The sequence below is a fragment of the Stomoxys calcitrans genome, chromosome 1 (assembly GCF_963082655.1).
Source record: "Stomoxys calcitrans chromosome 1, idStoCalc2.1, whole genome shotgun sequence".
Lineage (NCBI taxonomy): Eukaryota > Metazoa > Arthropoda > Insecta > Diptera > Muscidae > Stomoxys > Stomoxys calcitrans.
The window spans coordinates 79,282,055-79,354,143 of NC_081552.1; the positions used below are offsets into that span (position 1 = coordinate 79,282,055).

Sequence of the window (72,089 nt, forward strand, 5' to 3'; positions counted from 1 at the left end):
GTATTTATTCACTTTGGGTTGACTTATCTCCATAATTCCAAAATTTAGAAAATTAAAACAAGTAAAAGCGTGATAAGTTCGGCCGGGCCGAATCTTATATACCCTCCACCATGGATCGCATTTGTCGAGTTCTTTTCCCGGAATCTCTTCTTAGGCAAAAAAAGATATAAGAAAAGAGTTGCTCTGCTATTAAAACGATATCAAAATATGGTCCGGTTCGGACCACAATTAAATTATATGTTGGAGACCTGTGTAAAATTTCAGCCAATTCGTATAAGAATTGCGCCCATTGAGGCTCACGAAGTAAAATAGGGAGAACGATTTATATGGGATCTGTATCGGGCTATAGACCGATTCAGACCATAATAAACACGTTTGTTGATGGTCATGAGAGGATCCGTCGTACAAAATTTCAGGCATATCGTATAATAATTGCGACCTCTAGGGGTCAAGAAGTCAAGATCCCAGATCGGTTTATATGGCAGCTATATCAGGTTATGAACCGATTTGAACCTTATTTGACACAGTTATTGAAAGTAAAAATAAAATACGTCATGCAAAATTTCAGCCAAATCGGATAGGAACTGCGCCCTCTAGAAGCTCAAGAAGTCAAATCCCAAGATCTGTTTATATGACAGCTATATCAGGCTATAGACCGATTTAAACCATACTTGGCACAGTTATTGGATATCATAACGAAATATTTCGTGCAAAATTTCATTTCAATCGGATAAGAATTGCGCACTCTAGAGGCTCAAGAAGTCAAGACCCAAGATCGGTTTATATGGCAGCTATATCAGGTTATGAACCGATTTGAACCATACTTGGCACAGTTGTTGGATATAATAACAAAACACGTCGTGCAAAATTTCATTTCAATCGGATAAGAATTGCGCACTCTAGAGGCTCAAGAAGTCAAGACCCAAGATCGGTTTATATGGCAGCTATATCAGGTTATGGACCGATTTAAACTATACTTGGCACAGTTGTTGGATATCATAACAAAACACGTCGTGCAAAATTTCATTCCAATCGGATAAGAATTGTGCACTCTAGAGACTCAAGAAGTCAAGACCCAAGATCGGTTTATATGGCAGCTATATCAGGTTATGGACCGATTTAAACCATACTTGGCACAGTTGTTGGATATCATAACAAAACACGTCGTGCAAAATTTCATTTCAATCGGATAAAAATTGCGCACTCTAGAGGCTCAAGAAGTCAAGACCCAAGATCGGTTTATATGGCAGCTATATCAAAACATGGACCGATATGGCCCATTTACAATACCAACCGACCTACACTAATAAGAAGTATTTGTGCAAAATTTCAAGCGGCTAGCTTTACTCCTTCGGAAGTTAGCGTGCTTTCGACAGACAGACGGACGGACGGACGGACGGACGGACGGACAGACGGACGGACATGGCTAGATCGACATAAAATTTCACGACGATCAAGAATATATATACTTTATGGGGTCTCAGACGAATATTTCGAGTAGTTACAAACAGAATGACGAAATTAGTATACCCCCCATCTTATGGTGGAGGGTATAAAAAAGAACTGTGGAATTTTGCAGCATGCTTTATTCGTTGAAATACTTTATTGATATCATAAATGGGCTAAAGGGTGGTCGGATAACGACGTTTAAGATATTAAAAGGAGACTTTCAGGACTCATAGGACATTTTATAACTTTTTCTTTAAGTCGCTGTCATGTGCACATGAATTTTTTTGCTTTTTGAAACTCAAAAAAATTTAGCATTGTTGGTAGGGGCTTTGCACATAATTTCCCCAATATTATTTTATGTTTTACGTTATTTTCCCAAAGAGAAAATGAACATCACAAGAAATGAAGGACTTTTATTGATTACTGAAAAGAAATTGCCAAACATTAGATTGGATTTGATCAAATGCACGCTAATTGTAAACGTTTCTTAGGTGGCTAGCTTATCGTATTTGTATTTTATTGTATTATATTGTATTTTACCTAACCTTTTGCAAAATAATAATACATTTATGGCATTATTGTTTTGTTTAGACTATAACACAGCCCAACTTATTTTCTTGAAATCGTCATAGTTTGTGTAGGATGGTCTGGAGAAAAGAATAGGCATAACAATTTTTTTGATATCAGAATCACATTGCCCCAGAAACACCAACTAAACTGAAGAGTGGACCGTTCGAGACAATGTTGGTTTTAAATGTAGTTTGGGAGAAATGAAAGCTCTTTGCAATTAGAATACGAATCTGATACAAAATTGTTCAAGTCCAAACGGAAAAGAAATTCGGGCATAGAGCAAAAATTTGGCTTCAAATTCGAATGAGGAGAAACACTCCACCTAGCATAATATAAGAGAACATGAAAGTTGGTCCAAACTTAGTATATATATTAGTATCCAGGGAGCCGTCCATTTTTACACCCTCCACCATAGGATGGGGGGTATACTAATTTCGTCATTCTGATTGTAACTACTCGAAATATTCGTCTGAGACTCCATAAAGTATATATATTCTTGATTCTCGTCGTGAAATTTTATGTCGATCTAGCCATGTCCGTCCGTCTGTCTGTCGAAAGCACGCTAACTTCCGAAGGAGTAAAGCTAGCCGCTTGAAATTTTGCACAAATACTTCTTATTAGTGTAGGTCGGTTGGTATTGTAAATGGGCCATATCGGTCCATGTTTTGATATAGCTGCCATATAAACCGATTTTGGGTCTTGACTTCTTGAGCCTATAGAGTGCGCAATTCTTATCCGATTTGAATGAAGTTTTGCACGACGTGTTTTGTTACAATATCCAACAACTGTGCTAAGTATGGTTCAAATCGGTTTATAACCTGATATAGCTGCCATATAAATCGATCTTGGGTCTTGACTTCTTGAGCCTCTAGAGTGCGTAATTCCTATCCGATTGGAATGAAATTTTGCACGACGTGTTTTGTTATGATATCCAACAACTGCGACAAGTATGGTTCAAATCGGTCCATAACCTGAAATAGCTGCCATATAAACCGATCTGGGGTCTTGACTTCTTAAGCCTCTAGAGTGCGCAATTCTTATCCGATTGGAATGAAATTTTGCACGACGTGTTTTGTTACAATATCCAACAACTGTGCTAAGTATGGTTGAAATCGGTTTATAACCTGATATAGCTTCCATATAAATCGATCGTGGGTCTTGACTTCTTGACCCTCACGAGTGCGTAATTCTTATCCGATTAGAATGAAATTTTGCACGACCTGTTTTGTTACAATATCCAACAAGTGTGCTAAATATGGTTCAAATCGGTTTATAACCTGATATAGCTTCCATATAAATCGATCTTGGGTCTTGACTTCTTGAGCCTCTGGAGTGCGCAATTCTTATCTTGTTATGATATCCAACAACTGTGCCAAGTATGGTTCGAATCGGTCCATAACCGGATATAGCTGCCATATAAACCGATCTTGGGTCTTGACTTCTTGAGCCTCTGGAGTGCGCAATTCTTATCCGATTTGAATGAATTTTTGCACGAAGTATTTTATTATGATATCCAACAACTGTGCCATGTATGGTTAAAATCGGTCCATAACCTGATATAGCTGACATACAAACCGATCTTGGGTCTTGGCTTCTTGAGCCTCTAGAGTGCGCAATTCTTATCCGATTTGGCTGAAATTTTGTGCGACGGATCCTCTTATGACCATCAACATACGTATTTATTATGGTCTGAATCGGTCTATAACCCGATACAGCTCCCATATAAATCGATCTCTCTACTTTTCTTCTTAAGCCCCCAAAGCCCAAAGGGCGCAATTCTTATTCGAATTGACTGACATTTTACACAGGTCTCCAACATATAATTTAATTGTGTTCCAAGCCAGACCATATCTTGATATCGCTCAAATAGCAGAGGAAATCTTTTTTTATATCCTTTTTTTGCCTTAGAAGAGATGCCGGGGAAAGAACTCGACAAATGCGATCCATGGTGGAGGGTATATAAGATTCGGCCCGGCCGAACTTTGCATGTTTTTACTTGTATATTAGTATCCAGAAGCCAGTCAGGCATCTATGATCATATCATAACTAAAGAAGTAAGCGCGTGATAAGTTCGGCCGGGCTGAATCGTATATACCCTCCACTATTGATCGCATTTGTCGAGTTCTATGTATCTCTTTTTAGGCAAACAAAGAATATTGAATAAGAACTGCTATGCTATTGGAGCTATATCAAGTTATAGTCCGATTCGGACCATAAATGAATGCAGAACATTGTAGAAGTCATTGTGTTATATTTCAGTTCATTCGAATTAGAATTGCTTCTTGAGGGGCTCAAGAAGCAAAATCGGGAGATAAGTTTCTATGGGAGCTGTATCAAGCTATTGATCGATTCAGACCATATGAGACACGTATGATGAAGGTCAGGAGAAAAGCCTTTGTACAAAATTTCTGCCAAATCGGATGAGAATTGCGCCCTCTAGAGGCTCAATAAGTCAAGATCCCATATCGGTTTATATGGCAGCTATACTAGGTAATGTACAGATTTGCCCCATACTTAGCACAGTTATTGAAAGTCAAAACACCTCATGCAAAATTTCAGCTAAATCAGATGAGGAATGCCCCCTCCAGCGGCTCAAGAAGTCAAGACCCAAGATCGGTTTATATGGCAGCTATATCAAAACATAGGCAATTTGGCCCATGTACAATCACAACCGACCTACACTATTAAAAAGTTGGACAAATTTGAATTTGTCCTTTAATTTAAGTATTTTAGTAGTTAAGTACTTATCGTAAAACAAATTGAATTATATTGGGAATTATGTTGAATTGTATAAGTATAAGAAATCATATGAAATCCCTTAGTACTAAGATGTAATAGAATAAGACGATTGTGAATTAATAGCTGTCAAATTTAGTACTTAAAGCCACTCTCCTTGTCTTAGAATTACATTACTTCACTTCTTCAACAACCGCAGACAAGGTGAGCACGCACACTACCCATCTCCTCTCTTTCCTTAATAAACCCTTAACATTGTTCTTTTATATAAAACGAACACTTACCGCCTTTTTATTTCCCCCTTTCTCTTTGGGCTACCTCTACTCCTATTGAACTTATTATTCCTCTTGGTATGAGGAATAATAAGCAGCAAACCCCGCTTATACAGTCCACTAACTCCACAGGGAATTCCGCCAGTGACGTCACAGCGCAAAAGTCCACATACATCAGTCATTACATCACTCACCTCCGCTCCGTCTACTCTAGGATTCCCCCCATTTTTGTGCATGGTCCATCGTTAGCCGTTCACTGAGACGACCATCAGCTGAGATAAAACCCATCTACGCACATTGCCCAACATAATTGTCGGTAAGTGAGACGGTTTGTGTTTAAAAATATAAAAGACAAAGCTACGTACTACATACATACATACAAAAGTGACAAAATTTGAGGATGTTTAATTGCTGAAAAATTCATGTTGGAATATTGCGTGAAACATCTTAAAACTAAAATTTTTGTTAAACGCAGCTTAAATAAAATATTGTTAAAATTTGAAAAATTGCATAAATTCATCTCTTAAAGCCTGCAAGAAAGTGTGTATGAATGTATGTTAAAGCCTTTCTTTGTTAATGTCTATATGAAATTGTGCGAAACGAAAAGAAACAAGTAAAAGCGTGCTAAGTTCGGCCGGGCCGAATCTTATATACCCTCCACCATGGATCGCATTTGTCGAGTTCTTTTCCCGGCATCTCTTCTAAGGCAATTAAATTATATGTTGGAGACCTGTGTAAAATCTCAGGCAATTCGAATAAGGATTGCAACCTTTGGGGGCTCAAAAAATAAAATAGAGATATCGATTTATATGGGAGCTGTATCGGGCTATAGACCGATTCAGACCATAATAAATACGTATGTTGATGGTCGTGGGAGGATCCGTCGCACAAAATTTCAGGCAAATTGGATAATAATTGCGACCTCTAGAGGCTAAGGAAATCAAGATCCCAGATCGGTATATATATGGCAGCTATAGCAGGTTATGAACCCATTTGAACCATACTTGGCACAGTTGTTGTTTATCATAATAAAATACTTCGTGAAGAAATTCATTCAATTATCCTTCGAATAATTATTTTTGATAACTAAAGAGCTTTTAGTGAAATGCCATGCTTCGAAAATGTTATATCGCCTGACTTACAGTACGAAAGTTGCCTTTTATATTTCGGGATTGGACAACCCTTGTGTTGCAATCTGCCAACTGACGGCTCTATCGTAAAGCCTGACATTTTTGAGGTTATACGTACCCAGAACGTTTTACCATACGAACGCTATTTGTGGTGTTTACAGTAACTTAAAAGGTTCATCTCGCCCAACAAATGGAATTAAATCGTGAACATCTTCTTGCGATTATTTTTTACAACTTTCGACGTGGATTAACTCAACAACAGTGCATCGATGAAATTATTTAAATTTTTGGCGATGAAGCTCCATTATGGACCAGTGTTTATCGTTGGTATGGTGAATTCAATCAAGGTCGTAGTTCACTCCAAGACGAATTTCGTGAAGGTCGTCGAAAATCAGTTGTTGTTCTAAAAACCATTGATGCTGTGCGCCATCTGATATTGCAAGATCGTCACGTGACCTATCGTGAAAATGGGACAACCTTAGGCATTAGTGGGACCAGCATACCAGAGCAGAGTCTATAAATTTCCTTTGTTATATCGCTACTCGCTATGAGTGACTTAGCGCCTACAACATTGATCATCATGTGGTGGTGGTCTATAACTGACTATTTGACTACCTATTAAAAAGTCATCATTTAGTCTTCTTTAAATCAAATCAACTTGCACTTATAACCAATTCTCTGTGGTAAAGAAATAGTTTGCCGGTCTCCACACAGAAAACAGATTCGTTGTCTCAACCAATTTGTTTGCCAACCGAATGCTGATGGTTCCACATACTATGACGGTTCATAAACAGTTCGGTAGCTACAACCAATGTTGAAATTGAAGTTATTGCCCTATATTTGTAATTGGTACCGAAAGTAGTACTGTATGGAAAAATAAAGAAAAATTTAGAATTTGAAGAATCCCAACATGTAAATATACAAGAAGATAATAGTTTTTCTACAATAAACAGATAAATATTCAGCTAGGAACTGCAAATTGCTTTGACGTGTCTTAGAACTTTTATAATAAAATGGACTACGCCAACGTGATGAAATAGCTGCATCACGGTTGAGCTATGCAGACTTATCCAATAAACTCAGTGAGCTTCTCGTAAATAAGATGTGCGCGAATTGAAATACAGACTTCAAAAACTTTAACGTTGTGTAATTAAAAGTCCATACGAAACATTTACTTTTGCACTAATAAATACTACCACACTTAACACAGAGAAAAAACAAGATCCCAGATCGGTTTATATGGCAGCTATATCAGGTTATGAACCGATTTGAACCTTATTTGACACAGTTGTTGAAAGTAAAAATAAAATACGTCATGCAAAATTTCAGCCAAATCGGATAGGAATTGCGCCATCTAAAAGCTCAAGAAGTCAAATCCCCAGATCAGTTTATATGACAGCTATATCAGGACCGATGTAAACCATACTTAGCACAGTTGTTGGGTATCATAACAAAACACGTCGTGCAAAATTCCATTACATTCGGATAAGAATTGGGCCCTCTAGAGGCTCAAGAAGTCAAGACCCAAGATCGGTTTATATGGCAGCTATATCAGGTTATGGGCCGATTTGAATCATACTTGGCACAGTTGTTGGATATCATAACAAAACACGTCGTGCGAAATTCCATTCCTATCGGATAAGAATTGCGCACTCTAGAGGCTCAAGAAGTCAAGACCCAAGATCGGTTTATATGGCAGCTATATCAGGTTATGGACCGATTTGAACCATACTTGGCACAGTTGTTGGATATAATAACAAAACACGACGTGCAAAATTTCATTCTGATCGGGTAAGAATTGCGCACGCTAGAGGCTCAAGAAGTCAAGACCCAAGATCGGTTTATATGGCAGCTATATCAGGTTATGGACCGATTTGAACTATACTTGGCGCAGTTGTTGGATATCATAACAAAACACGTCGTGCAAAAATTCATTCCAATCGGATAAGAATTGCGCACTCTAGAGGCTCAAGAAGTCAAGACCCAAGATCGGTTTATATGGCAGCTATATCAAAACATGGACCGATATGGCCCATTTACAATACCAACCGACCTACACTGATAAGAAGTATTTGTGCAAAATTTCAAGCGGCTAGCTTTACTCCTTCGGAAGTTAGCGTGCTTTCGACAGACAGACGGACGGACGGACGGACGGACGGACGGACGGACGGACGGACGGACGGACGGACGGACAGACGGACGGACATGGCTAGATCGACATAAAATTTCACGACGATCAAGAATATATATACTTTATGGGGTCTCAGACGAATATTTCGAGTAGTTACAAACAGAATGACGAAATTAGTATACCCCCCATCTTATGGTGGAGGGTATAAAAAGAGTGCAAGTACAAGAAGTGTCTAGTTGTCTGTCCGAGTGTGCTAGACATTGAGAAAAGTTTCTATGCTGGAAAAATCGTGTTGAGATGCAATAAAAACCCTATAGGCGAAAAGAAGAATTTTTTTTCCGAGAGGTGCTTGATAACGGTCAAATCCCGTAATTTACATTTATATATTGCCATCGAAGGTAAAAGGAAAGAGCAACTTGCGATATATGGATCAGTCGTCATATACATAAGTTCAACAACCTTTTCTCGCGGTGTAAGAAAGAGAGAAATAGGATTTACTCATCTCACTCATTTACTAATCTCATTTCGAGAGACAGAAAAAGGAAGAAGAAAGACTTGCGGAATATCGTGAGCAAGTGTCATAACGAAATCGAGCACAGAAGAATAGGAAGAGCTTAGTTTGAATTTGAATTCGTGGGGAACAGAACTTGAAGAGTGCAATTGAAAAGTGAGCAGAAATCTTGAAAACTCAAAAAAAAGGAAACGAAGTATTTAAAGAAAACGAATAGAAATCAAAAAAGAATTAATTTTGAATAATAAATGTGCCATAGAAGAAATAAGAAAATTAAAACTTGAAGTAAGAAGAATTGTCACGAAATACTTTGAAAGTTATAAAAAAGGCAAACGAAGAAAAGGGCTGTGTATCAAGAAAAGCAAAGCAAATACGAAAACAACACAAAACCAACTCAAAGAAATTTAAAAAAAAAAAAAGCATAAAACCAAGTCAAAGAAAAGTATTTCAAAAAAGGGTTTTAAAATTGCCGCACTACAAGGTATTTTCCGATTTTAATATTTTCAAAATAAAACTAAACTAACTAAATACTAAGGACAGAATAAAACAAACAAGAAATTAAAATTATTGCACTTTCCCCATATCACAGCGATAATTTGTCATAATTGCACAGTTCCCGACTGATTCTCACACAGATAGTGGAATATTGAGTTGTTTTGGGTGAAGCTTTTAAATTTTGCATTTTGCGACTTTAATTGAGAAATTATTGCGCTAAAACTAAACCTATTAAAGAAGATAGCACTGTTACTGACTAACCAGTTATTATTGCACTACATTCCCTTATATCCACTTTTCGTTATTGTTGCTCCCGCTCATTACCTTTATGCATTCAATGTTATAATCTCCCATCCGCATAGCAGATGTTAACAAAGATAAAGGAAGACCTAGGTATACACACAAACCACGGTATTACTTAAAGTCATCAGAGGAAAGATCAAAACAAAAGCAGATACGAATGGAAAAACTATAAGAAAGGAAGAAACTCAAGAAGAAGACATTAAGATATTGCTCTATTCCCTTTTTTTATTGCGGCGTTTAAAATATGCTTATTTTAATAAAGGCTTTCATGTTTTATTAAAGGAGGGATGATATTGTACAAAGTTTGTATTCGCTATAGAATTACAAATTGAGTTATTGCATCGGCGTCCAATACATTGCACAATTCCCTAAATTTATTGCTCGTTCGATACTGGAATGCAAATTTTTTTGTACAGGTTATCGAAAATAGTACACTGGGCCAAACTCATTAGAGAAATATAAAGTATGTTCATGGCAAAGATATACGGTTTGTTCAGTGCACACATTTTGACAACATACATAGGGTTCATTAGACTTGAAAATTATTGCACATAGTTTTATTCAATATTAATATATTATTTATGGACCCGGCCTTCAAAACATTGCGCAACCCACGAGATAAATTGCACCAACTAGAAATTATCGTCCGATATTGAAACTTTTAATTTACTGCACTTAATGGTTAAACATTGCACTGCAGCCATATATTCTACACGAACATACCTATTATTCCTTTGGTTGGTAGAAAATTTCACTTTTCCCAACAACATTAGTTGAAAATTATTGCCCCATTGGGTGTTTTGTATGCAGAATTCGATAACTAATCTCGTGTTATAATCTTTTACCACAAAGTCAGTAAATTTCCGACAGAAGACTTAATATTTACCATCACTGATTTTGCGTTAATGAGTCGATTTATGATTGGCGGCCAAGGGAATTTTCCATAAGCCTAAATTGCACAATTGGTAAATAAAGGCACTGTGGCTTTGTATTGCACTGCTCCCGCTTTGTTTTAGAATAAATCTATTATTGCACATCTCCCAATCTGTAGTTTATCCATGCTGTAACGGCTCTCAGGTTTTAATCATTTTCACAATTCCAGTGAATTTTGTATTGGTTTTATTTACAATCTCACCACTGTGCTTATATTATCATCTCGTATCACTTGTATAAAAACGAATATTTAATTTCGTTTCCAATCATATTGCACTTATTGTAGATGAAGATATTGGTATTGCACTTCTCCCGCTTTTAAAAATATATACTCCGTATTGCACAATTTATATTTACATTATTACTATTTGCCAATCTAAAAAGCAAGGGCAAAAGAAGAAGAAAAAAACAAGTAAAAGCGTGCTAAGTTCGGCCGGGCCGAATCTTATATACCCTCCACCATGGAGCGCAGTTGTCGAGTTCTTTTCCCGACATCTCTTCTTAGGCAAAAAGTGATATAAGAAAAGATTTGCTCTGCTATTAGAGCGATATCAAGATATGGTCCGGTTTGGACCACAATTAAATTATATGTTGGAGGCCTGTGTAAAATGTCAGCCAATTCGAGTAAGAATTGCGCCCTTTGGGGGCTCAAGAAGTAAAATAGAGAGATCGATTTATATGGGAGCTGTATGGGGCTATAAACAGATTTAGACCATAATCAACACGTATGTTGATGGTCAAGAGAGGATCCATCGTACAAAATTTCAGGCAAATCGGATAATAATTGCGACTTCAAGAGGCTCAAGAAGTCAAGATCCCAGATCGGTTTACATGGCAGCTATATCAGGTTATGAACCGATTTAAACCTTATTTGACACAGTGGTTGAAAGAAAAAATAAAAAATAAAAAACGTCATGCAAAATTTCAGCCAAATCAGATAGGAATTGCGTCCTCTAGAAGCTCAAGAAGTCAAGTCCCCAAATCTGTTTATATGACAGCTATATCAGTTTATGAGCCGATTTGAACCATTTTTGGCACACTTGTTGGATATCATAAAAAAACATGTCGTGCAAAATTTCATTCCAATCTGATAAGAATTGCGCACTTTAGAGGCTTAAGAAGTCAAGACCCAAGATCGGTTTATATGGCAGCTATATCAGGTTATGAACCGATTAGGACCATACTTGGCACAGTTGTTGAATATCATAACAAAACACGTCGTGCAAAATTTCATTGTAATCGGATAAGAATTGCGCACTCTAGAGGCTTCAGAAGTCAAGACCCAAGATCGGTTTATATGGCAGCTATATCAGGTTATAAACCGATTAGGACCATACTTGGCACAGTTGTTGAATATCATAACAAAACACGTCGTGCCAAAATTCATTCAAATCGGATAAGAATTGGGCACTCTAGAGGCTCAAGAAGTCAAGACCCAAGATCGGTTTATATGGCAGCTATATCAGATTATGAACCGATTTGAACCATACTCGGCACAGTTGTTGGACATCATAACAAAACACGTCGTGCCAAAATTCATTCAAATCGGATAAGAATTGCGCACTCTAGAGGCTCAAGAAGTCAAGACCCAAGATCGGTTTATATGGCAGCTATATCAGATTATGAACCGATTTCAACCATACTTGGCACAGTTGTTGGATGTCATAACAAAACACGTCGTGCTAAATTTCGTGCCAATCGGATAAGAATTGCGCACTCTAGAGGTTCAAGAATTCAAGACCCAAGATCGGTTTATATGGCAGCTATATCAAAACATGGACCGATATGGCCCATTTACAATACCAACCGACCTACACTAATAAGAAGTATTTGTGCTAAATTTCAAGCGGCTAGCTTTACTCCTTCGGAAGTTAGCGTGCTTTCGACAGACAGACGGACGGACGGACGGACGGACGGACGGACGGACGGACGGACGGACGGACGGACGGACGGACGGACGGACGGACGGACGGACGGACGGACGGACGGACGGACAGACGGACGGACATGGCTAGATCGACATAAAATTTCACGACGATCAAGAATATATATACTTTATGGGGTCTCAGACGAATATTTCGAGTAGTTACAAACAGAATGACGAAATTAGTATACCCCCCATCTTATGGTGGAGGGTATAAAAATAGACCAAGGCATAATCAAAGCTGCTGTTATTGAGAGAAAGAATAACGAAAACAAAAACGTACATACCTACAAACGAATTGAACCACAGAACGAAAGCGAGATCAATCCGTCTATGTGGTCATTGAACTCGTGACGTATACCAAAAGGCAAAGTACCCTAATATAGGGTAGAAGGAAGAAATATTACAATAATTATTAAATTGGATGTATGCACTTGAGGAAATACTGGGTGTTGTATATTTCACTTGTTATTTATATCGCCAATTAGAATCGTTGAAATTTTTGCACACTTCTCGGTCTATCTCATTGTTGTGTTAGGACGGTAAGACATTACATTAAACAATATTTTCAAGCCATTTGCTCTTGTCAAATATCTTACACTTGGGGTTTCATTTAAAACTCTACCATTGAAACTAAACCTAATATCACAGTTACGTTCCCGTGTTAGTGCAGAGTTATTTCCATATTAAATTTATTTGTATGTAAACATTCCCATTTTCTGTTTTGCTTACTTCTTTTGGGTCATTGACCAAGTAGAAGACATACACCACGGGTACGGTGTTGCCAGATTAGTTGATTTGTGCCTATTTGTGGGATTGTGTTTCCTTGCATAGATTCCTCTGTGTGTATTCCTAACTGAAGCTGACAATGAATCAAAGTTCACGGTAACTTTTACTTGTATAGAACATCTGATTTGCGTACTGGTTTATGATATGGTAATAACGTATCAGCCAAACCGTACACAGGAAGGAATATCCCCGTTTTTTATGGCGAAAAATGCACTCATGCAGATTTTACTCTTCAATTCATTTGAAGGAATTGGAAGTCAATGTATAATAGATATTTGTATACATATTAACAAAAGCCCAATTGCACCCAGATACTAACCCCTATTGCACAGGATAAGCATTTTAGATTCTTATAACATTCCAGCCTTCAGTGAACTTGCTTTACAAGTTAAATATTTTGTTTAACACGATTTGTTTTTTGACGCCGATTTAATGGAATTCGGCTTGCTTTTCAAATGTCTTTCATCGGTATATCGCTTATCACTGTTATGATTATGTTCATCCCGTACATTTGAAACTCCCGCTTACATTGCAAAGAATTATTTGGGGTTTCCATGAAATCTTGAGTTTAGAATACTCACACTTGAAGTCTAAGCTCATCTATGTTTAGACAACCGCATAATTCTGAATTATAAGGTTATATTTCGGCATTTATTGCATATCCCGCTACCGTTCTAATTCAGAAGTCTTTTGAACGCTGAAGTAACGATTTGGTGATTTATTGGAGCTTACCCTTGCACCTACTCACACCGCAAATCCAAATTATTTCTCACTCCCTCTCTCTCTCTCTCTACAAAGAGATTTCGACCGGAACACTACCAAATAATTCTTGAACTACACTGAAAATATAGCCAACCCCGCGCTGTTCTCCTCAATCCCTTTTTTCTCTCGCGCTATTGTACGAAACCGATTTAAGATGAGCTTGGAAAACGCGGCCTCAGATTTGGCATCCCTACCTTCGGGATCTGATAATCTTACAAGCTCCGCTTCCTCAGTGAAAACGTCTCCAAGTCAGGGCAAATTTCTCTTTGATTGCGACCATTTGATCAACTTTTGCACTCAGTTTGAGCAAAGTGACATTCAGGATCAAACGGATTCGCTATTGGAGGTGAAGTTGGAAGATTTGGAGAATAGGTGGCAACAACTTCAGGCTACCTATGAAGGTCTCATGCTAGCTCCAAGTAACACCAATACCAAGGACTTTAGGGCGAACGCAAGGATAAATTTCAACGCCAGTTCTGAGGCATATTACACGGCAAGATCCCAGATTCTCGACATTCTGAGAATCTCGGGTGGAAATGCTCGCCAGAACGCGAGGCACAGCCTTATTCCGGCTTATATTCCCCAATCTACGGCTAACCATCCTTCTCAAGAGATTGGTACTAGCTATATCAAGGTCCCTCCCTGTGATACTGAGGTATTTAAAGGAGGTTACGAAGAATGGCCGTCATTCCGTGACATGTTCACGGCGGTTTACGCAAACCATCCGAAATTGACCCGAGCTCAAAAGTTATATCATCTGCGAAACAAGACTAGGGGTGCGGCCGGTGCCATAGTCAAAAGGTACACTCTCTGTGATGAGAATTTTGAGCTCGCTTGGAGTGCCCTCAAAGCTCGCTATGAGAATAAGCGAGTCTTAGTAGATAATCAGTTGAAAATCCTCTTCAACATCCCAACGGCCTCTGTGGAGAATAGTGAAGCAATTCACAGGATTCAATCCACAGTTAATGATTGTCTCTGCACTCTAAGAACTCTTGACGTCGATGTGGAAAGCTGGGATCCAATCTTGTTATACTTGGTATCGACCAAGTTGCCAGATGAGACACTGGCTCTCTGGGAACAATCACTCACATCTCACCGTGAACTTCCCACTTGGAACCAGCTAGACGGGTTTCTCATTAGTCGATACGAGATCGTAGAACGTCTTTCAAGCATGAAGGCCACAAAAACTAGAAGTTCGCTCCCATCTCAAAACAGTGGTAAGATCCAAACTTATCACTCGCAAGAAAAGCTCAGTTCTTCTTGCCCCCTATGCAGTTCCGATCACTCAATAAGAAGCTGTGGCCAGTTTCGGAAATATACTGCACAGCAACGCATAGATTTTGCGTTTAAGCACAAATTATGCATTAATTGCTTATCCTCGTCTCATCTCAAGACAAATTGCAAAAGTACAAACACTTGCATCGTTTGTCACAAGCCACATCATACCCTTCTTCACCTTAAGGGCAAACCTGAGGGAAAATCTGAGGATCAAGTACCTCATACCAGTCATAACGACAACAAAGTTCCGATCCAATCATCTGATCCAAGCCCAAAGGCTTCATCTCATATTGAAGCGCCCTCAACTTCAGGGGCAAGACGACTCTCTCATGTTCAGGCCAATTTCTCGGCCAACAATGAAATGATTTTGCTACGAACAGCTCTGGTTCGCATTGAACATCAGGGGGAGCTGTTTACTCTAAGAGCCCTTATTGATCCTGGTTCTCAACGAACATTCATTACTCAAAGAACGCAGAAGCGCTTGCAACTTCCCACTACTAAAGCGCACTTTGAGATTTTTGGAATTGGCGAACAAACTCAGACGTCGGAAAAGGAATGCCAACTCGTCATTGTTGCGGAGAAGTACGACGTCCGCTTTACTGTCTCGGCTATAGTTTTGCCTAAAGTGACAAAATGGCTTCCTTCCGTCTCATTCGAGATATCAAATCCCTCAGAGTTGGAGGAGCTTGACTTAGCCGATCCAAGCTTTAATAAATCAGCTCAAATCGACCTGATATTGGGCAATGATTCTGAACGATTCATAAATGTTGAAGGAATCAGGAAGAATATATGTGGTGATACCTCAGCATACAATACGGTTTTTGGCTGGGTGTTGAGCGGTCCAATGCAAACTGAAAGAATTTTCTCATTTTCCACGAACGTGGTTGAATCCGAGGATGTAAAAATAAGCGAACTTCTGAGAAAATTCTGGGAGCAAGAAGAGGTACCCATGGCTCCCCCTCTGTGTGAGGAAGATCAGTTTTGCGAGGAGTTCTACTCGAAAACTACCTCCAGATCCTCGGATGGTAGATACGTCGTGAGACTGCCTTTCAAAGCTGAATTCTCCGACTCCCTATCTCTTGGCTCATCTCGTTTTCTCGCTCTGGCTCAATATAATCGAATGGAGTCAAAGCTCTCTGATGATCCCGAGCTAAATACCGAATATAATTCAGTTTTGAACGAGTACATCTCTCTCGGTCATGCTGAAGAGACCTCATCCCAAGAAATAAACTCCGGTGGAAAATACAATTCGTTCTATCTTCCCCACCATGCAGTCGTCCGTCCAGAGCATAAGTCCACTAAAGTCAGAATCGTCTTTAACGCGTCTCGTAAGAGCAAATCTAGACAGTCTTTAAATGATGTGCTCCATACTGGACCTACGCTCCAGACTGACTTGACATCAGTACTTCTCAATTGGCGAAAGTATAGATATGTTTTCTGCGGGGACATTCAAAAGATGTATAGGCAGATATGGCTACACCCTATCGACAGAGCTTATCAGCGTATACTTTTCCGGCCAGATCCCAAGGGACCGGTAAAAGATTTTGAGTTAAAAACGGTTACCTTTGGCGTGAACTGTGCGCCGTTCTTAGCAATTCGCACGCTCCTACAACTCGCCTCTGATTCTGAAAGGGAGTTTCCCGATGTCGCGGAAACATTGAGAAAAGAGACATATGTCGACGACATTTTGTCCGGAGGCTTCTCTATAGAGGACACTATTCGAGCACAAGAGAACTTAAGCTCAGTCCTTAAGCAGGCAGGGTTTCCTCTTGTTAAAATGACTGCAAATGACCCCAAATTGCTTGCTCATCTCCCACAAGAGAGTCTATATGACTCCGAGTTCTTGCGCTTTGACGAGTCGAGCACTACCAAGACACTTGGCATCAAATGGAATGCGCTAACTGATTCCTTCAGTTACACTCTCGGCGCCATTCCGACGGACCAACCCATTAGTAAACGCAAGGTTCTTTCAGCCGTGGCTCAATTATTTGATCCTGCAGGTTGGGTTGCTCCTGTAGTAATTAGATCGAAGATATTGATGCAACAACTTTGGCTCGAAGGTCTTGATTGGGATGATGAACTCAGCCCAGAGACTTTGCTGAAGTGGAACGCTCTGGTATCCGATTTGAAGCACATCGGGTCGATTTCTATTCCCAGATGGCTGCAGTACCATCCCTCCGATATAGTTGAAATACATGGATTCTCTGACGCGTCTCAAGCGGCAATGTGTGCATGCGTTTATATCCGGTGCCAGACTCTTAAATATGTTGTCTTCTCTAACTTGCTCGTTGCGAAAAGCAAGGTAGCACCACTAAAACCCGTCTGCCTGCCTCGATTGGAACTCAATGGTGCATTTCTGCTCGCTAAGCTCGTCAACTTCGTACTATGTACTTTTGATTTGAATATCAGTGGCATAACTCTTTGGACGGACTCTTCAATAGTACTTGGTTGGTTGTCAAAGCCACCATGGACCTGGGAGACATACGTGGCAAATCGAACGTCGAAGATACACGATCTCTTACCCGGGGGGACATGGCGACATGTCCCTACTCACGACAATCCAGCTGACCTCGGAACGAGGGGCTGCCGGCCACAGGATCTCATCGGCAATTCGTTGTGGTTTAATGGCCCGACTTGGCTAACGAACCCACCATCAGAATGGCCCAACCGAAATCCGTTGGTCTCTCCGGAAATAGGGAGGCGGCAGAATATTCAGGTCATGCATGAAACTATCGAGGACTCTGACATCTTGATAAGGTTTTCCTCCTATACCCGTGCCTTGAGAGTGATCTCTTTTGTATTTCGTTTCTACCATAACTGCCTGAGTAGATATAGGGGTACCGCGAGGAATTCCTCCCCCATCCTCACCCAAGCTGAAGTAACTTTCACGAAAAATCGTCTCATAATGCTGGCTCAAATTAGATGGTACCCAGAGGAGTACAAGACCGTTGGTAGATCCGAGGAATTGTCTTGCAAAAGTTCACTGCAATGCTTGAACCCATTTCTGGACCGTAACAAAGTCCTACGGGTGAACGGTCGGCTGGCCGCCTCTTCCCTACCGTATAACGAGAAATTCCCAGTTATACTTCCTGGTAACTCTCGTCTCTGTCAGTTGTATTTGCTCCACTTGCACACGTTCCTGGCCCATGGAGAATGTATTTTAATGTGTCGTATGGTCCAGACAGAATTTTACATTTCTCGTCTAAGACCAAGAGTGAAAGGTATCATCCATAAATGCAAGACATGCATAATTTTCAAGAAAAGATCTTGCGCCCAGATAATGGCACCGCTCCCTCAAGATAGATGTACGATAACTCCGGCATTTCACGTCACTGGCATAGACTTTGCAGGACCTTTTGATATTAAAAGTTCTCCACTACGCCGTTCCCCTCTCTTAAAGGGCTATGTCAGCATCTTTGTATGCTTCGCCACGAAAGCCGTACATCTGGAACCATGCTCGGAACTTTCCACGGCGGCATTTGAGGCCGCTTTTGCTCGTTTTCTTGGGAGACGAGGCCTACCTCGGAAGGTAGTTTTGGATAATGGTAGGAATTTCGTTGGTGCCAGTCGCAAGCTGCTACGGGAATTTAGAAGCTTCATCCAAACATCAGCAAGCGACATATCGGAAAGATATTCGACACAGGGCTTTGAATGGCAGTTTATACCACCCCACGCCCCTCATATGGGAGGACTCTGGGAGTCGGCTGTCAAGAGTTTCAAACACCACTTTAGAAGAGTAGCTGGGGCTCATTTGTTCACCTTCGAACAGTTTGCCACCGTGCTTGCCCGGATCGAGGGTGTCTTGAACTCACGTCCAATTTCCGCTGTCTCTGAGGATCCGAACGACCTCACAGCGTTGACTCCCGGACATTTCTTGAAGGGCTCGCCGATCATGGCATTTCCCGAGCCTACTCCTCAGGACGTCTCCCTACTAAATAGATGGTTGAAACTCAAGGCTATCCATCACCAATTTGCCATACGATGGAAGGAGGATTACCTCAAAGCTCTTCAAAAACGCTATAAATGGAGAACCACATCACCAAATATGAAAATCGGCGATCTGGTGGTCGTCATAGACGATTTGTTGCCGCCTAGTGACTGGCGCTTGGGGAGAGTAGTTAAGACGCATGCGGGGTCCGACAAAAACACACGAATTGCAGATGTGAAGATTGCATAAGGGTCATTACTCGACCGATAGTAAAATTGTGTCTCCTTCCCTTATTGGACCAACCCCAATAGTGTGTGGGTGAAATGTTTTGGTATCTCTCTAATATTAACACAAAAACTCATCTCATTTTTATTTGCCATTTCACCCCTGTATCTGCATTTAACTAATATCTCTTCACTTTTAGATTAAACATGCCTGCTCATGAGCTTTATAAATGCCTGCTGTGTCAGAAAAGGCACGCTTTGAAGCACTGCCCCAGATTTATTTTGATGACAGTGGAGGATAGACGGGTGGCTGTACGACGTCACGAGTATTGCCGTAATTGCCTTGCGAGAAGCCACACGGTGGAGGAGTGCATATCATCAGGCACTTGCAGAAAGTGTGGGTTTCAACACCACACCATGCTGCACCTGCACAACTTCACTGTGCAGCAAAAGAAGTCCCACACTCCCACCAAGCCTGCCCGCTCCCTACAGCAACAAGCAAAATCTGCTGCTTCCTCCAAATATAAGCCTAAACCAGCTACAACACCATCACGAAAATCAGCAAGGCCTAACAATACCGCTCGCCAGAAATCAGCTCGACCCCATCCACACCAACGCAACAATCAACAACGCAACAACAAACAAAAGCAGCGCAAAACCAAGCCAAAGGTCACCAAAAAACAACAGCACACCTCTGCAAAAAAGCACCAAGCAGCCCCTCAACCAAACTACTTGGTTTTGTCAGAGGCCATCAAGTCCTTGGCGACCGTACTGTGCGCATCTTCAACACATTTTGCGTAACCGCAAGGCCGGCGCCATGGACAAATTTGAATTTGTCCTTTAATTTAAGTATTTTAGTAGTTAAGTACTTATCGTAAAACAAATTGAATTATATTGGGAATTATGTTGAATTGTATAAGTATAAGAAATCATATGAAATCCCTTAGTACTAAGATGTAATAGAATAAGACGATTGTGAATTAATAGCTGTCAAATTTAGTACTTAAAGCCACTCTCCTTGTCTTAGAATTACATTACTTCACTTCTTCAACAACCGCAGACAAGGTGAGCACGCACACTACCCATCTCCTCTCTTTCCTTAATAAACCCTTAACATTGTTCTTTTATATAAAACGAACACTTACCGCCTTTTTATTTCCCCCTTTCTCTTTGGGCTACCTCTACTCCTATTGAACTTATTATTCCTCTTGGTATGAGGAATAATAAGCAGCAAACCCCGCTTATACAGTCCACTAACTCCACAGGGAATTCCGCCAGTGACGTCACAGCGCAAAAGTCCACATACATCACTCACCTCCGCTCCGTCTACTCTAGGAATCCCCCCATTTTTGTGCAAAGGTAATTGTGGAAAATTTTAAGCGGCTAGCTTTACTCCTTCAAAAGTTAGCGTGCTTTCGACAGAAAGATGGACATGGCTACATCGACTTTAAATGACATGGCGATCAAGAATATATTGGGTTGGCCAAAAAGTAATTGCGGATTTTTCATATAGTCGGCGTTGACAAATTTTTTCACAGCTTGTGACTCTTTAATTGCATTCTTTCTTATGTCAGTTATCAGCTGTTACTTTAAGCTTGCTTTAGAAAAAAAGTGTAAAAACAGTATATTTGATTAAAGTTCTTCTAAGTTTTATTAAAAATGCATTTACTTTCTTTTTAAAAATTCGCAATTACTTTTTGGGCAACCCAATATATATTCTATGGGGTCTCAGACACATGTTTCGAGGTGTTACAAACAGAATGACGAAATTACTATACCCCTATCCTATGGTGGAGGGTTTAACAAGTAAATAGGCGTTAAGTTCGGCCGGGCCGAACTTGGGATACACAGCACCTCGGGTATATATGTAAAAGTGGTTACATTGCGTCATGAACCGGTGAAAATTGGATAATTTATGCTGTCGTAGCAGCTTTATCTAAATATGGTCCGATTTGGACCAAATTCTGTCCATATGACAGTTATACCCAAATCTGGATCAACCTGGACCAAATTGAAAAAGGATGTTGAGCAGCCTAACACAACTTACAGTCCAAAATTTCGGCGACTTCGGACAATAAATACGCATTTTAGAAAGCAAGACCTTAAATCGAGAGATTGGAATATTGGAGCTATATTCAAATCTGAACCGATCTGGGCCAAATTAAAAAAAAATATGTTGAGGAGCCTAATGCAACTCAATGTCCCAATTTTCGGCGACATCGGACAATAAATGCGTCCAAAACCTTAAATCGAGAGATCCGTCTATATGACAGCTACATTCAAATCTGGACCGATCTAGGCCAAATTGCAGAAAGGCCTCGATTGGCCTAACACAATTCACCGTCCCAAATTTTGGCAAAATGGGACAATAAATGAGCTTTTAATAGGCTCAAGACCTTAATTGAGAGATCTGGCAGCTATATCCAAATTTGGACCGGTCAGGGACAAATTGAAGAAAGGTGTCGAGTGGCTTAACACAACACACTGTTCCAAATTTCAGCAAAATCTGATAATAATTATGGCTTTTAAGGGTCTTAGACGTTAAACCGGCGGATCGGTCTATATGGGTTCTATATCGAGATATAGTCCGAAATAGCCCATTTTCGAACTTAATCTTCCTATGGACAAAAAAAGAGTTTGTGCAAAGTTTCTGCTCAATATCTCGGTTTTTTTGAGACTGTAGCGTGATTTTAACAGACAGACGTATGGTCATGGTTAAATCGTCTTAGATTTTTACGACGATCAAGAATATATGTACTTTATAGGGTCGGAAATGGATATTTTTGGATGTGTTGCAAACGGATTGACAAAGTGAATATACACCAATCTTTCGGTGGTGGGTATAAAAACCGCAAAACGGGCGTGTATGTCAACCGGGACAATAGGGGCTCAAGTGACTGATCTTTGAAAGTAGAGTATGAATCTAACAATAATATCAGAGGCCACATGTCTACGGCCGCCGAAAGTAACACAAATGAACATGCAAACCGACCAGAACTCTATTAGAATTAAATGAAAGAACGTTGAGAGGAAAGTTCGAATCTGATATATGATTTTGGGGACTGGCCAACAAAATACCCAAGCGGACATGTTGGCCGATCAGGACAATATTGGACTCAAATGAAGGAATTTAAAATTAAAGTACGAAGTCAACATTTGGTGTTTGGGGTATTTTTCAGGAAGGTACGTATAATGAAAACAAATAAAATAATGTTAATTCGAGAAGGATTAATGGCTCTGGACACCGGTTTCAAAATATTTAAACAACCCATTGTTAAAGCAATTTTATGGTATAGCGAAGCCTACCGGGTCAGCTAGCAGTTTAATAAATAAAATTTGATTTCTTTTTATACCCTCCACCATAGGATAGGGGTATACTAATTTCGTCCATTCGCAATTCTTATTCCAATTGGCTGACATTTTACACAGATCTCCAACATATAATTTAATTGTGGTCCGAACCGGACCATATCTTGAGATCGCTCTAATAGCAGAGCAAATCTTTTCTTTTATAATTTTTTTTGCCTAAGAAGAGATGCCGGGAAAAGAACTCGACAAATGCGATCCATGGGGGTGGGTATATAAGATTCAAAATAGAACTAAGATCATAAAAGTTGTTCGATTTGCTACCACTTCTGTGATACAGGGTATCATTACAGCGCATTTATATGTAACGCTAAAAATTGGGACATCCTGATTCGAAATAAAGATGTGCGACTGTCTCTCTCTTCATCTGTCCATGTATTTTATTATTAGGTACAGGTCGTAATTGTCGTATAATTTTGCGTAAGTAAGTTCCTTTGGCCCAAGAACGAGCCCTTTTGAATTTGGAAGACATCGGTTCATATTCAGCTATGGCTCTCATAAGTATCTTTCATCCCGTGTGTCTTATTATGGTTTTAGTTGCCGAATATTTATGCTATTCTTACAATCATATGGAAGAAGGCGTTCTATTTGATGTTCCAAATTGTGTATAAGATTTCAACCAAATTGGTTCAGATCTATGTATATATAGCTCCCATTTTTATACCCACCACCATAGGATGGGTGGTGGGTTTGAAAGAATCAAAAGAAAATCAGTGAAAATGGAACTGGCAGTAAATGGAGATTAAACGAAAGGGATGGTATTAATTCCCAAAACGTTCAACCGATCAGATAAAGAAAACGTATAAAGTTTGGAACCACAACTTTGCGATAGTCAGCAACTTTATCTATCTCGGCACCGCCGAAACCGAAACGAATAACACCACCTTTGAAATAAATCGAAAAAAATACTGGCAAACAGATGGTACTTTGAAACAAGGCCACCTCTCGAAAGACGAGGATTACACTATGCAAGACACTGATACTACCCATGATGTAATATGGTTCTGAGGCATGGGTACTTGTGAATGAAGATGAGGCAGTGCTTGGAGTGTTTGAGAGAAAGATTCATCGTAAGATATATGGACCCGTGTGCGTTAATGGAGAATAAAGGCGTCGTATGAACCACGAGCAATATGAGCTGTATGATGACCATAACATAGTAACACGTACAAAATACAACGGCAGCGTTTGCTAGGTCATGTTGTCAGAATGGATGAATAGGCTCCATCAAAGAAGTATTTTGAAGGCAAACACACGCAAACCGGGACGATCAAAATCACCAAAAAGTCCAACTCGTTCTACTCTCACATAAAGCTCTCATATTCTCAGAATCCATGGTGGTGGGTTCCCAAGATTCGGCTCTGCCGAATTTTGCAAGATTTTATTTTTTAATTTTCAATTCTATGTTTAAATACAATAAGTGACACCCACCCACCCACTGCACTTTGCATACGACCTCTACTGGAATTATAAGATTTGTTGTCTTGTTGTATAGCAGGAGTGCGCAACAGTAAAATTTTTTACCCTCCACTATAGGATGGGGGAATACTAATTTCGTCATTCCGTTAGTAACACCTTGAAATATTCGTCTAAGGCCCCATAAAGTATATATATTCTTGATCGTCAAGACATTTTAAGTCTATCCATCCGTCCGTTAGTCCGTCTGTCGAAAGGACGCTAATTTTCGAAGGAGTAAAGCTTGCTGTTTCAAATTTGGCACAAATCATTAGTGTAGGTCGGTTGACATGGTAAATGAGCTATAATAGCCCTGGTTTTGATATAGCTGCCATATAAACCGATCTTTGGTCTTGATTCTTGAGTCACTACAGGGCGCAATTCTCATCCGATTTAACTGAAACTTTGCATGGAGTGTTTTGTTTTGACTTCCAACAACTGTGCTAAGTATGCTTCAAATCGGTATATCACCTGATATAGGTGCCATCTAAACTGATCTGGGATCTTGACTTCTTGAGCCTCTAGAGGGCGCTATTCTTATCCGATTTGGCTTAAATGTTGCATGAGGTGTTTTGGTATGACTTCTAATAACAGTGCTAAGTATTTCAAATCGGTACATAACCTGATATAGCTGCCCTATAAACTGATCTGGGATCTTGACTTCTTAGGCCTCTAGAAGGCGCTATTCTTATCCGAGTTGGCTTAAATTTTGCATGAAGTATTTCGTTACGATTTCCAACAACTGTGCTAGGTATCGGTACGTAACTTCTTTATAAACCTATCTTTGACCTTGGCTTCTTGAGCCACTAGAGAGCATAATTCTCATACGATTTGACTGAAATTTTCCATGAAGTGTTTCGTTATGACTTCCAACAACTGTACTAGAAGGCGCAATTCTCATCCGATTTGGCTGAAATTTTGCATGAGGTGTTCAGATAACTGTGCTAAGTATGGTTCAAATCGGTTCATAACCTGATATAGCTGCCATATAAACTGATCTGGGAACGTGATTTCTTAAGCCTCTAAAGGGCACAATTCTTATCTGATTCAGATCCGATTTTTTTATGAAATTTTGTACGCGTATTGGGAGAACAAATAAAACATCTCATGCTAAATTTTGTAATGTAAAAGACTGTTCACGCGGGGGTGTCAATGTCGCTGCATGTTGCTGTTTCCCTTCTATTCTGCCTCGGACACCACCAAACTGCCCAGTGGCAAAACTGAGGACACATAGACTCCAAGTGTGCTTCCAGAAACATAGGTAAGGCCGGAGAGTTGGACACTCCAACAAAGGCCATTGCGGATGACAGGTATGTATGGAAGTATGGAAGCTTATGTAAATCTGATCCGACTTTAATGAAATTTTGCAAACGTATTGAGACGTCAACTAAAACATATACTAAATTTTGTAAAGATTGGACCAAGACTACTCTGGCTTGTTGCTGAAGGTTAACTTTTTCATATGCTATAGAAGGCCGATGGTCCAATAACGTCATTTAATTGATACCTGTTTACGCAACTAGCCAATTCTCTTATTTGTAGTCAACAGAATTTTCTAAACCACACCGTAAGTGCTGCCGGCACTTGAGAACCTACTTTTAACGTTGTCACAAAGTTCAGTTCCATGCGCAATAGACAGATCGTCGTAACAGCTGGCATATTTTCGCCGTCCACGTAATGGATAATGTAGCTGAAGAAGGAGATGGTCCATCACCAGCCAATTGTCTTATTTGTAGTCAACAAAATTTTGTTAACTACACCGTAAGTGCTGCCGTCACGTGAGAACCTACTTCTAACGTTGTCACAATGTTCAGTTCCATGCGCAATAGACAGATAGTCGTTACTCCTGGCATACTTCCGCCGTCCACGTAATGGATAATGTGGTTGAAGATGAGGATATCCTCACATTGCTAGCACCGAAATATCTGTCGCGATCACAATCATAGACATTTAACATAGCACAGATGTAATCATCGCGAGAAAACCTAAAACCTTGACCGTTCAATCATCCCCATATCTTACAATTTCGATGTCAGCTGGGGCGGATGGAAAGGAGCACAGCCAAAGATTTCACCTTACCTTGAAAAACTTCCCATTGCACTGTACGGTGCTTGTTATCCCTAAATTTCAAACGCGAGAAATATGAACTGTGCTTCGAATCGAAAAATTCTCAAAATCCTTCTGTAACCGTGAAATGGATATTGTACATTTATTACCGACAATTTAACTCACTAATAGGTTTAGGAAGAGACTCATCGGCGTTGACATTTGGTCATAAAATAAGTACTAAAGGTATAAAGGCGCAGTGGCAAACCATTGCCCACTCCATGGAAAATTCCGCGAAATCCGTACTTGGGTACCGGAAGCCTCCCGCAAGAAACCCATGGTGAGACTTAGAGTGTCGAGATGCTACTGAAGACAAGAATGCGGTGTACAGAGCCACCCTGCAATCAGTAGCACCGCGTCAGATGAAAGAGAGGTATCGGGAGAAAAGGAGAGAGGAGAAACGTTTATTCCGCACAAAAAAAAAGAAATGGAAAGACGTGAGTGTCAGCGAATTGAGATGTACAGGAATCAGAATGAGGTCCGGAAATTCTACCAAAGAATTAAACATCAAACCGATGGCTTTGGTGCAGGCACATCCTCCAGCAGAGACAAAGAAGGAAATCAGGTAACTGACACAGATAACATGCTGAGGATATGGAAACAACATTTTACCCAACTGCTAGTGTCCGACGTTGGCGGCGAAGAGGATACCGCAGAACCGACGGGTTGTAGGAATCAGCTTATCTGCGCAATCTGGCTAAAACAGCGCATACCCCATGATTGGAACCTCAGCATACTATGTCCCGTACACAAGAAAGGAGACAAGACGGAATGTGCCAACTACAGAGGAATAAGTATCCTCCCCATCGCATACAAGATACTCTCGAGCGTACTGTGTAAAAGATTAAAACCTAAAGTAAGTGCGATAATTGGGCCCTATCAATGCGGCTTTAGACCTGGTAAATCCACCCTAGACCAGATATTCACACTGCGCCAAATCCTGGAAAAGACCTGAGAAGGACAAATCAACACCTACCATCTCTTTGTGATTATAAAGCCGCTTTCGATGCCCCTATACGTTAAAAGCATTTCAAGCCATGTCTGCGTTTGGTATTTCTGCAAAATTAATAAGGCTCTGCATTATGACACTAGCTGATACACGTTCCTCAGTAAGAAAAGGAAAAAATCTCTCCGAACCATTTACTCGTGTGATATCTTTAGTATGCTACTGGAGAAGGTTATACGAGATGCAGATTTGAATTGATATGGCACTTTACTCGCAAGAGAACACATGCTACTCGCCTATGCCGACGACATCGATGGTCGGTCACCGGAAGTAGTAACTGCAGCCTTTGAGTCGAAAGAGAGTGAATGAAAATGGGTCTGGTAGTAAATAGAGATAAGACGAAATGGATGGTTTCAACTCCCAAAACGCCCTGTACAACCGGACAGATAAAGAAAATGTCGAAAGTTGGGAACCACAACTTTGAGATAGTCAGCAACTTTATCTACTTCGGCACAGTCGTAACCGAAACGAATGACACCAGTTTTGAAATAAAGTGAAGAATAATGCTGGCAAACATATGCTACTTTGGATTAAATAAGCAACAAGACCACCTCTCGACATAGGAAGATTACACTATAAAAGACACTAATACTATGAGTGTTTTAATATAGTTCTGAGGCATGGGTATTTGTGAACGCAGAAGAGGCGGCGCTTGGAGTGTTTGAGAGAGGCATTCTTCGTAAAATATATAGATCAGTTTGCGTTAATGGAGAATATGGCGTTGCATGAACCACGAGCTGTATGACGACAATAGCATATTTACACGTATCAAAATACAATGGCTGTGTTGGCTAGGTCGTGTTGTCAGAATGGATGAAGAAGCTCCAGCATAGGAGGCTTTTGAAGGCAAACAAGGTCGTACACACAAAACGGGACAACCCAAAGCCCAATGGAAAGATCATATGGTGGGAGACACCTGCAAACTTGGTGTCAGAGATTATTAAGTGAGCGTAGTATCGAGGCGCTTGGAACGCTAATCTACGTTCGGCTAGTGGAACACTTGTTCTGCCATACCCAATTAAAGTTAAAGTAAACCATAGGATCATTAGTCATTAGGGTTGTAGCAGCGTGAAATATTGATCTAAGACTCCATAAAGTATATATATTCTGGATCGTTTCGACATTCTGAATTGATCTACCACCGTCCGTCTGTCGAAATCACGATAGCTTTCAATTGGGTAAAGCTAGCCGCTTGAAATTTTGCACAGATACATATTATTGATGTATCTTGTTGGGGATGGCAAACAGGCGATATCGGTTCAGATTTGGAAATAGCTCCCGAATAATCCGATCTTCGATTGACTTGCTAAGCCTCAGGATGTCGCAAATACGAATCAAATCGGTCTATAATCTGATATAGCGCCCATATAAACCGTTCTCTCAATTTTACGGGCCCGCCCCACCCCAAACTGATGTTGTGTAAAAAAACATGTAAGTTCGGCCGGGCCGAATCTTATATACCCTCCACCATGGATCGCATTTTTCGAGTTCTTTCCCGGCATCTCTTCTTAGGCAAAACAAGGATAAAACAATATTAAATATTGGAGACCATAGTAGAAGTCATTTTGTTAAATTTCAGCCAAATCTAGTAAGAATTGTGCACTTAAGAGGCTGAAGAAGTAAATAGGGAGATCGGTTCATAGGGGGCCTGTATTAGGCCATAAACCGATTCACGTCATATTCGACACGTATGTTAAAGGTCATGAGAGAAGCCGTTGTACAAAAGTTCAGCCAAATCAGATAATACTTGAGACCTCTTGAGGCTCAAGAAGTCAAGATCCCAGATCGGTTGATAGGACAGCTACAATATATGCAAAATTTCAGCCAAATCGGATAGGAATTACTCCCGTTAGAGGCTCAAGAAGTCAAGACCCCAGATCGGTTTATATGGCAGCTATATCAGGTTATGGACCAATTTAAACCATGCTTTATACAGTTGTAGGATGTCGTAACAAAACAAGTCGTACAAAATTTCAGTCAAATCGGTTAGAAATAACTCCCTGTAGAGGGTCAAGAAGTCAAGACCCCAGATCGGTTTATATGGCAGCTATATCAGGTTATGGACCGATTTGAACCATACTTGGCACAGTTGTTGGATATCAAAACAAACCACGTCGAGCAAGATTTTATTCCAATCGGATAGGAATTGCGTACTCTAGACGCTCAAGAAGTCAAGACCCCAAATAAGTTTATATGACAGCTATATCAGGTAAAATACCGATTTAAACCATACTCAGCACAGTTGTGGGAAGTCATAATAAAACACCTCGTGCAAAATTTCAGCCAAATTGGATAAGAATTGTGCCCTCTAGCGGCTCAAGAAGTCAATATCCAAGAACGGTTTATATGGCAGCTATATCAAAACGTGGACTGATATAGCCCATTTACAATCCCAACCGACCTACACAAATAAGAAGTATTTGTGCAAAATTTCAAGCGGCTAGCTTTACTCCTTCGGAAGTTAGCGTGCTTTCGACAGACAGACAGACGGACGGACGTACAGACGGACGGACATGGCTAGATCGACATAAAACGTCGCGACGATCAAGAATATATATACTTTATGGGGTCTGAGACGAATATTTCGAGTAGTTACAAACAGAATGACGAAACTAGTATACCCCCATCCTATGGTGGAGGGTATAAAAAGGATAAAAGAAAAGATTTGCTCTGCTATTAGAGCGATATCATGATATGGTCCGGTTCGGACCACAATTAAATTATATGTTGGAGACCTGTGTAAAATGTCAGCCAATTCGAATAAGAATTGCGCCCTTTGGGGGCTCAAGAAGTAAAATAGAGAGATCGACTTATATGGGAGCTGTATCGGGCTATAAACCGATTCAGACAATAATAAACACGTATGTTGATGGTCATGAGAGGATCCGTCGTACAAAATTTCAGGCAAATGGGATAATAATTGCTACATCTAGAGGCTCAAGAAGTCAAGATCCCAGATCGGTTTATTGGCAGCTATATCAGGTTATGAACCGATTTGAACCTTATTTGGCAAAGTTATTGAAAGTCATAATCAAAAACGTCATGCAAAATTTCAGGCCAAATCGGATAAGAATTGCGCCCTCTAGAAGCTCAAGAAGTGAAGTCCCCAGATCGGTTTATATGACAGCTATATCAGGTTATGGACCGATTTGATTTGGCGCACTTGTTGGATATTATAGCGAAACAAGTCGTTCAAAATTTCATTTCAATCGGATAAGAATTGCGCCCTCCAGAGGCTTAAGAAGTCAAGACCCAAGATCGGTTTATATGGCAGCTATAGCAGGTTATGGACCGATTTAAACCATACTTGGCACAGTTGTTGGATATTGTAACAAAACACGTCGTGCAAAACTTCATTCAGATCGGATAAGAATTGCGCCCTGTAGAGGCTCAAGAATTCAAGACCCAAGATCGGTTTATATGGCAGCTATATCAAAACATGGACCGATTTGGCCCATTTACAATACCAACCGACCTACACAAATAAGAAGTATTTTTTGCAAATTTCAAGCGGATAGCTTTACTCCTTCGGAAGTTAGCGTGCTTTCGACAGACAGACGGACGGACGGACGGATGGACAGAAAACAAAAATTCGGCAGAGCCCATCGGGGATTCGAACCTGGCCGCACGGAGCAGCAGCGAGAGCCGTTGCCGTTGTCTAGAGTTAGAAGCCATTAATACTACTTCGAAAATATGCACACAAATAACATGTGTATGCCATGAAAGCTAAGTAGTCGTAAGGCAAAATAGTCTATCACTACAAAGATAATACATGCGGTGGAAAAGAACAGCTAGTATGAAAGGTGTCGGACTTGTTTTAGTGTCGTGCTTACATCGTAGACACGTTTTCGCTGTATATTCGGTATAAGTACGGCCCGTGAAGTCTGCAAACCTAATATGAACGATGAGCTATTGTAACCAAATGGCGAAACGCGGGCCATGGTTGTTTGTGTGTGTTGTGATATCTGGCTTTCCTTTCCAATTGCAAAAATCTTCGATCATTGAGCTCGTCACGAAAGTGAAACGAAACGAAAAATTATTAATTATTCTATGAAAAAGTTTTTCAGACTAACAAGCAAATAATTCATTTAAGGATATTTTTAAATAATATTTTTTCTATAGATACAATTTCAATTAAAATAATAAAACGAGGAGTAAGGGAAAATTCAAATAGAATTATGTATTGGAAAATATTTTGTTAAATGTTTGTCTTTCGGAACAATTTTTATAAAAAAACTTCGATGAAGATTTTGCCTTAAAGAAACTTTTAATAACATTTCGTGTGACATTGGGTGTGTTCGGGATAGAGGACCCCTGGCTACGTCCCTGGCTCCCATATATATGTTCATCCGATTTGGACTAAAATGGCAATTATATCGTCGTTTGTACACCAATCTTCACGTTCCTCACCAGTGACTCTTATAACCCTCGACATTACTGGTGAATTTCATAGAAATTGATTCAGATTTAGATATAACTCCCATATATATGTACACCCGCTTTGGACTAAAACTGCAATTATATGGTCATTTGTAAACCGATTCACACAAAAATTGGCACAAAGGATTTTCTTATTACCCCCGGTATTGCTATTGGATTTCATAGAAATCGATTCCGATTTAGATAAAGATTTCAAATATATTTTCGTTCGATTTTTAATAGAAATCAATAATTTAGTAACCTAACCTATCCTAACCAATCTTCACAAAATTTGGCACGAAGGTATCTCATATAACTCTTCTGATGACTGATTAATTTCATAGAAATTTGTTCAGTTTATGATATGCCTCCCACATATTCGCATCTCCCGATTTTCACTTCAAGGCTTTTGCTAACCCATTTATCAATCGATCTTCTCGAAAATTTGCACAATGATTTACGATATGGTTCCTACAATATATACGAACTTTTATCGTAATTCTACATATCAAATTTCTACAAAATTTATATTTGACACACAATGTGGTGTAGGGTACCAAAAGGTCGGCTTCGCCAGATTTTAGCCCGTCGTTATTTGTTATGTTTGATTTGTGATACAAAAAATTTCCGACTTTTGACAAGCCAATTTTCCGCCGAAACATGACGTGAAAAATTGTTGTATCTGGTTTCAGTCGTCCACTTTACGCCAATTCAAATTTATTTACATTTAAAACTGGCTGAACCCGGCCCGCTCCGCTGCGCCTTCTTTTACTTTATATGGAACAAAATTATCCTATGAATATTTATTTTCGACAATTAAAGCGCTTTTAGTGAAATACCATGCTACGAAAATAATATATGTATATCGCAAAAGCATAACAATATAAATGCCTTTATCTGAAACCTATATGATCTTTACTGGTCTATAAAATCGCTCGCAGGGTTTAGGGTCATTAACGTTTGGGTGTAAGATATATTCCTTTATTAAAAGTCTTTATTTCAGCTCGATATTGTCATGATGTCCGGGGGTGGGGTGGTGCCTTAGACTCTTGGACCAGAAAAAAATATCACCATCGTGCTCTTCTCTCAAATACCATTTATTTCAACCCCACATTACCATTGCTTTAACGGGAGTTTATGGCAGGAGGCGTTCTCAAACATTTGGCCTCAAAGTTTCTACTCTTTGGGGGGTGTTTCGGGAAAGGAGCGGTGCCCCATATACATGGTCCCAGATTTGGATATCAGATTCGTAATCTACTCCCAAATACCTTTATTTGAACCCCAAATTAAGATGGTCAGTTAAAAATTGTTGTTTGTGGAGTGTTTTAGGGAAGGGGTAGACCCCCAATACCTTTTATTTGAGCTCCACTTTGACGTGGTTGATAAAAATGCCCGAATTCGTGGTGTTTTGGGGAGAGGCGTGGTCCCCCAAACTCTTGGCCCTGAAAATATATCAGCATCGTGTTCTACGCAACTCACTGTCCTTGCACAATGATTACCATATCATAAATCGTTGTGGAAGTTTCAGCGCAATCGGATAATAAATGTGGCTTTTATGAGCCTAAGACCCCAAATCGGAGAATCGGTCTATATGGCAGCTATATCCAAATCTGAACCGATCTGGGTCAAATTGACGAATGATGTAAGGGCCTAACAAAACTCACTGTCCCAAATTTCAGCAAAATCGGATAATAAATGTGGCTTTTATAGGCCTAAGACCCTAAATCGGCGGATCGGTCTATATGGGGGCTATATCAAGATATAGTCCGATATAGCCCATCTTCGAACTTAACCTGCTTATGGACAAAAAAAGAATCTGTGCAAAGTTTCAGCTCAATATCTCTATTATCTTCTAGTAACCTAAAAATAAGTTTGTTGAAACATATAAATATCTAGGTGTACATTAAGATCAATATTTTAAATGGAAAGCTCATATCGAACAGCTAACAAAAAAACTCAGAAAATGTATGTTTGCTCTGTATCACCTTAGTAATTGCTCGCCGCACTTTGTTCTACGGCAGGCATAATTCTCTTTGGCGGAGTCTCAACTGAGACATGGCGTTATTGCCTGGGGGAAAGTCTAAACATTATAGAATATTGCAAATGTCCCAAACCGACTGGTAAAACTTCTAAATAAAAATAAGTAAAAGCGTGTTAAGTTCGGACGGGCCGAATCTTATATACCCTCCACCATGGATCGCATTTATCGATCTCTTGCCACGGTATCTCTTTTTAGGCAAACAAAGGATAAAAGAAAAGAATTGCTATGTTATTGGAACATTGTCAAGTTATGGTTCACTTCGGACCATATTTGAACTAAATATTGGACACTATAGTAGAAATCATTGTGTAAAATTTCAGCCAAATCTAGTAAGAATTGCGCACTTTAGGGGCTGAAGAAGTAAAATAGGGAGATCAATTTATAGGGGAGCTGCATTAGGCTATAAGCCGATTCATGCCATTCTCGACACGTATGTTTAAGGTCATGAGAGAAGCCGTTGTACAAAATTCCCGCTAAATCGGATAATAATTGCGCCCTCTAGTGGCTCAAGAAGTCAAGAACCCAGATCGTTTTATATGGCAGCTATATCAGGTTATGAACCGATTTGAACTATTCTTAGCACAGTTATTGAAAGTCATAACAAAACACCTCATGCAAAATTTCAGCCAAATCGGATAATAACTGCGTCCTGTAGAGGCTCAAGAAGTCAAGACTCCAGATTGGTTTATATGCCAAACGGAATGACAAAATGAATATATATGGGAGCTATATCCAAATCTGAACTGATCTTGATGAAATCTCGCACATATGTTAAGATCAGTAACAAAACATTCCGTGCAGATCGGTTACAAATTCTGTTTATTATAGCCTTATAAGTGTAAATCGGGCAATCCATATATATTGAGCTAAATCCAAATGTTAAGATCCGTAGCAAAACAATCCGTGCCAAGTTTTGTGCAGATCGGTTGAAAATTGTAACTACTAATCGATAGTGCAAATCGAGATCGGTAACAAAACAATCCGTGCCAAATTTCAGATCGGTTGAAAATTGTCCTTTCTACGGTTATTTAAGTGCAAATCGGGCGATACATATATATGGGAGCTATATCTAAATCTGAACCGATTTTTATCAAAATCAATTGCGTTCGTCCTTGGGCCAAAAAAGTGAGATGTGCAAAATTTCGTGATGATTGGACAACAAATACAAACTGCACTTTGATTACAAGAGTACATGGACTCGCAGATGGACATGTCTATATCGAATTCGAAAGTGATTCTGAGTCGATCGGTATATTTATCAATGGGGTAGCTCTTCTACTTCTTAGCGTTGCAAACAAATGCACAAGTCTATAATACCCTGTACCTCAGTGGTGGGGTAGCGTATAATTAATCTAGGTGATAATTTCAAATAATTTATTATTAAATATTACTAATTATTCTTTGGGAAGGGTTTTCAGACTATCAAGCAAAATATTTCATTTAAATATATTATACCCTCCACCATAGGATGGAGGCATACTAATTTCGTCATTCCGTTTGTAACACGAAGTATGCGCTCAGGACCCCATAAAGTATATATTTTCCTGATCGTCATGACATTTTAAGCTGAAATAGCCATGTGCAACCGTCTGTCCGTCCATTCGTCTGTCCGTCCGTCTGTAGAAAGCACGCTAACATTCGAAGGAGAAAAGCTAGGCGCTTGAAATTTTGCACAAAACTGTAGTTCGGTTGGGATTGTAAATAGGCTAAATCGGTCCATGTTTTTATATAGCTGTTATATAAACCGATCTTGGTTCTTGACTTATTGAGCTTCTAGAGAACGCAATTCTTGTCCGATTTGGCCCAAATTTTGCACGTGGTGTTCCCCATGCCAGGTATGGTCTAAATCGCTTGATAATCGGATATAGCTGCCATGTAAACTGACCTTGGGTCTTGATTTCTAGAGCTTCTAGAGTGCGCAATTCTTATTCGAAATTTGCTTGAAGCTAAAATTTTGCATGAAGTGTTCTGGTATGACTTTCAACAACTGTGTCAAGTATAGTCTACATCAGTCCATAACCTGATATAGCCGCCATATAAAACGATCTCTCGACTGTACTTCTTGAGCCTCTAGAGTGCGCAATTCCTATCTGATTTGACTGAAATTTTGCATGACGTGTTTTGTTATAACTTTTAACAACTGTGCTAAGTATGTTTTAAATCAATCCAAAACCTGATATAAACCGATTTTGGCTCTTGACTTCTTAAGCTTCTATAGGGCGCAATTCTTATCCGATTGAACCGACTTCCAACAACAGCGTCAAGTATGGTCTAAATCCATCCATATCATGATATAGCCGCCATATAAACCGATATCCCGATTAGACTTCTTGGGCTTCTATCCAATATGGTTGAAATGTTGCATATGTCGTTTTGGTATGACTTCAAACATCTGTTCCAAGTATGGTCTTTATCGATATATAACCTGATAAAACCTGCCATAAACCGATCTCACAGTTTGACTTTTTGAGTCTCTGAAGCGCGCAATTTTTACTCAATTTGCCTGAAATTTTAGAGGTGGATGGAAGTATATTCATTTTGTCATTCCGTTTGCAACATATCGAAATATCCATTTCCGACCCTATAAAGTATATATATTCTTGATCAGCGTAAACATCTAAGACGATCTAGACATGTCCATCCGTCTGACCGTCTGTCTGTTGAAATAACGCTACAGTCTTTAAAAATAGAGATATTGAGCTGAAACTTTGCACAGATTCTTTTTTTTGTCCATAAGCAGGTTAAGTTCGAAGATGGGCTATTTCGGACTATATCTTGATATAGCCCCCATATAGACCGATCCGCCGATTTAGGGTCTTAGGCCCATAAAAGGCACATTTATTTTCCGATTTTGCTGAAATTTGGGACGATGAGTTGTGTTAGGCTCTTCGACATCCTTCGTCAATTTGGCTCAGATCGGTCCAGATTTGGATATAGCTGCCATATAGACCGATCCGCCAATTTAGGGTCTTAGGTCCATAAAAGCCACATTTATTATCCGATTTTGCTGAAATTTGGGACAGTGAGTTGCATTAGGCCATTTGTCATCCTTCCTTAATTTGGCCCGGATAGGTCCAAATTTGGTTATGGCTGCCATATAGATCGATCATCCGATTAAGGGTCTTAGGCCCCTAAAAGCCACATTTATTATCCGAATTTGCTAAAATTTGGGACAGAAAGTTGTATTCGGCCCTTCAACATCTTTCTTCAACTTGGCCTTAATCGAATCAGATTTGGATATAGCTGCCATATAGACCGATCCCTCGATTTAAGTTTTTAGGCCATAAAATTCGCATTTATTGTCACATGTAGCCGACAGTGGGACAGTGAGTTGTGTTCTTCAATTTGGCTCAGATCGTTCCAGATTTGGATGTAGCTGCCATATAGACCGATCTCCCGATTTAAGATTTTGGGCCCATAAAAGGCGCATTTGTTTCCTGATGTTGCCGAAATATGGGACAGAGAGTTAAGTTAAGCCCCTCCACATATTTCTGCAATTTGGTCTAGATCGATCAAGATTTGCATATAGCTGCCATATAGACCGATATCTCGATTTAAAGTCTTGGCCCCATAAAAACCGCATTTATAATCCGATATCACTGAAATTTGAAACAGTGACTTATATTAGGCTTTTCGACATCTATGTTGTATTGGGTTGCCCAAAAAGTAATTGTCGGTAATATAGTCGGCGTTGACAAATTTTTTTAACGGCTTGTGACTCTGTAATTGCATTCTTTCTTCTGTCAGTTATCAGCTGTTACTTTTAGCTAGCTTTAGAAAAAAATTGCGCGAAATTTTGTTTACATTTGTTTGTTTGGCGTCAATTTTAATATGGGTACCACATGTATTGAAAGAAATTCATTTAACAAACCGAATTAACGCTTGTGATATGCACCTTAAACGCAATGAATTCGATCCGTTTTTAAAACGAATCATAACTGGAGATGAAAAATGGATTGTTTACAACAACGTTAGTCGAAAACGATCATGGTCCAAGCATGGTGAACCAGCTCAAACCACTTCAAAGGCTGATATCCACCAAAAGAAGGTTATGCTGTCTGTTTGGTGGGATTGGAAGGGTGTGGTATATTTTGAGCTGCTTCCAAGGAACCAAACGATTAATTCGGATGTTTACTGTCAACAATTGGACAAATTGAATACAGCCATCAAGGAGAAACGACCAGAATTGGTCAATCGTAAAGGTGTCATATTCCACCAGGACAACGCTAGACCGCACACATCTTTGGTCACTCGCCAAAAACTGAGTGAGCTTGGCTGGGAACTTTTGATGCATCCACCATATAGCCCTGACCTTGCACCATCAGACTACCATTTATTTCGATCTTTGCAGAACTCCTTAAATGGTAAAACTTTCGGCAATGATGAGGCTATAAAATCGCACTTGGTTCAGTTTTTTATAGATAAAGGCCAGAGGTTGTATGAGCGTGGAAAACTTAATTTGTCAGGAAAATTGCAAAAGGTTATCGAACAAAATGGCAATTATATATTTGATTAAAGTTCATTCTAAGTTTTATTAAAAATGCATTTACTTTCTTTTAAAAAATCCGCAATTACTTTTTAGGCAACCCAATATATGGTTCAGGGCGGTTTAATTTTATACATCTTACTAGCTGACCCGGACCCGCTCCGCTGCTCCTTCTTTTACTTTATATGGAACAAAAGTTTCCTTGGAATATTTATTTTCGACAATTAAAGATCTTTTAGTGAAATACCATTCAAACTTGACTAACAGTTTACCAATATAAGTGCCTTTATCTGAACCCCCACATGGTGTTCAGTATGGTGTATGAATTTAAGTATGGATGTAAGGTGTACTCCTTTCTTAAAATACTTCATTTCAGCCCGATATTCTCATGATGTCTGATTTAGTGGTGATTTCGGGGGAGAAGTGGTCTCCCAGATACTTGGCCCTGAAAAAATATCAGCATCGTGCTCTTCTCTTAAATACCATTTATTTAAACCCCATATTGTCATTGGCTTAAGAGGAATTTACAGGATGAGGCGTCCCCCAAAATAGGTTATCAAATTTGTTTTCTATTCTCAAATACCTTTCATTTGAGCCACATATTGGCATGGTCGAAATTTTTTTTTTCCTTTGGGGGTGTTTTAGGAAAGAGGTGATGCCCTAAATACATGGTCCTACATTTGGATATCAAATTCGTATTCTACTCCCAAATACCTTTATTTGAGCCCCATATTTCGATGGTCACTAAAAATTGCTGTTTGTGGGATATTTTGGGAAAGGGGTACCCCTAGAAACTTGGTCCCAAAAATGGGTATCAATTCTTGCTCTCGGGTATATATGTAAACCCCCTTTCGATACAATCCGGTGAAAATTGGATAACTTATGCATCCAAATTCGGCACGGACATTGAGTGGTCTAATAAGTTTAATTCACTGTTGAATTGTGTATATAAAATTTTAACAAAATCGGGAAATAAATAAAGCTTTTATGAGCTTCAGACCCTTAACCGGCATATCGGTCTATACGACAGCTATATCTAAATATCGTCAGACTCGGTGTAGACGAGTTCTCCTTAGATGGTTCACCAGTTGCTGCTGTCGAAGTTACCTTTGAGTTGCCCTTAAGCCCAATGCAATCGGATGACACATCCACACTGGGCTTGTCTGGTCGTGACTCGACTCCTTTCTCTGATCTTTGATAACGGCAAGGGGATTTTCGGTCTTCTGCAATCCGTCAGACATTAGTTATAAAGTTGGTAGTTTTCCAGACTACTATGCAGCAATGACTGCTGAGTCGTTTCCTGATTCTCAAACTCCCCGTTTCCATACACTTTTAGCTGGAACTTGTTGAATCGATAGGTATAACTCCTTCAGACTTGTGGAGGTCGACGTGATAGCCATAGTTTCGTACGAATTTTGAATGTTTCCGTATGTCATCAGCCCCATCCCATATACCTGTCGGTGGTTGAAAGATTGGTATTGTATCCCAAGTATGAATTCATGATTTGAAGAACTCCTTGCATGGGCCTTTGGTTGACAATGAATATCTTACTTTTTGACTGAATCCAGTGTTTTTATTCTCACCACCATATAATGGGGTTATACTATTCTAGTCATTCCGTTTGTAACACCTCGAAATATTGATCTAGGATCCCATAAAGTATATATATTCTTGATCGTCTAGACATCCTGCGTCGATCTAGCTATGTCCGCCCGTCTGTCGAAACCAAGATAGCAGTCGAACGCGTACATCTAGCAGCTTGAAATTTTGCACAAATACATAATATTGAAGTTGCAGATTGCAAATGGGTCATGTCAGTTCAGATTTAGATATAGCTCCCATATAAACCGATCTCCCGATTTGACTTCTTGAGCCCCTGGAAGCCACAATTTTCATCCAATTTGGCTGAAATTTTGCGACTTCCAACAACTGTGTAAACTACGGTTCTGATCGGTGTATAACCTGATATAGCTCCCATATAAACCGATCTCATTGATAATCCCACTCCAATGGTTTTAGGTATGCTGCCCTGTTCTTCAATCTTGTCGACCACCACCGTCACCAAGCTATCCCTAGAGACGTTATTAAAGGTTTTTGGACCCATATTTCTATTGTTCGCCTTAGTATTTTGGGGATAGAATGCCTCATAGGTGACCGCAGTCTTTTGGCTGACTGCTGTGCCGTTTCCGAATCCAGACCTTTGGGGTAGGCTATGAAGCGAATTTCCGAGCCCAATTAATGAAGCATGTCACCTTATCGGTGAGACTTCGAGACCAATTGCACTATGCTGGGCTCTAGATCTACAGCTCCACTGGAAAGCTCCACTACAACGCTATCGTAGCTATCCTTGGGTGGTTGTTAAATTTCTTGCGTATATAACAACCTATAACGAGGTGCAGAGCGAAATAACACGTCCATTCTACTCAATGGTTTAAAGTAAAATTAAGGTTTTTAAACCAAATACTGAGGCTAGTATACCTTCCATACTATAGCTATGGATTTAATTAATACATACTGCAACTTTATCTAAAGAAAGTTATAACAAGCATTTATAGCGTTTCAAAGATTAACAAAATTATCTGTTCCCTGTTCATTGCAATAAAAACCTCAATCCTCTCCTTTTTCCGTTCTCAATAAAGCCAATTGAAAACTTTTATTATTCCCCAATTTGAAGACAAACAGCACTAAAAGGCAACTTCGCATTCAGCAACCATGACAATCAAATGATTGGTTTCCTTTTTGGCTGGAATCAAGAAATCTGTTAGGTAAACCACAGAACTATCTAGCATAGCCCAACCACAAAATTGCTCGTTTTCGACATTTCAGCCCCTACTTCGGATGGCAAAAACTTTTGTTGCTTGATGATGATCATCAATCAACAATGCCGCAACATTTGTACAAAGCCTCTTCCAGGCTTTGTCTGGGCCAAAAACGCACAAACAAGGACGTAGGGATTTGGGCACGCATTGAAGCCAACACTTGCACGTGGTGACGCGTACATCAAATGGCCAATTAACATTTATGCTTGTAATTGTTTAGTAACCAAAAAGCCACGACTAATACAATCATCATCATTTGACCGTTTACGCTAAATTTCTAGATGAAACCCCAACACTAAGCGGTCTGCATTTGTCATTCACATGCGCATACACTACACAAACGGTAAATTCAAGAGGCTTTCAATGTTTCCTTTGTTAACGAAATCCGTTATCCTGTTTTTAAGGCAATGTACGATTAATAGCCAAAATATATGGCAATGTAAGCTAGCAGTAACTCATTAACTCATCATTCCAGAAAGCTGGATTTCGTATATTTTTATACCCACCACCGAAGGATGGGGGTATATTCATTTTGTCATTCCGTTTGCAAATCATCGAAATATCCATTTCCGACCCTATAAAGTATTTATATTCTTGTTCAGCGTAAAAATCTAAGACCATCTAGACATGTCCGTCCGTCTGTCAGGCTGTCTGTTGAAATCACGCTGCAATCTTTAAAAATAGAAATATTGAGCTGAAACTTTAAGCCCCCCCTGGCATACTTCTGCAATATGGCATAGATCGGTCGATATTTGGATATAGCTGCCATGTAGACCGATATCTTGATTTATAGTTTTCGCACTATAAAAGGCGCATTTAAAATCTGATGTCACTGAAACAGTGACTTATTTTAGGCTTTTCGACATCAGATCGGTTTATTTTTAGATATGGCTACTAAAAAGACCAATATTTTGTTATACATAATTGAGCAATGACTTGTACTTATTAGTATTTGGTCCAAATCGGAACACATTCGATATAATTGCTATGGGACATAAGGTATGCAATTTTCACAGGATTTAGATGAAAGATGGTTTACATATGTACCCGAAGTGGTGGGTATCCAAAGTTCGGCCCGGCGGAACTTAATGCCTTTTTTTTGTTGTTTCAATTGGTTTGCGTAAAATTTTGTGGAAGTAAAAGTTATTTTAAACCAATTGACCGACGCAAACAACAAACTTTTGAAATCATCATACTAGTTTGAGAGCAAATTAAAATGATCACACCTCCTTGGGCACCCCGGTAGCAGAGTTGGTAGCGTGCTTGGATTACTAGTGCAGGGATCGTGGGTTCGATTCCCGCCAGAAGCCTTGGTATGTCGCTACTGTGATATCACAATGGCCTTAAAATTGTCTAAGTGAGTCTGTAAAGGACTGCCACTCTTACCTAACCCTAACCTAAAATCATCACAAAAAAATAAGTTAAAGGGCGTAAAGTTCGGCCGGTGAAAAATTCGGCACGGACATTAAGTGGTATAATATTTATAAGTCACTATTCAATTTTATAGAACAAAATGTTGGTCTTTTTGACAGCTATATCCAAATATAAACTATATCTGAAACATATTAAGGTCAGATATCGGGAGGCTCAGAAAAACTCACTGTTTCAAATTTAATGGAAATCGGGCAATAAATAAAACTTTTATGGGCTTCAGTCCCCTCATCGGCAGATTGGTCTATATTGCAGCTCTATCTAAATATAGTCCGATCAGAACTACACTTCGGTGGGAGGTTGGGAGGCGTTTACCTACTCACTGTTTTAAATTTCAGAGAAATCGGGCAATAAATAAAGCTTTTATGGGTTTCAGACCCTTTATCGGCAGATCGGTCTATATGATAGCTATATCTAAATACATTTCGATGAGAGCCATATTTAGTTCCTGTGTTAGGAGGCCTTAAATTACTCACTGTTTCAAATTTCAGCAAAATCGGATAAAAAACAAGTAAAAAGGCGTTAAGTTCGGCCAGGCCGAAATTTGGATACCCACCACCTTTCATCAAAATCTGGTGTAAATTGCATACCTTATGTCCCATAGCAGTTATATCGAACTATGTTCCGATTTGGACCAAATACTTTTCGGTACAAGTCTTTTTATACCCTCCACCATAAGATGGGGGGTATACTAATTTCGTCATTCTGTTTGTAACTACTCGAAATATTCGTCTGAGACCCCATAAAGTATATATATTCTTGATCGTCGCGACATTTTATGTCGATCTAGCCATGTCCGTCCGTCTGTCCGTCCGTCCGTCCGTCCGTCCGTCTGTCTGTCGAAAGCACGCTAACTTCCGAAGGAGTAAAGCTAGCCGCTTGAAATTTTGCACAAATACTTCTTATTAGTGTAGGTCGGTTGGTATTGTAAATGGGCCATATCGGTCCATGTTTTGATATAGCTGCCATATAAACCGATCTTGGGTCTTGACTTCTTGAGCCTCTAGAGTGCGCAATTCTTACCCGATCAGAATGGAATTTCGCACGGCGTGTTTTGTTATGATACCCAACAAGTGTGACAAGTATGGTTTAAATCGGTCCATAACCTGATATAGCTGCCATATAAACCGATCTTGGGTCTTGACTTCTTGAGCCTCTAGAGGGCACAGTTCTTATCCAATTTAAATGAATTTTTGCACAAAGTATTTGGTTATGATATCCAACAAATGTACCAAGTATGGTTGAAATCGGTCCATAACTTGATATAGCTGTCATATAAACAGATCTGGGGATTTGACTTCTTGAGCTTCTAGAGGGCGCAATTCCTATCCGATTTGGCTGAAATTTTGCATGACGTATTTTATTTTTACTTTCAACAACTGTGTCAAATAAGGTTCAAATCGGTTCATTACCTGATATAGCTGCCATATAAACCGATCTGGGATCTTGACTTCTTGACCCCTAGAGGTCGCAATTATTATCCGATATGCCTGAAATTTTGTACGACGGATTCTCTCATGACCATCAACAAACGTGTTTATTATGGTCTGAATCGGTCTATAGCCCGATACAGATCCCATATAAATCGTTCTCTCTATTTTACTTCGTGTGCCCCAATGGGCGCAATTCTTATACGAATTGGCTGAAATTTTACACAGGTCTCCAACATATAATTTAATTGTGGTCCGAACCGGACCATATCTTGATATCGTTTTAATAGCAGAGCAACTCTTTTCTTATATCCTTTTTTGCCTAAGAAGAGATGCCGGAAAAAGGACTCGACAAATGCGATCCATGGTGGAGGGTATATAAGATTCGGCCCGGCCGAACTTAGCACGCTTTTACTTGTTTTAATTGTGTAGAACAAAATATTGGTCTCTTTAGTAGCTATATCAAAAATAAACCGATCTAAACCATATACGACACGGATGTCGAAAAGGCTAACATAAGTCACTGTGTCAAATTTCACTGAAATCGGATTATAAATGCGCCTTTTATGGGGCCAAGTCTTTAAAACGAGATATCGGTCTACATGGCAGCTATATCCAAATCTGGACCAATTTGGGCCAAGTTGCAGAAAAATGTCGAAAAGCCTAACACCACGCACTGTCCCAAATCTAGGCGAAATTGGACAATAAATGCGCCTTTTAAAGGCCCAAAACCTTAAATCGAGAGATCGGCCGATATAGCAGCTATATCCAAATCTAGACCGATCTGGGCCAAATTGAAGAAAGATGTCGAAGCGCCTAAGACAACCCACTGTCTCAAGTTTCAGCAAAATCGGATACTAAATGTGGCTTTCATGGGCCTAGGACCCTAAATCGAAGGATCGGTCTATATGGAAGCTATATCCAAATCTGAATTGATCTGAGCCAAATTGACGAAGGATGTCGAAGGGCCTAACACAACTCACTGTCCAAATTTCAGCTAAATCGTATAATAAATGTGGCTTTTAGGGCTTAAGACCATAAATCGGCCGATCGGTCTATATGGGGGCTATATCAAGATATAGTCCGATCGACCATATCTGAGTCGGATTTTGGCGGGCTTAAAACTTCGCTCTGTTCCAAATTTCAGCGAAATCGGATAAAAAATTAAAGCATTTATGGGCATTAGACACTTTATCGGGAGATCGGTCTATATGGCAGCTTTATCTAAAAATAGTCAAATCTGAATCACATTTATATCAATTTCAGCGAAATCGGGTAGTAAATAAAGCCTTTATGGGCTTCAAACCCTTCATCGGGAGATCGGTCTATATGGCAGCTATATCTTAATATAGTCCGATCTGAACTATATTAAAGTCAGATGTTGGCAGGCCTTAAGCTACTCACTGTTTCAAATCGCAGCGAAATCGAATAAAAAATAAAGCATTTATGGGCATTAGACCCTTTATCCCCAGATTGGTCTATATACCAGCTTTATCCAAATATGTTCCGATTTGGCCCGTTCAAGAACTTATCCATCGTGCTTCAAAAGGACGTGTCTGTGCTAAATTTCTGCTCAATATCTCTATTTTTGGAGGCTGCAGAGTGATTACAACAGATGGACGGATAGACGGACAAACATCGTTAGTTCGTCTTAAAATTTTATGACGATCCGAAATATATATACTTTGAAGGGTTGGTGGTGGGTATAAAAATTTGGTACCAAATCCCCAAAGGATTTATAGACCAATCGTTACAATATGGGTATCAAATAAAGGTGTTTCAGAGAAAATTAATCTGATTTCCAATTGCGGTTCTTAGTGTTTCGCTGGTCACCCCACCACAAAAACCCTCAAAAAAAAGGGGCTCAAGAAGTAAAATAGGGAGATAGGTTTATATGGGAGTGGTATCAAACCATAATTTACACGTATGTTAAAGTTTATGAGGGAAGTCGTACAAAATATCAGCCAAATCGGATAATAATTGCGCCCTCTAATGGCTCAAGAAATCAAGAATCAAGATAGTTTTATATGGCAGCTATATCAGGTGATGGAGCAATTAAAAGCACATTTGGCACAGTTGTTGAAAGTCATAACAAACACTTCTTGCAAAATTTCAGCCAAATCGGATAAGAACTGCACCCTCTAGTTGCTCAAAATCGGTTTATATGGCTACATCAGGATATGAACCGATTTCAACCGCACTTAGCACATTTGCTGGAAGTTATAACAAAACAGCTCATGCAAAATTTCATTCCAATCGAATAAGAATTGCGCCCTATAGAGGCTCAAGAAGTCAAAACCTAAGATCGGTTTATATGGCAGCTATATCAAAACATGGACCGATATGGCCCATTTACAATACCAACCGACCTACACTAATAAGAAGTATTTGTGCAAAATTTCAAGCGGCTAGCTTTACTCCTTCGGAAGTTAGCGTGCTTTCGACAGACAGACGGATGGACGGACGGACGGACGGACAGACGGACGGACAAGGCTAGATCGACATAAAATTTCACGACGATCAAGAATATATATACTTTATGGGGTCTCAGACGAATATTTCGAGTAGTTACAATCAGAATGACGAAATTAGTATACCCCCCATCTTATGGTGGAGGGTATAAAAATGAAGCTACAGCGTTCCCTCTACTGTTATTCGTCGGTGATCCCCAAAGACGATTCCAAACATTAAAGTTTGCTGCAATAAATTGTAATCCCTCAGAGATCTGAAAAAGTGTATCTAGACTGGTCTGGTCAAAAGATGTACATGGAGAAAAATATCCGGATGTTATCGTAAGTATCAGGATGTTATCGTAAGTAACTTCTTGAGCCCCCAAAGGGCGCAATTCTTATTCGAATTGACTGAAATTTTACACAGGTCTCCAACATATAATTTAATTGTGGTCCAAATCGGACCATATCTTAATATCGCTCTAATAGCAGAGCAAATCTTTTCTTATATCCTTTTTTTGCCTAAGAAGAGATGCCGGGAAAAGAACTGGACAAATGCGATCCATGGTGGAGGGTATATAAGATTCGGCCCGACCGAACTTAGCACGTTTTTATTTCTTTTTTTTATTCTATACCACTGTGCGTTGCCAGCACCAGCTTAAATTTTCTTCGCAAGTGGAGGGGGAGAAATGCTTGCGTGGGGATAGCTTACGTCCTCGGTTGCTGGTCCATCCACATATTTTGTTACTGCCGCAGGTCTTATATTGTTGCCTCTCATTTGTTTTATTGGCACTCATGTTTTCAATATTAGATGGATTTTCCGATTGCTGTGCTATCTCTGCGGATAAAAACAATGAAAACGTCTACTAATGGCTGCCTGGCTGTCGGAGAAAATATTTATGCCAATCGTCGTAACGACATTATATTTTTGCCATCCCACCAATTCCATGATTGCAAGGATCTCCGCTTAATACACACTGCAGTGGTGGTGATTCAGAATTGGAGGGTCACCATGGGGCACTCCGATATGCTTCGGTAATAAGTTGAAAACCAATTGGCAAAAATTCAGAAGAAGACTTGTGCAAAATAATTTAGTTTGTCCAAGCATAGAAAACATTGAAGACAATGTCAACAGAATTACGATTGCACTGGTAGGGTCTTTTTAAGATAGTTGTCCTCTTCGAGAAAAAACGGAGGACATGTTGAGGCTTTTGGTAAAAAGCATTTTCCACAAAAATCGACGGGACTCACGGAGACACCGGAATCTTGGAATAATGATGGTGATCGAAGGCTTATCATTACAGAATTGATGGTGAAGGAATCCTCGGGGAGCTTCAAACCATTTAAGTCACTTACAGAAGGAGGCGCACTATCTGGCGCCCCATCTGGCCTGTATTTTCACAGCGTGCCATGGACTTGCTTATATTCCGAAAGCCTGGCAGGAGGCAAGAATGTTTTTTATACCCAAACCCGGCTAGGCAAGTTATGTGACACCAAAGGCCTACAGGCCTATAAACCTTACGTCCTATCAACTCAAAACCATGGAACGCATTGTGCATACTACGATGAAGAGTAGGACATCCAGCGAACTTCTTAAATACAAACAGTATGCCAATGTCAAGGGAAGGGAAGAACAATCCATCGATGCCAAAACGTACACTCTGGCAGTATGCATTGACATCGAGGGGACTTTTAACAATGTGCGGACTGAGAGATCCAGATCGTGAGAAGACGAGGCTATTACTAAAAGGAAGCAAGCAGGAGGTCAGTAAAGCTCTCGGTAGCATAACAGGACACTATGGCCGCCACCTCACTTATGCAAAATCGGTGCTGCAAGTGAAGTGTAGGGCATTCGGGGAAGATGATGAGATGTTGAAGCATTTCCTATATAATTGCTCGGCTTTCGCGGCCAAGATGGGGTCATATTGCAGGACATAAACCAACTAAGGTGCGTGGTAAATATTGCAAATTTTGCCCATGAACATCTCACTAAGGAACAGGGGCAAACACATCAAATCGAAATTTCCATTTCCGACCCTATCTTATATATAAAAATCAATTTGTATTTGTTTGTTTGTATGTTTGTGTGTTCCTTATAGACTCAGAAACGGCTGATCCGATTTTCTTGAAATTTTCACAGGTGCTGCATAATGATCCCGTGGTGAAAATAGGGTACCACATTTTTTGATATCTGAAGGGGGGCGGACCCTCCCCCTTACCCTAATTTTCAGAAACGCCAGATCTCGGAGATGGGTGGTGCGATTTAAGCGAAATTTTGTGTGCTCTCATATAGTACCCTAAAAATAAAAATTTGGTGTCCAAATTTCGTATGGGGTACCTAGGGGGGCCGCCCCACCCTAAAACCTACCAAACATATATCTACACCAATCACGACGATATGCGACTCAAATGAAAGGTATTTAGGATAATAAAACCCCAAACCCCAAAACACCCCCAAATCGGACATATTTACCGACCATGGCAATATGGGACTCAAATAAAAGGTATTTGCGAATAGAATACGAATCTGATATTCAAATGTGGGACCACGTTTCTGGGGGTTCACCCCTTCCCCAAAACACCCCCCAAACAGGACTTATTTACTGACTAACAATGGGGTCTTAAATAAAAATAAATAAAAATCTGATATCCAAATATGAGACCAAGTGTTTGGGGGGCCGTCTCTCCCCAAAAACCTCCCCCAAAGGGGACACATTTACGACCATAGCCACATGGGGCTCAACTGAAAAGTATTTGGGAGCAAAGCACAAATCTGATATCAATATTCGGGAAAAATGTCTATGGAGCCACCCCACCCGCACAACACCACCAAACCACCAAAACACCCCTAAACCGGACATATACCGATCGTGGCAATATTGGACTCAAATGAAAGGTATTTGCGAGTAGAATACGAATCTGATATCCAAATGTCGGATCACGTTTCTGGGGGGATAGACCCCTTCCCCAAACAGGACTTATTATACATGGGAATATGGGTCTTAAATAAAAGGTATTTGAGTGTAGAGTTATTTATTATTAAGGATTGGTCTATATTGGAGCTATAACCAAATCTGGACCGATCTGAGCCAAATTAACGAAGGGTGTCGAAGGGCCTAACACAACTCACTGTCCCAAATTTCAGCGAAATCGGATGATAAATGTGGCTTTTATGGCCCCAAAACCTAAATCCGAGAGATCGGTCTATATGGTAGCTATATTCAAATCAGAACCGATTTGACCCATATTGCAGGAGAATGTCGAGGGGCTTAACACAAGTCACTGTCCTAAATTTCGGCGACATCGAATAATAAACGCGCCTTTTATGGGCCCAAAACCTTAAAACGAGGAATCGGTCTATATGGCAGCTATATCCCAATCTGATCCGATGTGGGTCAAATTAAAGGAAAATGTCGAATGCGTAGTACAACCCACTGTTCCAAATTTCAGGAGGACTGATCTGAGCCAAATTAACGAAGGGTGTCGAAGAGCCTAACACAACTCACTGTCCCAAATTTCAGCAAAATCGGATGATAAATGTGGCTTTTATGGACCTAAGACCCTAAAACGGCGGATCGGTCTATATGGGGGCTTAATCAAGATATAGTCCGAAATAGCCGATGTTCGAACTTAACCTGCTTATGGAGAAAAAATAAAGAATTTGTGCAAAATTTCAGCTCAATATCTCTATTTTTAAAGACTGTAGCGTGATTTTAACAGAAAGGCGGACGGACATGTCTAGATGGTCTTAGATTTTTACGCTGATCAAGAATATATATACTTTATAGGGTCGGAAATGGATATTTCGATGGGTATAACAATGAAGGCGCGTCTCTACCTTACTTTACTTACTTTTAATGGCTATGACAGAATATTTGTTCCACTAGCCGAACGTACAATAGCGTCCCAAGCGCCTCGATCTTCTGCGCTCATTCTAAAATCTCTGACACCAAATTTCGAGGTGTCTCCCACAACGTCGGCGCGTCTCTACCATTGATGGTTATGTTGTTGTTGTAACTATTTTCGTGACGCCCACATAACATGCGGCTGGCCCAGAGTATGAAAAAAGAAGACACCCAAACGAATGTGGACAGTAGCAACGAGGCAGCCAACATCAGACAACGGTAAGTACGAATATTCTGAAATTACCCTTGGAGTGTGTACCAAGGTCTCCAAAACACTTAGCTTGCTTATCTTTCCTTATCTTGTTGGAGTGCCCACCACGATTTCTTAGCTAATCTAAAAAATACCAGCATGTCCTTACTGCAGTACTTACCATGGTCTCCGCGATATCCTTGAAAATACTAAGTCTCTACCACGATCTCCTGGCTATCCTGTAGAATGCTAACATATCCTTACAGGAGTACTTACCAAGGTCTCCTGGCTATCCTGTAGAATCTTAGCATATCTTTACTGGGGTACTAACAACGGTCTCCTAGATATCATGTAGAATCACAGAATATCCTATACACTCCTATCCTATAGAATCCCACCATATATCTTCTGCAGTATTTCTCACTGTCTCACTGTCTCCTGGTCATCCTATAGACTCCTATAATATCCTTATTGAAGTATTTACCACGGCCTCCTTGCTATCATGTTGTAAATGCAACGACAACAAACGAAAATGTTCGCCGTAAGCGCAAATAAATGAAAACAAGTAAAAGCGTGCTAAGTTCGGCCGGGCCGAATCTTATATACCCTCCACCATGGATCGCATTTGTCGAGTTCTTTTCCCGGCATCTCTTCTAAGGCAATTAAATTATATGTTGGAGACCTGTGTAAAATCTCAGGCAATTCGAATAAGGATTGCAACCTTTGGGGGCTCAAAAAATAAAATAGAGATATCGATTTATATGGGAGCTGTATCGGGCTATAGACCGATTCAGACCATAATAAATACGTATGTTGATGGTCGTGGGAGGATCCGTCGCACAAAATTTCAGGCAAATTGGATAATAATTGCGACCTCTAGAGGCTAAGGAAATCAAGATCCCAGATCGGTATATATATGGCAGCTATAGCAGGTTATGAACCCATTTGAACCATACTTGGCACAGTTGTTGTTTATCATAATAAAATACTTCGTGAAGAAATTCATTCAATTATCCTTCGAATAATTATTTTTGATAACTAAAGAGCTTTTAGTGAAATGCCATGCTTCGAAAATGTTATATCGCCTGACTTACAGTACGAAAGTTGCCTTTTATATTTCGGGATTGGACAACCCTTGTGTTGCAATCTGCCAACTGACGGCTCTATCGTAAAGCCTGACATTTTTGAGGTTATACGTACCCAGAACGTTTTACCATACGAACGCTATTTGTGGTGTTTACAGTAACTTAAAAGGTTCATCTCGCCCAACAAATGGAATTAAATCGTGAACATCTTCTTGCGATTATTTTTTACAACTTTCGACGTGGATTAACTCAACAACAGTGCATCGATGAAATTATTTAAATTTTTGGCGATGAAGCTCCATTATGGACCAGTGTTTATCGTTGGTATGGTGAATTCAATCAAGGTCGTAGTTCACTCCAAGACGAATTTCGTGAAGGTCGTCGAAAATCAGTTGTTGTTCTAAAAACCATTGATGCTGTGCGCCATCTGATATTGCAAGATCGTCACGTGACCTATCGTGAAAATGGGACAACCTTAGGCATTAGTGGGACCAGCATACCAGAGCAGAGTCTATAAATTTCCTTTGTTATATCGCTACTCGCTATGAGTGACTTAGCGCCTACAACATTGATCATCATGTGGTGGTGGTCTATAACTGACTATTTGACTACCTATTAAAAAGTCATCATTTAGTCTTCTTTAAATCAAATCAACTTGCACTTATAACCAATTCTCTGTGGTAAAGAAATAGTTTGCCGGTCTCCACACAGAAAACAGATTCGTTGTCTCAACCAATTTGTTTGCCAACCGAATGCTGATGGTTCCACATACTATGACGGTTCATAAACAGTTCGGTAGCTACAACCAATGTTGAAATTGAAGTTATTGCCCTATATTTGTAATTGGTACCGAAAGTAGTACTGTATGGAAAAATAAAGAAAAATTTAGAATTTGAAGAATCCCAACATGTAAATATACAAGAAGATAATAGTTTTTCTACAATAAACAGATAAATATTCAGCTAGGAACTGCAAATTGCTTTGACGTGTCTTAGAACTTTTATAATAAAATGGACTACGCCAACGTGATGAAATAGCTGCATCACGGTTGAGCTATGCAGACTTATCCAATAAACTCAGTGAGCTTCTCGTAAATAAGATGTGCGCGAATTGAAATACAGACTTCAAAAACTTTAACGTTGTGTAATTAAAAGTCCATACGAAACATTTACTTTTGCACTAATAAATACTACCACACTTAACACAGAGAAAAAACAAGATCCCAGATCGGTTTATATGGCAGCTATATCAGGTTATGAACCGATTTGAACCTTATTTGACACAGTTGTTGAAAGTAAAAATAAAATACGTCATGCAAAATTTCAGCCAAATCGGATAGGAATTGCGCCATCTAAAAGCTCAAGAAGTCAAATCCCCAGATCAGTTTATATGACAGCTATATCAGGTTATGGACCGATGTAAACCATACTTAGCACAGTTGTTGGATATTATAACGAAATACTTCGTGCAAAAATTCATTCAAATCGGATAAGAATTGTGCCCTCTAGAGGCTCAAGAAGTCAAGACCCAAGATCGGTTTATATGGCAGCTATATCAGGTTATGGACCGATTTAAACCATACTTGGCACAGTTGTTGGGTATCATAACAAAACACGTCGTGCAAAATTCCATTACATTCGGATAAGAATTGGGCCCTCTAGAGGCTCAAGAAGTCAAGACCCAAGATCGGTTTATATGGCAGCTATATCAGGTTATGGGCCGATTTGAATCATACTTGGCACAGTTGTTGGATATCATAACAAAACACGTCGTGCGAAATTCCATTCCTATCGGATAAGAATTGCGCACTCTAGAGGCTCAAGAAGTCAAGACCCAAGATCGGTTTATATGGCAGCTATATCAGGTTATGGACCGATTTGAACCATACTTGGCACAGTTGTTGGATATAATAACAAAACACGATGTGCAAAATTTCATTCTGATCGGGTAAGAATTGCGCACGCTAGAGGCTCAAGAAGTCAAGACCCAAGATCGGTTTATATGGCAGCTATATCAGGTTATGGACCGATTTGAACTATACTTGGCGCAGTTGTTGGATATCATAACAAAACACGTCGTGCAAAAATTCATTCCAATCGGATAAGAATTGCGCACTCTAGAGGCTCAAGAAGTCAAGACCCAAGATCGGTTTATATGGCAGCTATATCAAAACATGGACCGATATGGCCCATTTACAATACCAACCGACCTACACTGATAAGAAGTATTTGTGCAAAATTTCAAGCGGCTAGCTTTACTCCTTCGGAAGTTAGCGTGCTTTCGACAGACAGACGGACGGACGGACGGACGGACGGACGGACGGACGGACGGACAGACGGACGGACATGGCTAGATCGACATAAAATTTCACGACGATCAAGAATATATATACTTTATGGGGTCTCAGACGAATATTTCGAGTAGTTACAAACAGAATGACGAAATTAGTATACCCCCCATCTTATGGTGGAGGGTATAACAAGGATATAAAAAGACAGTTGGTTAAATTTAATTGGCGATTGAGTGTAGAGTTATTTATTATTTATTTATTTAGTGTTGAGTTATTTAAACATGGGAATATGGGTCTTAAATAAAAGGTATTTGAGTGTAGAAATAGAATCTGATATCCAAATATGGGACCAAGTGTTTGGGGGGCAGCCTCTCCCCAAAAAACTCCCCGAAAGGGGACAAATTTACGACCATAGCCATATGGGGCTCAAATGAAAGGTCTTTGGGAGTAAAGCACGAATCTGGTATCAATATTTGGGAAAATTGTCTATGGGGCCACACCACCCCACAACACCACCCAAATAGGAAGAATTTGCTGACTATTGTAATATGAGGCTCAAATAAGACGGTTTTTAAAGTGGAACACGAATCCGATATATATTTTCAAGACCAACTGACTGAAGGGCCGCCCATCCCACAAAACACCCACCAAGCCTGTCATGTTTGCCGACTATGGAAATATGGGGCTCAAAATAAAGGTATTTGGGAGTGGACCACGTATCTGATATCAACAATAGGGACCAACTGTCTAGGGGACGTCCCACCACCATAGCAACCCCCAAATAGGACGTATTTGCTCACCAAGACAATTTGGGTCGTAAAGAGAGTGGAACTAAATATTTATAGTTTTTAGGGCCAATACCCCAAACCGGACATATTTGCAGACTTTTGCAATAAGGAGTTTAATTGTGATTAGAAAACGAATTTGATATCCAATTTTGAGGCCAATGGCAATTTGGGGTTCAAATAAATGATATATAGATATATGAGAATAAAGCACGTTGCTAATATATTTTCCGGGCTTAGTGTTTGGGCGACCACCCCAATCCCCAAATCACCCCTAAATCGGGCATATTTACCGAACATGACAATGTGGGCCTAAATGAAAAGTGTTGGGGGGTAGAATAAGAATTGATATCCATTTTCGGAACCAATTTTCTGGGGGTCTACCCCTTTCTCAAAATACCCCACACACAGTAATTCTTTAGTGTCCATCGCAATATTGGGCTCATATAAAGGTATTTGGGAGTAGAATACGAATTTGATATCCAAATGTAGGACCATGTATTTAAAGCATCACCCCCTTTCCCAAAACACCCCCAAAGGGAAAAAATGTTTCGGCCATGCCAACATGTGGCTGAAATGAAAGGTATTTGAGAAAACGAATTTGATAACCTATTTTGTGGCCATGTGTTTGGGGGACGCCTCATCCTATAAACTCCTCTTAAGCCAATGGCAATATGGGGTTTAAATAAATGGTATTTGAGAGAAGAGCACGATGCTGATATTTTTTCATGGCCAAGTATCTGGGAGTACACCTTACATCCAAACTAAAATTCGTAGACCAATAAAGATCATATGGGCTTCAGATAAAGGCACTTATATTGTTAAACTGTTAGTCAAGCGATATACTATCTTCGTAGCATGGTACTTCACTAAAAAATTTTAAATGGTCGAAAATAAATATTCCAAGGAAACTTTTGTTCCATATAAAGTAAAAGAAGGAGCAGCGGAGCGGGCCCGGGTCAGCTAGTAAAGTATATATATTCTTGATCATCGTAAAAATCTAAGACGATTTAGCCATGTCCGTCCGAACGTCTGTCTATTGAAATCACGCTAGAGTCTTTGTAATTAGAAGTATTGAGCTGAAAGTATGTACAGATTCTCTTTTTTTGTCCTTAGTCAGGCTAAGTTCCAAAATGGGCTACACGATATCTGATCATATATATAGATTTTTACGATGATCAAAAATATATTTACTTTATAGGGTCGGAAATGGAAATTTCGATGTGTTACAAACGAAATGACAAAATGAATATACCCCCATCTTTCGGTAGTGGGTATAAAAGCTGTGAAAAAAGTGAGTTTTTTTAATTTTTGGTAAAATTTTTTTTCATTGATTATTGCAAGAAGCTGCTTAAATACCTTAACTGTTGTTTGCTTTTCTTTGCAAAGGAGACATATTTTATATGCGTTTTAAGTGAATTTTGAACCAGAAGTGTCAACTTAAACGGGTGCAATATGCACTTCAAAGTATGCAATTTTTTATACCCTCCACCACAGAATGGGTGTATACTAATTTCGTCACTCTGTTTGTAACACCTCGAAGTCTAAAACCCTATAAAGTATATATATATTCTTGATCGTCATGTCATTTTAAGTCGATCTAGCCATGTCCATGTTTTAATCGGTCCATATTTCTATATAGCTGCCATATAAACCGATCTTGGGTCTTGACTTCTTGAGCCTCTAGAGGGCGCAATTCTCGACCGATTTAACTGAAAATTTGCACGTAGTGTTTTGGTATCACTTCCAACAACTGGGTTTAGTATGAATCGGTTCATAATCTGGTATAGCTGTCATGTAAACCGGTCTGGGATCTTGATTTCTTGAGCCTCTAGAGCGCGTAATTATTATCCGATTTGGGTGAAATTTTGTGTAAGGTGTTTTGTTATGACTTCCAATAACTGTGCTATGTGTGGCGTAAATCGGTATAGAAACTGATTTAGCTGCCATATAAACCGATCTGGGATTTTGACTTCTTGAGCCTCTAGAGGGCGGAATTCTCACCCTATTTGCAGAAATTTTGTACAACGGCTTCTCTCATGACTTTCAACATCTTATATGGTCGGGATCGACCAATAGCTTGATGCAGCTCCCATATAAACTTATCTCTCGATTTTGCTTCTTGAGCCCGTACAAGGTGCAATTCTTATCCGAATGAATCGAAATATTACACAATGACTTCTACAATATTCAGCATTTATTTATGGTCCGAATCGGACTACACCTTGATATCGCACCAATATGTTTGTCTAAAAAGAGATACCGCGCATAGAACTCGACAAATGCGATCGATGGTGGAGGGTATATAAGATTCGGCCCGGCCGAACTTAGCACGCTCTTACTTGTTCAATATTCTATGTTTGTCCACACAAATGTAAACACCATTTCAAAATAACATTGTGTATCATTGGCACGATATCATGCACCTCCCATTTCTAACAACTGTGCGAAGTATTGTCCAAATCGGTCCATAACCTGATGTAGCTGCCATATAAACCAATCGTGGGTCTTGATTTCTTGAGATTTTATAAGGCGCAATTCTTATCCGATTTGGCTGTAATTTTGCACGTGGTGTTTTGGTATCACTTCCAACATACAAGCAAAGTATGGTCCAAATCGTTCCATACCCTGATATAGCTGCCATATAAACTGATCTGGGATCTTGAGTTCTTGAGCCTGTAGAGAGCGCAATTCTCATCCGATTTGGCACAGATTTTGTACAACGGCTTCTCCCATGACCTGCAAGATTCGTGTGCAATATGGTCTGAATCGATGAAAAGCTTAATACAGCTCCCATCTAAACCTATCTCCCGATTTTGCTTCTTGAGCCCCTCAACGCGCAATTCTTATCCGAATGAACTGAAATATTACACAATGGCTTCTACAATGGTCAGCATTCATTTATGGTCCGAATCGGACTATAACTTAATATAACTCCAATAGCATAACAGTTCTTATTCAATATTCTTTGTTTGCCTAAAAAGAGATGCCGTGCATAGCACTCGACAAATGCGATCCACGGTGGAGGGTATATAAGATTCGGCCCAGCGTGCTAAGATCTAGCACTCGCTTATTGTTATTTTTATACCCTCCACCACAGGATGGGGGTATACTAATTTCGTTATTCTGTTTGTAACACCTCGAAATATGCGTCTAATTTGTAATTTAATTTGTAATTTATTTTTTTACACCCGCACAACAAGAATATAAAATTCTTGTAATTAAAGTGCGGGTAATATCTCCAAGACCCCATAAAGAATCTCTAAGACCCCATAAAGTATATATATTCTTGATTGTCATGTCATTTTAAGTCGATCTAGCCATGTCCGTCCGTCTGTCTGTCGAAAGCACGCTTACTTTCGAAAGAGTAAAGCTAGTCGCTTGAAATTTTGCACAAATATCTTTTATTAGTGTCGGTTGGTATTGTAAATGGGCCAAATCGGTCCATGTTTCGATATAGCTGCCATATAAACCGATCTTGGGTCTTGACTTCTTGAGCCTCTCGGGTGCGCAATTGTTATCCGATTTAGTGTTTTGGTAGCACTTGCAACAACTACGCTAAGAATGGTTCAAATCGGTTCATGTTTTGATATACAGGGTGGCTGATGAATATTGCTACAATGATGAATATTGCTACATTTTTTTTCGGTGTATGGAATACATTTTTCTTTTATTCATGTTAAATTAAATTATTAAATTAATTATTAAATTATTATTAATTAAATTAATTAATTAATTAATTAAATTAATTATTAAATTATTATTATTAAATAGAAAAAAAGTTATTACATTTTTTTTTGGTAGCGGCTTTCATCAGCCACCCTGTAGTTGCCATATAAACCGACCTTGGGTCTTGATGTCTTGAGCTTCTAGAGGGCGCAATTCTCGTCCGATTTCACTGAAATTTGGACGTAATGCTCTGGTAGCACTTCCAACAACTACGCTTAGTGTGGTTTTAATCGGTCCATGTTTTGATATAGCTGCCATATAAACCGATCTTGGGTCTTGACTTCTTGAGCCTCTCGGGTGCGCAATTGTTATCCGATTTAGTGTTTTGGTAGCACTTGCAACAACTACGCTAAGAATGGTCCAAATCGGTTCATGTTTTGATATAGCTGCCATATAAACCGATCTTGGGTCTTGACTTCTTGAGCCTCTAGAGGGCGCAATTCTCGTCCGATTTGACTGAAATTTTGCACGTAGTGTTTTGGTATCACTTCCAACAACTGTGTTTAGTATGATTCAAATCGGTTCATAATCTGGTATAGCTGTCATAAAAAACGATCTTGGATCTTGACTTCGTGAGCCAATAGAGCACGCAATTCTCAACCGATTTGGTTTTGCATGAGGTGTTTTGTTATGACTTCCAATAACTGGGCTAAGTGTGGCGTAAATCGGTATAGAACCTGATATAGATGCCATATAAACCGATCTGGGATTTTGACTTCTTGAGCCTCAAGAGGGCGGAATTCACACCTGATTTGCAGAAATGTTTTACAACTCCTCTCATGACTTTCAACATCTTACATGGTCGAGTTCGAGCAATAGCTTGATACAGCTCCCATGTAAACTTATCTCTCGACTTTGCTTCTAGATCCCCTACAAGGCGCAATTCTTATCCGAATGAACCGAAATATTACACAATGACTTATACAATGTTCAGCATGCACTTATGGTCCGAATTGGACTACAACTTGATATAGCTCCATAGGCATAACAGTTCATATTTAATATTTTACGTTTGTCTAAAAAGAGATACCGCGCATAGAACTCGACAAATGCGATCAATGGTGGAGGGTATATAAGATTCGGCCCGGCCGAACTTAGCGCGCTCTTACATGTTTAGAATTCTTTTAGAATTTTAAGATCACATAACAGACGCCATATAGTGATTTTTCCAGTAGGATCTAGACCTGTTAGACTGATGGCTTATGACGACCACCACCAACTTTAGGCAAATCTTCTACTTGTGAGAAAATACAATTTTATGTTGTTCAATTTGTATCTATTGGTTAGCTTTCCGGTAAGACATTCATGGTTTTGAGTATGAGGTTCCTTTACATTACAAAAAATGTATTTCTCTAGCGAAAAGTAGAATTATTGTCCAAGCGCCTAGATCTTCTGCGTTTCTCCTCCAATCTCTGACACGCACTTTCGGGATTTCGCTCTCCACTTTGTCAATACATCGGAGTTTTGGTCTTCCCTTGTTTTCTTTTATGGTCGTTTGAGCTTCTTCAATCTGGCAACATGACCTTGCCAACCGTTGTATTTTGATGCTTTTAACTATGCTATCGTCGTCATACCGCTCATGCAGCTCGTGATACATACGACGCCTATATTCTCCATTAACGCAGTCTGGTCCATATATTTTACGAAGGATTTTTCTCTTAAACATCTAAGCACCGCCCTATATGCCTTCGCAAGTACCCATGCTTCGGAGCCATACAACAGGACGGGTAGTGTCAGTGTCTTGTGTAGTGTAATTTTCGCCTGTCGAGAGGCGACTTTGCTCCTCAACTACTTGCTTAGTCCAAAGTATCATCTATTTGCCAGTATTATTCTTCGCTTTATTTCAAAACTGGTCTCATTCGTTTCGGTTACGGTGGTGCCGGTAGGTAGATGGTAGATAAGGTTGGTGACCATCTCAAAGTTTTGGTTTCTAACTTCCTCCATTTTCTTTATCTGAATGATGGTAAAGGAGTTTTGCGAGTTGATACCATCCATTTTGTCTTTTTTTTTTACTGCCAGACCCATTTTAACTGATTCTTTTTCAATTCTTTTAAATGCTGCTGTTACTACTTCCGGTGACCGACTTATGATATCAATGTCGTCGAGATGGGCAAGTAGCGTATGTTCTCTTTTGAGTAGTGTGCCATTGCTTCTGGTATAATCTTCTCCAGCTTCTCCTTGACGGAAACCTCGTTTGGTATTGAATGGTTTGGGGAGGTTCCTTCCTATTTTAACTGATGAATATGTATCAGCAAGTGTATCAGTTTTGCAGGAATACCAAACTCAGACATAGCTTGAAATACCTTTGAATGTATAGGGCTACCGAAGGCGGAAAAAGACCCCTCTCGGGTCTTTTCAAGGATTTGGTGCATTGTAAATATCTGGTCTATGGTAAATTTACCAGATCTAAACACCAAATGGGCCCAATTAATTCTTTTGCTATAGACTTTATTTTTGAACGCAGTACGCTCGATAGTTTCTTGTGTGCGATGGGCAGGAGACTTTCCGCTGTAGTTGGTACATACCGTCTTGTCTCCTTTCTTGTGTACGGTAAACAGTTAATCCGGTAACCAATCGACTGCTGCTGCCTTATTGTTTTTCAGCGGGGTTACAGTTACGTGAACCTCATTCTGACTAGGTGGTACACATTCTATAAAATAATCAGTGATTGGTTCTGTGGTATACTAATGGTTACCATAATCGGATAACAACATCTATGAAAAGTATTCTTTCCGTATCCAGAGCACACTTTCTTTATCTACCGCGCCCAAGAAAAATTTCCTTAATCTGTTCGTTCTTGTCTCCCGTTGGGGCATGAGAAAACATAAGACTGATGTTGCTTTTCTCCGACTAACCACAAATTCACAGTCAAATGCATGCCTCTCAACGTTGTTGTGCAGCCCTTACCGAGCCATCGCATTTGCGGGGGTCGTCAATACAGGGGGAGACTCGTTTTCAAACTTCTTCGTTTTTATACCCTCCACCATAAGATGGGGGGTATACTAATTTCGTCATTCTGATTGTAAGTACTCGAAATATTCGTCTAAGACCCCATAAAGTATATATATTCTTGATCGTCGTTAAATTTTATCTCGATCTAGCCATGTCCGTCCGTCTGTCCGTCTGTCCGTCCGTCCGTCCGTCTGTCTGTCTGTCGAAAGCACGCTAACTTCCGAAGGAGTTAAGCTGGCCGCTTGAAATTTTGCACAAATACTTCTTATAAGTGTAGGTCAGTTGGTATTGTAAATGGGCCATATCGGTCCATGTTTTGATATAGCTGCCATATAAACCGATCTTAAGTCTTGACTTCTTGAGCCTCTAGTGTGCGCAATTCTTATCCAATTGGAATGAAATTTTGCACGACGTGTTTTGTTAAGATATCCAACAACCTTGCCAAGTATGGTTTAAATCGGTCCATGTTTTGATATAGCTGCCATATAAACCGATCTTGGGTCTTGACTTCTTCAGCCTCTAGAGTGCGCAATTCTTATCCGATTGGAATGAAATTTTGCACGACGTGTTTTGTTATGATATCCAACAACTGTGCAATGTATAGTTCAAATCAGTCCATAGCCTGATATAGCTGCCATATCAACCGATCTTGGGTCTTGACTTCTTGAGCCTCTAGAGTGCGCAATTCTTATCCGATTGGAATGAAATTTTGCACGACGTATTTTGTTATGATATCCAATAAATGTGCCATGTATGGTTCAAATCGGTCCATAACCTGATATAGCTGTCATATAAACCGATCTTGGGTCTTGATTTCTTGAGCCTCCAGAGGGCGCAATTCATATCCCATTTGAATGAATTTTGGCACGACGTGTTTTGTTATGATATCCAACAAATGTGTCAAGTATGGTTCAAATCGGACCATAACCTGATATAGCTGTCATATAAACCGATCTTGGATCTTGACTTCATGAGCCTCTAGAGTGTGCAATTCTTGTCCGATTGGAATGACATTTTGTACGACGGATTCTCTCATGACCATCAACATACGTGTTTGTTATGGTCTGAATCGGTCTATAGCCCGATACAGCTCCCATATAAATCGATCTCTCTATTTTACTTCTTGAGCCCCCAAAGGGCGCAATACGTATTCGAATTGGCTGACATTTTACACAGGTCTCCAACATGTAATAATATAATAATGGCAGAGCAAATCTTTTCTTATATCCTTTTTTGCCTAAGAAGAGATGCCGGGAGAAGAACTCGACTAATGCGATCCATGGTGGAGGGTATGTAAGATTCGGCCCGGCCGAACTTAGCACGCTTTTACATGTTTCTTATATCCTTTTTTGCCTAAGAGGAGATGCCGGGAAAATAACTTGTTTTTAATTATTTAGGATTGCAATTATTAACCGATTTGCCTGAAATTTTGTACGACGGATCCTCTCTTGACCATCAACATACGTGTTTATTATAGTCTGAATCGGTCTATAGTCCGATACAGCTCCCATATTAATCAATCTCTATTTTACTTCTTGAGCCCCCAAAGGGCGCAATTCTTATTCGAATTGGCTGACATTTTTTAAAGGTCTTCAACATATAATTTAATTGTGGTCCAAACCGGCCCCTTTCTTGATATCGCTCTAATAGCAGAGCAAATCTTTTCTTTTACCCTTTTTTGCCTAAGAAGAGATGCCGGGAAAAGAACTCGACAAATGCGACCATTGGTGGAGGGTATATAAGATTCGCCCCGGGCGAACTTAGCACGCTTTTACTTGTTTGAAGTAACCTCTTCAAGTTAACTCCACGCATCAACTTCAACCCTCCACCATAGGATGGGGGGTATACTAATTTCGTCATTTTGTTTGTAATTACTCGAAATATTCGTCTGAGATCCCATAAAGTATATATATTCTTGATCGTCGTGACATTTTATGTCGATCTAGCCATGTCCGTCCGTCTGTCTGTCGAAAGCACGCTAACTTCCGAAGGAATATAGCTAGCCGCTTGAAATTTTGCACAAATACTTCCTATTTGTGTAGGTCGGTTAGTATTGTATATGGGCCACATCGGACCATGTTTTGATATAGCTGCCATATAAACCGATCTTGGGTCTTGACTTCTTGAGTATCTAGAGTACGCAATTCTTATCCGATTGGAATGAAATTTTTCACGACGTGTTTTGTCATGATATCCAACAACTGTGCCAAGTGAGGTTCCAATCGGACCATAACCTGATATAGCTGCCATATAAACCGATCTTGGGTCTTGACTTCTTGAACCTCTAGAGTGCGCAATTCTTATCCGATTAGAATGAAATTTTGCACGACATGTTTTGTCATGATATCCAACAACTGTGCCAAGTATGGTTCAATCGGACCATAATCTGATATAGCTGCCATATAAACCGAAATTGAGTCTTGACTTCTTGAGCTTCTAGAAGTCGCAATTTTTATCCGATTTGAATGAAATTTTGCACGACGTGTTTTGCTATGACTTCCAAAACTGTTCTAAATTAGTTTCAAATCGGCCAATAACTTGATATAACTGCCATATAAACCGATCTTGGGTCTTGACTTCTTGAGCCTCAATTACTATCCGTTTTTCTGAAATTTTGTGCGACGGATCCTCTCATGACCATCAAGATAAATGTTTATTATGGTCTGAATCGGTCTATAGCTCGATACAGCTCCTATATAAATCGATCTCTCTATTTTACTTTTTAAGCCCCCAATGGGCGCAATTTTTATTCGAATTGGCTGACATTTTACACATGTCTCCAACATATAATTTAATTGTGGTCCAAACCGGACCATATCTTGATATCGCTCTAATAACAGAGCAAATCTTTTATTTTATCCTTTTTTTTGCCTAAGAAGAGATGCCGGGAAAAGAAGTCGACAAATACGACCCATGATGGAGGGTATATAAGATTCGGCCCGGCCGAACTTAGCACGCCACATCCCAGTGGCATATGTTGCCGCCTCAATTCAAGTCACTGTAGACTCACCCCATCCAGGTTTTTACATATATTTAAACACATAACGGAACCTAAGAATATAATGAATTTAAGATTGCACAGTATATTAATGCCCTTCAACACTCACGATAATTCCCAACCAGATAGGTTCATAAATATATATAGCCCCTACATAAACCGATTTTTGGATTTGACTGCTTGAAGTGTTATGTAACGTTGCACCTTCGCGGGCCCTGCTTCTTCCGAGTGTGGCTACCTCCTTGCCGCCGGCCGTGCTCAGTCATGGGGCGGTTCTTACTCATTAGAAGCAGACACGGAATCGTTTTCATATAAGTAAAATAAGGTAGCTCTTTGATTAGGGGATAGATGAGAAAAGGGAGATATTAAAATAGGATAGAAACAGAAAATTTTGAATGATGTCTGCAGCATTAGATGTTAATTCGCTGCATCTTCTTAAATTTCTCACCCAACCCTGTCTAAATTACAATGTTGAGCCACGTAACCATCCTCTACTTGGTGTACTTCACTTTTCGTAAGGAAAACTAAAACTTAATAGTTCATATTGTAGGTTTGTATTTTACATTAAATCTAATAACAAAGTAACTGGATAAGTTTGGAAACAGAAAAAAAAGTCCTGACCGTAAGTAAAATTCAAATTCTTATTTAAATTACAAAAATTATCAAAAAAAAATTATAGAATTAAAACTTAATAAATGTGATGTAAAAGTTAAAACAAAATGTGTGAAAGAGCGTATACAAAAATGAAATATATCACTTGACTCACCAAATTAATCCTTAGTTGTCTCCAGGCCTGATGACTTCGGATATGCAGCCACTTGCTGAGGGTTTGAAATTATGTTATAAAAGATATTTCAAAATTGCATAGCTCAATGAGAATTCAAGTGTTTAAAAATGTATGTAACAAAAAGAGTAAATCTAATGAAAAATGTTTGATGTGTCTAAACTAAGTTCGTATTAAGGAAAAATAGCGCAAAAAGTAGACTTAAGACGATTAAATTAGACGGTTATATTAAATAATAAAGGTATGTCTCAGGATGTTTTAAATGACGAAAAATGACGTCATAAAGAGATTATTTATAGATGTGTGATATTAAAATTAATGAGAGAAATCTCTACAATAATGTGTCGTGTCCTTGATTAGTTTTCCATGTTTTGAAATATCTTTATATTCAATTAAAGTTTCTATATGGGTCTTCCGAACCCAGGTGGTTCGGAGGAACTTCTGACCACCAGTCAAATTCCAAATGTCTGCTTCCTGTCGAATATCCTTTGAAGCGTCTCGAAGATATCGTAATCAAGAGGAACAAAAATATTGATTCTGGCTTCAAGATATTCCCTTCTTGCCAATCGGTCCACAAAACAATTGGACAATCGAAAATGCAGGTTTTCCACAACCTCTTCCAGATGGGAAGTCTATACACAATTGGGAAAAGCGGGGTCACTACATGGTCTATAGTTACATTTTCCAATTCACTCACCAAAAAGACTCCGAAAAGATGAATTGAAGATTCCTTGAGCGATATTCTTTTTAAAAATTTCCACTAATAAAAAGCTCGCGGAACACTAAACTAACGGTTTTTAAGTAATACTAATATTTCCGGGTTCACGGTCAACACACAAATTATCAGACCAAATGAAAATTCCTGCTGCGACCAAAGCGACTGTCTTTTAGAAGTTTGAAAATTTAAATGAAAATTTCTCTATTCTCATAAAGCAAAAGAAACAGAATATGAAGAAACAAAACCCAATGCTTGCTATGCTTACAAAACCAATTGAAGAAGCAAGTGAAAAATATAAAGAAATTAAGTTCGTTAAAGAAAGTCATAGCCTAGTTAGAAAAACATTTATTTTCCTTAATCAGAATCCAGAGGTTGGGAACCAACAAAAAAAACGTAGCAATGCCATAAATTACACCATGCAAAAAAAAAAAAAAATTATAAAAAATCCAAGACAAAAGAAAATTTTGTCATTCCCAAATATCCTTTAAGTGGTATATGCCCACCTTCCCATTCTCGATGTCTTCTAATTGATATTGAACATGACCAACCTTTCTCAAAACTTTCGCCCTTATCCCCACAGGAGCCAGTTTAGCATTGAAATGTCTAATTTGTGAACTTTGGGGAAAATTCCGGCGAATCACCTCTTGCCCAATTTCCAGATGTCTATCTTTGGAGCGTAAGTTATATGTCTTTTCGTTCTTCCTATAGGCAGCTTTCATTTTCTCTTGCAGTGTATCCCTTAAAATCGTAAATTTATCCATTCGCTCGATTTCACTGTCATTTTCCTTCAAAAGTTGAAGTTTTCTCAAAAGTTCAAAGTCTTTTCCATGCTTGACCATATTCTGACCAAAAATTACCTGATATGGAGTCATTCCTATTGTCTGATGGACAGTGTTGCGCAAGGCGCAATTTATGCTTGGTAAAAATTTGTCCCATAACCGATGATCTTCTCTCACATAAGACCTTAAAGCTGCATTTACAGTTCTATTTACCCGTTCGCTCGCATTGGCTTGAGGGTTGTGAACAGCTGTATATTGATGTTTTATTCCAAATTCCAAAAGTAGGTCCTCAAATTCTTTACTCCTAAATTGAGTACCATTATCAGAGACTATTACCTCTGGCACTCCATAGCAAGGAAAAATTTCATCTCGCAAGTATAAAACAATCGGCTTGGTCACTAATTTCCGCAATGGCTTAAGAAATGAAAATTTTGAAAAATGGTCTAAAACAATTAATATGCCAATATGGCCACTTTTAGTCCGGGGAAAAGGTCCAAGGATATCCACGTACAACCGTTGGAATGGCCTCTCAGTTTGCACAAATTGACCCATAGGTGGCCTTAAAACGGTTGTTGGCACTTTGCTTGTCCGGCAAATATCACATCTCCCAATAAAGTTTCTCACATCTACGACTAGACCTGGCCAATAGAAATTCCTTCTTAATAGCTCGATAGTTTTAGCAATACCGCAGTGAGATGAAAACGGTATATTATGTGCTGCATAAATGACCTGCTCACGAATTTCCGTAGGAATCAATAGCCTCCATGCTTTAGTGTCGTCGACATCACCTGACGCAAATCTGGTCCTCTTGAAAATATATTTTCCCTCCACCTTGAAATCAGGGAATGGAGATTTGAGAAGTGCATCTCGCCAGCGGCTATACTCCTCACCAAGAAAAGCGTCCGAATCCAGATCCACGGATGGCATCCTTTCAATGTTTATAGCACTAATCTCATTTTCAAATGCACGTGACAAAGCGTCCGGCACGACATTGTCCTTTCCACGTCTGTGCTCAATTGTAAAATTAAAGCCTTGCAGCCGCAAAGACCACCTCGCCAAACGTCCTGACAAATCAGTCTGTCGCATCAACCATTTAAGGCTGGCGTGGTCCGTCACCACCTTAAACTCGTGCCCCTCAATGTACGACCGGAATTTCTTCACAGCCAACACAACGGCTAAGCATTCCAACTCGGTAACTGTATAATTGCGTTGTGCCTTATTCAGTTTCTGCGACATGTTGGCTATTGGTCTCTCAACTCCATCCTTATCTTCCTGTGCCAACACAGCTCCTACACCAACACTACTGGCGTCGCATTGTAATACGAACGGCTTGGAAAAATCAGCATGAGTCAAAACTGGAGCGCTGCACAACCTTGATTTCATAAGATCAAACGATTTTTGAGCTTCTTCCGTCCACCTAAAATTCTTCTTCTTAGACAGAAGTTCTGTCAACGGAAAGGTACAAGTCGAAAAGTCGCCAATGAAACGTCGGTACCAGCCGATCATTCCCAAGAACTGGCGAAGGGTCCGAATGTTAGTTGGAGTAGGAAGTTCTGCTATTGCCTTTACCTTATCGGGATCAACCCTTAAAGCTCCATCTCCAACTATATACCCCAGGTATCGAACGTTTGCAATTGCGAAGCAGCTCTTCTTCACATTAATAGTGAGTCCTGCCTTCCTAAGCTGGGAAGCAACCTGTTGAAGATGCTGCAAATGTTCATCAAAGCTCTCTGACATAATCAAGAGATCGTCCAAATAGACGAAAACATGAGTTTTCATGTCGTAAGGTATGACAATGTCCATTAGGCGGCACATTGTTTGGGGTGCATTGCACAACCCAAATGGCATTCTCTTGAATTGATAGAGTGGTCTGTTGGGAATTGTGAAAGCAGTCTTAGGTTTCGAAGCATCATCCAATCTTATCTGCCAAAAGGCATCTTTAAGATCCACTTTGGAGATAAAATGTACAGAAGGCAAACGCGATAGAATACCCTCAATGTTGGGGATTGGGTATGAATCCTTAACTGTGACAGAGTTAAGTTTCCGGCTATCAACGCAAAATCTAACCTTGTCGGGCTTGACGATCAAAACGCCTGGAGATGACCAAGGAGACTGCGGACATTCCTCTATAATTCCCAGGGAGAGCATCCGATCGATCTCAGTACACAAAATCTTCTCCCTTGCCGGTGATATCGGATAATACCTTTGCTTAATGGGTTTCGAGTCTCCCGTAACAATATGGTGCTCTACTAATTGTGTACAACCAAGACCGTCCTTCTCCGAATTCGGAAATAACCCAATGATTGCATCTAATTTCCGCCTCTGTTCCTGCGACAGATCAATATGAACTGACTCCTTCATCTCACAGCAAACCTCATTTACTTCATTACCCATAGATATGGTAATGTCAAACCTCCTCCAAAAATCTATGCCACATATTAAGTCCTGTTTTATCGTGCTGATGACTAAGAATTCAAATCTACAATCACGACCATCCATTGAAAATTCGAGATCCAAAACTCCCGACACTGGCTGTGACTGACCGTCAGCCGTGCTAACCTGACCACGAGATTTTCTGAAATTCTTAGAATTTTGCACTCGTCTTGCTAAATCTCCTCCGATAACGCTCTTGTTTGCGCCGCTATCTAGTAAAGCCATGTATAATTGACCTTCAATATTTAGAGGTATAAAAGGTCTAGAGTCTGAAGTCTTGGTTACTATGGAGGCAATCTTGTATTTCCTAAATTTTCTTAGCTCTCTCCAATATTTCCGCATCCTAATTGCATTGCGTGTAACTTTGGCTGTAATAATATTTGTCTCTCCGAGTGAATTAGTTTGTCCTATTTTAGTAAAAGGAACAAATTTAGTATTATCCTGGTAAATTGTCTCATCTGGTAAGTTGTCTAAATTTCCCATTAATGATGCGGATGTCCTCTCTGCTGACGGGGGACATCCTTCCGCAAGTTTCCCGAACCATGACACCTTGAACAAGTGGGTTTATAAGCATCCTTCAGTCCACACCCATAACAAAAGACTGTCTTATCTTTTAAACAGTCCTTGTAGATGTGCCCATTCATCCCACAATTCCAACAAACTACACTTTTATGTAGTTCCATGACATCACCATCAATGGTTCCTCTGTTCTCTTCAAATTCTCCGTCAATCTCAGCCAAATTGTCCTTCTGGCGTACCAATCTACCACTGTGTGAAACTTGAGTATCTCTAACAAATTTTTCATGCCTTCGAACTGCCTTCCGTAATTCTGATATGCGATAAATATCCAGATGTAATAGCTCGTGTCTGATCTCAGTCCGAAGATTACGTACAAGAGTCTCACAAAGCTCACTATCTGATAAAGGTGTCTGCAATTTGTCAGCCAAAGAAATTATTGTCTCATAATATTCGTCAAAGGACTCATCGGACTTTTGTTTTCTACGACGTATGTCATCCTTTATGTCGAAATCATTGTAAAAGTCTTTAAACTGTGTCTTTAGCGATTCAGATAAACCTGTCCAGGTAAAATTATTGTTTTGTCGATGGTACCAATACCACTCCAAAGCTCTATTTTCAAACAATATGTGTACATTCCTACACAAAACTCCAAAATCTCCATCAAGTGTGTTGTAGGTCATTATCTGCACTCGATATATAAATTCGTCAATTGGCATATCCCGGTTACTGCCAGTGAACGACAGTTTCCAATTTCGAATAATATTCAAAGCCTTCTCTGGGTTATCCAAACGTACAGGAGGTCTTTCATTGCGCTCTGCCGTCTGCGCCACATAGGGTTGTGAACCTCTGCCACCGATCCCTGTTTCTAAAGTCATATTCCGAAGCATATCGCCTACTTCATTGACTATCGCAGAAGTAAGATCTCTTCGCACTTCCGAAATAGACTCGGATATCATCCGACGAACACTACTTTCATCTAACCCTATCGGGTGTCCTAACCCACCAACTGCTCCACCTTCCTGTGAGAGAGGTGCCCTATTACCATCTGCATCAGTGAAAGTACCATTGTCTTGGATGGCCACATTCTGTACATTACCAGTTCTTAAATCTGGAGATGCGGAAGCCCCGTTACGATCACCTTCATCTCTTCGAGTCCTTGATCTTGTTCTTTGTCCAACTGGGGAACTATGTCCGTCACCTCCCGCTCCAACAGTAGAGTTACGTCTCATCGTCCTGTCCAGACTTCGTGTAACAGGCATAACAAAAATTAACTACAGCGGTCAAAAAAAGTATTCATCATTCAATGTTTTTTTTTTAATAAGTCTACAAAAGACAATTGGAATAAAAACATATTAAACTAATGATGCAGTAGTGCTTGTGTGATATATATGTACACAATTTCATTGTTTTTAAAGAAAAAAATAGTATTTATTGGAACAAAAAGGGCCATTTTACATCTGAACACAAAAAATTAAACAAAAAAAGTATTCATCATTGCAAAAAAACAAAAAAATAACATAATTTAAAAAAATTAATACTTTGTTATTCGACCACCGCGTCTTATAACTTCTTTTAAACGGTTTGACATCGATTGGACTAATTTAGCGGTTATATTTTGGTCTATATTAGTCCATTCCTCCATTATCACCTGTTGCATTTGACTCTTGCTCGAAAAATTGCGCGTTCTCAATTTGCGTTCGAGATGTTCCCAAAGATGTTCAATTGGGTTCAAGTCGGGACTTTGAGGAGGAGTTTTAATGACTTTGGGGCAGTTATACAGCATCCACATCTTGGTATTTAAAGCAGAATGTTTGGGGTCATTATCTTGATAATATTGAAAGTTATTACCAAGCCCAAGTTTTACAGCACTATCTTTTAAATTCCTCTTTAAAATGTCAATGTAATACTTATGATCCATTACTCCATTAATAATTTCAAGATTTCCCGCTCCTGAAGCCGCCATACACCCCTAAACCATTAAACCACCTCCACCATGTTTTACAGTAGCAACTGTGTTTCGTTCTTCAAGCTCTGTATTTGGTTTTCTGTACACTATGACCTTTCCATCGCACCCAAAAAGATTAAACTTGCTCTCGTCTGCAAAAATGACTGTTTTCCAAAATGATTCGGGCTGTTTTACATACATTTTTGCGAAGTTTAGCCTTTTCACTCGGTTTATTTTATTTATAAAGGGCTTCTTACGTGCAGTTCTTCCTCTGTAACTATGCCTTTTGAGTGTATTTCGAATTGTTTGTGTAGTAACTTCCTTCCCTAAATATTCCATAGTGTTTTTACGAAGAATGGTCGCATTTGTCTTCGGAGTTTTCTGAACTTGCCGCACTAGCCAACGCACATCTCCAACTGAAAGTGCTTTTGGTCGACCAGATCTTGGTTTATTGTCAACAGTTTTCGTTTCTGTCCACTTTCTGATGATGGATTGTATAGTAGATCGTGGTCTATTTAATATTTCACTGATAG

At 39.6% G+C, this 72,089-nt stretch overlaps 3 protein-coding genes across 3 annotated transcripts; all 3 read left to right on the forward strand.

Moving 5' to 3' along the window:
* Window positions 1–5,236: 5,236 nt before the first annotated feature.
* LOC131998497 (uncharacterized) lies at window positions 5,237–20,619 on the forward strand. Its single transcript, XM_059370786.1, has 2 exons — window positions 5,237–5,343; window positions 19,636–20,619. The coding sequence occupies exon 2, from the start codon at window positions 19,643–19,645 to the stop codon at window positions 20,234–20,236; it is 594 nt and encodes a 197-aa protein (XP_059226769.1). The 5' UTR covers window positions 5,237–5,343; window positions 19,636–19,642; the 3' UTR covers window positions 20,237–20,619.
* On the forward strand, window positions 14,160–17,650 carry LOC131996216 (uncharacterized). The gene is made up of 2 exons (XM_059365694.1): window positions 14,160–17,519; window positions 17,582–17,650. The coding sequence occupies exons 1-2, from the start codon at window positions 14,160–14,162 to the stop codon at window positions 17,648–17,650; spliced, it is 3,429 nt and encodes a 1,142-aa protein (XP_059221677.1).
* LOC131996218 (uncharacterized) lies at window positions 18,564–19,460 on the forward strand. Its single transcript, XM_059365700.1, has one exon. It carries the CDS (start codon window positions 18,564–18,566, stop codon window positions 19,458–19,460), a length of 897 nt encoding a protein of 298 aa, XP_059221683.1.
* Window positions 20,620–72,089: the final 51,470 nt, after the last annotated feature.

What these genes read in the sequence shown, in the direction of transcription:
- LOC131998497 (XM_059370786.1), top strand. Translation starts at nt 19,643, where the DNA reads ATGCCTGCTCATGAGCTTTATAAATGCCTGCTGTGTCAGAAAAGGCAC.
- LOC131996218 (XM_059365700.1), top strand. Translation starts at nt 18,564, where the DNA reads ATGGCACCGCTCCCTCAAGATAGATGTACGATAACTCCGGCATTTCAC.
- LOC131996216 (XM_059365694.1), top strand. Translation starts at nt 14,160, where the DNA reads ATGAGCTTGGAAAACGCGGCCTCAGATTTGGCATCCCTACCTTCGGGA. An exon ending in AAGCGGCAATGTGTGCATGC is followed by an intron (nt 17,520 to 17,581) that starts GTTTATATCCGG and finishes CGTTGCGAAAAG; the next exon opens with CAAGGTAGCACCACTAAAAC.